This window comes from Engystomops pustulosus, chromosome 2, assembly GCF_040894005.1.
Source record: "Engystomops pustulosus chromosome 2, aEngPut4.maternal, whole genome shotgun sequence".
NCBI classification, from domain to species: domain Eukaryota; kingdom Metazoa; phylum Chordata; class Amphibia; order Anura; family Leptodactylidae; genus Engystomops; species Engystomops pustulosus.
Genome location: NC_092412.1, coordinates 106655214 through 106727302, shown reverse-complemented (window position 1 = coordinate 106727302; position 72089 = coordinate 106655214). Strand labels below are relative to the sequence as shown.

Genomic DNA, 72089 nt, shown 5'->3' with positions numbered 1-72089 from the left:
CATGACTGCTTCTAATATTCTCTCCTCCTCCTGCTTTGAGATGGGTTACACCTTTGCCCTCTGTTGTAAGGACACGTGTGAATCTCTCATACATATCCTTACAAAAGAGGTGAAAACATGCATAACTAACAGAGACATGGGTATCAATCTAATAATGTTCCCTATAGACAAAACTATAGCTACAATAACACTAAACCAATAACATGGGGAGTTCGATATTATATTAGCAATATTAGTTTCTATAAGTGGCATCATGAAAGACTTTTATTGTAAAAATTAATTTACATTTTCTGAAAAGAATTGAACAATTGGAAGCCTAATGAACTGTTTTTGCTTAGATGAGTAGAAATAAGAACCTTGTTAATTTTTTATTTTTAAGTCTGGATCATGGCTATGGGATTTTATTAAATTAGTAGCTATCATTGCTAGAGAAATATCTATTTAGGATGCCAGAAATGCTATTTACCAACTGAACAGACAGACCCTTCTGTTTATAATACTGTACTTTGTCTGTCTGTAAGCCAGTAACTTATTTGGGGTGATGTAATACCTGGCCAGGAAATTTTTTACACAACTTTTATTTGGAGAGTTTCGTGGACATAATTTATCAGAACGATTTTGTAGTATCCAAAGGCTATGCCATTTTTATCCCTTAAATTTATATTGTAAGTTAGAAGTAGTAAAAAAAACATTATCCCTAACACTTAATGCATGCTTCCTGTTAGCTGAAAGCAGGAATAACACCCTAATGTATAAAATATATATTAAGGCTTCATGCAAAATCTGTATAAGCACAAAGAACAAAGGCATAGCCAAATATTCATGGACCCTTGTTCAAAATTTTAGCTGGAGCCTCCAATAACCCACTTATTGAGCAGGGCCCTGACTCCTATTGTTCCTTATGACTGTTTGTACTCTGTAATGTAATATTATATTTATATATGTTCCCTATGATTTGTAAAGCGCTGAGGAATTTGATTGAGACCATTATTATTATATTATTATTACTAGTAATACTTACCACAAAACATAATTACATATAGCACACATAAAGTAAGTAGGGTTGAAAAAAGAGATATATTCGAGGGATATGAGAGTACATAAGTGCAAATAAGGGATGAATGAAACAACTGTAAGCAATTATTTAGGCATCAATGTTATTTCGCTGCAAGAAGATCTATTTTGGACCTTTTATGTATTTATGTATGTTAATCAAAATATCCTATTTTAGATGTCTCTGCTTATAAGACAATAAATATAACGTAATCCATTTACTTTGTCCTTTAGGCCACCTGCACACGAACAGTGTGTACTCGATAGGGTGCAAGCGAGTTAGCATGATTTCATAGAATAGCAGTGTGTGTTTCCATTAGCTGTATATGAAAAAAGTAGTGCTATTTTTGTTTAAAAAACATGCAACAAGGCACACATATACTAAATTCTAAACATGATCTCAAACAAACATTCTATATATATATTTATTTCATTTAAAAAATGTACATGCTGACATTTCTTGTGAATTGATCTGTATGTAAATTGGTACCATATTTTCACTCTACCAGTACCGGAACACAGTTCACACATGAGCCTTGCAACTGTCCCATCTCCAACAACCAATGAAGTGAAAAAACAAAGGCACCATAGCATTAGAGATGTGAAATAGAATCAGTCTAATCTGTGATACTGCGTCTGCTAAAGGAAAGACATTTTAGGCTCTATTGCAATTGCATTTGAACATTCCATTAATCCATGGCTTCCGTAGATATACAGTACTTCTGATTGAAAGCCGGTAGGTTGGAGAAGGAACCTTCTTCCTTTACCAATTCTGCAATAAAACAAAAAGATCTTTAAAGCCCCATCCCCTTTCTCTCCTTGAAGTCTCACCAACCACCAATGGAACAGATCAGCAGGAAATTATTCAGTGTTATGTCAACATTTATAAGAGGTTGTTTCTTTGAAGCATGTAAAAAATCGCACAGAGTGACAAACAATGGAAACCAGATAACCTTATGTTTCCTTCTATCATTGTATATTGTAGTCTAGTTTTTGGTGAATGAATTACCAGTACTGGAGCACACTGGGCTTGTAAAGTACAAAACTGGCCAACATAGAAAATGATATGAGTATGGTGTCAGCTGTTACATGTGGTTTTTCTATGCCATGTTTTTTCTTTCAGAGTCAGCGTTGCCTGTACTCAGTGGTCAAATCGTCACACTGTGAGTTAATTGCGCAAATTGTTTTTGTGACTATTTTGCAGCCATCACTGTCATATACTATAATGACCTCTATTTCCTCTACACATACATGTTACATAATTGTCAGTAACTACTGGTTCAGACTCCATTTATTTCTCTAGGACATCAATGAAACAGCAACTTTGATTGAGAGAACAAAGCTACTGTTACAGTCAACTATCACAAAGCAGCAGAGGTTATTGCATTTCTAATATCCCTTTCAACTAGGCCTTCACATCTGTTCCACAGTCTAATTACAAATACAAAAAGGCCATAATTCACAATTGCATCATAACAAAGAAAGATTGAAGTGATTTAAATTCATGTGCATAGTCTTCATTCATTGAGGCATACATCTGTTACGTTATTTCTATGTTGAAAATAGAGATCGTGAAGAAAATTGGGGCATCACGATAAAATACACTTCCTTAGAGGTGGTATTTTTAAAGATAAAGCTATGCTTATCACAAGATAGTTATACTACTAAAGCATAAAATGTTTTATTTTTATTTTTACCTATTTTCTTGCCACTGAACCTATTGGTTATCTTTCTTTTCCTTATTTTCTTGTTTTTCAAAATCAAGCTGGACCCTCCCTGTTACACATACTATTCAGTTGATCAAAAGATCCTCCCACACTAGCAGAGATATTTGTTAATGTGAAAAATATCCTAAAACCTAGACAGTACTTGGATATTATGAAAATAAGTTGAAATGTACCCAAAATTGACATATCATAGAACTACCGTACATGAAATAAGTCATAATAGCAATAAATAAAAAATTTAAATTAAATAATATAATGCTAAAGTTGGCAGGCCGGGCAAAAAAACTGGTGCTTCTGGATACTGTTAAGGGCCCTAGTTACCTGTAAGCCACTAAAGTGCAAAAACTATTGATATCTTAAAAACAAATTATACCATTAAAAAAACAGACATAATGCTAATTAGCTTATTTTTCGAAATATATGTTTCATATAGTGAACCTCTTAAGTCTATATAGTCTCTGTATCATAATATATGATTTAACACATACTAGACTATGATTATACACAGATTATATTGCCTTAAAGGAAATCTGGAAATCTACCATGAGGAATCTACTTTAAGGGGCAGATCTGATTGTAGATTGCTCCTACCTGCCTCTGCCCTAATCTGTAATTTAATAATCCTGGAATCTAGCCTAACTTGTTAAAAAAACAACCTTTATTTTAGTAATATGTAAATGAACTGCAGAGGCTGCTGGGCACTGGGATCTAAGGCTAGTACATGCCCCAGTAGCCTCTGCAGTTCATTTACATATTACGAAAATAAAGTTTTTAACAAGTTAGGTGAAGTTCTGGGATTATTAAATTACAGATTAGGGCAGAGACAGGCAGGAGGAATCTACCATCAGGTCTACTTCTGATGGTAGATTCCTCATGGTAGGTTTCCTTAAGAGATCTACTATATGAAACATTTATTTAGAAATGAGCTAGTTATTATGTTTATTTGCTTTTAAGGTATGTCAACTTTATCTATTATTTTATTTCATTTACATTTATTTAACCCTGTAGCACAGGTGCAAGAAGTGGCATTTAGGGCCCTCCCAGCTCCCAGCACAGAGTTGACCAAACAGAACACAAAGAATGAGAACAAAGCTGCATTATATTTGGGGGTGCTCCTGCTGGACCCACGAGTCTTCCTGTACAGAGGAACCCTAGAGAAAAGGAAATGTACCGGTGTCCTCCGGAGGCCAATATGATTGAAAGATGTGCAAGAACAGGGAGCTATAAGTTATTACCCAAACTGCTTTGTCGGCACTTTGTGATAAATAATTGGGGATTGATTGTAGTTTGGGCACTCAATCTCTAAAATGTTTGCCATCGCTCCTCTATATGGTCTATGCTTCCGAGTCCACCTGCCACATGGACAACAACCTGTAGCGTAACTACATGGGTAGCTGCCATAGCAGCAGCTGTGGGGCCCACAATGTTAGAAGGCCCTAGCACCTGGGATATTGCGTGTATATGCTGTATGTCTCTATATGGCATTGTTTGTATCTGTGTATTTGCTGTATGCATGTCAATATGTGATGTATATATGCTCTATTTCTGTTTATATTATTCATGAGTGTATATGGCACTGTATATATGTGTGTAAATGCTGTGAGTTTACAAATATGTATATTTTTTAATGGGGAAAGGGGGCCCCATTTAGAAGTCTACTGGGGTACTACATCTCCTAGTTACACCTTTGATATCTATTTATCTACCATCTATCTCTATACATATATATATATGTATATGTGTGTATAAAATGGCACTCCAATTATAATAATGTCAATAGGAAATTCAGAATTTCAATTGATACTGGCAAATCTATATGTTTTCTCAGACATTTGCATGGTAACGTCGAACTTGAAAAGGTCACTGCACATTGATGATCTCAAGAAAACAGTGGGAGTAACACAGATTTCACAGTGGCAATAAAACAATGTAATCATGATAACAAAGATACAAGGGGAATATATAGAGTAGCTAGTTTACTTATTATGCATAACCAGATGCCTTCTCCATTCTGCTTGTCAGTCAAACCACATTTGGCTCCGGATGCTGTTTTGTTTCACGAGATAACATTGTAGCTGAATAATTCTACCTTCAAGTTTTCATCTGCTAGTTCTTCCCACCAAGTTTATTTCTAGATTAGAAAAAATAATGTTTTCTTTTGTAGACTTCAACCTCTAATTTAAAATGGGATATGATGGATCACTGCAAATCATAGGCTCACCTTCACCAAAGTCAATATTTCACAGATATTATCTGAAGAGAAAGGACAGGACAGAAAGAGCAGAGCCTGACAGAACATGTCTTGTGGCATCCATCTCTCAGCATGGGTCCATGTATCACAGTGTCTATGTTATTAAAGGTTATAGTAGGCTGCACATGCACTGAACAACATCCATTTCATTATTTGTAATTTCTCTAAATGGTTTGGTATTGGAAAAAAAAACAGTAACTGGCTAAGGTGGGTCACTGCTCGAGGCGTAGACTGGCTGAGTGGTCATTTCCTATGTGTCATGAGTGGCCAAAAAGAGACCTGCAGGGAACTTAATGGGTGGATTTCCATATCCTCTTTAGAATTGTCAAGTCCCTGGTTAGGAATGGGCGATCGGAGCCTACGAAGATGGGCGGAGAACGGGCATGACAGGATGGACAGGGAGGGACGGATAATACGTGGGTGGTTGATGATTGGGGGGAGGAGAATAACAGCTTTAGGGATAGGGGGATTTAAAGTGGGGGGTGGAGTTTAGTGGTTATTTAGGCAGCGGTCAGGGAGGAGAGCCTCATTCTGTCCAGAAAAATTTGTCCCACCCACTTTCCTCGTAGTTTTGTTGTATAGGTAACACAGGTGTGTTTTTGGGAAGTTGGGATAATGGGCTGAGAACGGGCATGACAGGCTGGACAGGGAGGGATGGATAATACGTGGGTGGTTGATGATTGGGGGGGGGGGTAACAGCTTTAGGGATAGGGGGATTTAAAGTGGGGGGTGGAGTTTAGTGGTTATTTAGGCAGTGGTCAGGGAGGAGGGCCTCATTCTGGCCAGAAAAATTTGTCCCACCCACTTTCCCCGTAGTTTTGTTGTATAGGTAACACAGGTGTGTTTTGGGGAGTTGGGATACAAGTAGAAAAAAGACTTTTTGTCAGGTTGGGGTAGGTTAGGCAGTTAAGCAATGTATTGTAAGGTGGCGGGTTCTTGGCAACACCCAGTGGTGCATAAAAAAGTGTGGTTAAAAAGAGAGCCACAAAGTATAAAGAAGGTGGAGTTTTGGAGTGAGGTGTTGGTGGTTTTTTCCCCTGGGTGGTTATCCAGGAGGAATGATGTTTTTCATTGTCTCTAATTTGGTTGATTTAGGGCCACATCTTCATTCGCCATTTTGCTAGGAGGTTGGCAGTAAAAGTGGAGCTGGGGGTGTGGTCCTCGTGCGCTGAGCGTGCTATCTATGGTTTATGGAGACAAAGATGAAAGCGGTGTTTAGTTATGGCTTAACATCATGCCAATTAGGGTTGTTTCCAAGAGCTCTGCTATTAATAAAAATTCGGTTATATTTTTTGTTGCTTTTATAATGAATGTTTCTTGTTTTACAGATATTCATCAAGCTTGTAATAAAGAGCTGTGACCATTCACCTTTCCAATCAATAAAATGTGTCTGTGTTTTATTTCTAGCTAGGTGGTGGTCAGGCTAGCGGTATTATGGGTCTTTCTCCGTGCACCGATCTCTGTCATTGCCTGGTCATGTATCATCTTTTAATTTGACTCAAATCAGAGGTGTGGTAGAAGGTGCGTTGTCTATGGAATTTGGGTCTTGCATACAGAATTCCCAGGTCTCCATTTACAACATCTAGTTACTTGCATATAGCAAAGTATGGTACAAGAATGGGTAACATCCAGGATTTATATAGTACAGACAGTCCCTAACAGAACAACACTCAATTTACTGACAGCCCCTAATTACAGACACAGCTCTCTGCCCGCCGTGACCTCTGATGAAGTTCTTTGGATGCTGGTGTATTACTGAACTTTAGCTCCAGGCTGTACTGAGCAGTGTCAGGTTTCAGGATGTGTGGATCCTTAGGAGCGTGGACAGGTGAGTGGCACTGGTGCTGCGCCTGCGGGCAGCGAGGGGCAAAGGTGAGCCCACGTGAGCCCCCGTGACAAGCAGCAGTATGAGTTATCAAAGGTGTCTGCAATAAAGCTTTATTATTAATCCTTGTCCCCAAGAAATACCAGAATTTTCCAAATCCAATTCTCTTGCAGATAAAAAAAATGTCGGGCTTTACATTTACAAAATATACCTGTTCCAAGTTACATAAAAAATCAACTTACAGAAAATCTACCATCAAAATCCATCATGATAAACCAAGGACAATTAACCATAGATCCAGGAACTGTGACTGTAAGAATGGTCTTATATGTGTTATCCATGTCCTCCTTCCTTCTAAAATAAACTTTAAAAATTTTGCTAATGAGCCTGAAGGGCTCTGTTGTGAGTCCCTCAGTGCTGTAACTGCTGTTACAATGAGCAGAGCAGATCTCCCCTCCCACTACACTTCCTTCTGCTGCTAGATAACACAGGCAGAAGGAGGAGGGAGAGAACAGATGGTTGGGTTAAACATGTTCTTCTGCAGTTTTAAAGGGCTCTGGTAACACCCTTAGAGGCCCTCAAGCTCATTAGCATAATTTAAAAAGTTTATTTTTGAAGGAAGGAGGCCATGAATAAAATATGTAAGAAGAGTCACTGTGTCTGGATCTCTGAGTAAGCGACCATGGTTTATCATAATGGATTTTCATGGTAGATTTTCTTTAACCTAGAACCTATCTTTTTTGGAACCCGGAAACTGCATGGTATGCTATCTGTATGGCTTTCAATTGTAAAACAGAAGACAAACGACAATGTTGTATATTTCTAATTTTCCAATTGTCCAGTAGTTCTCACAGGTTATGGGGAAAAAAACATTGGCTTTATTCGGAAAGGTTGGACATGATGGACAGGGTGTTTACTTTTTTCTATCTTATATACAATGATACTAGATATTGAATATGTCTACTTGGTAAGGAATAGTGGGAAAAATACTTCAAAGTTGAAAAAAAACATTATTTGGATGATTTAATGGCCAGGAACATGGTTATTGTTTAAAGAATAACCTTCATTTAAAAAAACTTTTGATATGTTGTAGGCCATGCATTTTTAAGCCCTTCTGCAATTGAATTAGTTATCCAAATCTTGCTGCTTTCACTGCTATTCAGGAGACTTCCCCCTCTTATCAGCCTCTGTCAGTGATCCCTCAGATGGCCGTTGTTACACACTTCCCTTCCACACTGGGTTGAATGCGGAGTGAGAATGTTCATGTGAGACACACACCCTCTCTCCTCTCTCCCTGCTCTCAGCTGATTTCCACATCGGTATATTGTATTTTTAAATTGATTTGTTTTCATTGATCTAATAAAGTGTTATTTTATGCTTTCTACATTTAGTTTTTTGTTTCCTTTTTTGTGGTGTTATTTGATTTTTGGCACAATCAATTTAATCTAGTGGGGGTACATTATGTCCGTACCCCGTATTAAACCATGGTTGCAAAATACTTTGAGGAATGGTTCCCAGGAACACCTGGAACAGAATTATGGTTACAGGCAGTCCCCGGGTTACATACAAGATAGGGTCTTTAGGTTTGTTCTTAAGTTGAATTTGTATGTGGGTCGGAACCCTATATTTTATCATTGTAATCCCAGCCAGAACTTTTTTGGTCTCTGTGACAAATGAATTTTAAAAATGTTGGATTGTCATAAGAATCAATATTAACAGTAAAGCTTCATTACATACACGTTTGATAACTGTTACAGATGATCATTGTAGCCTAGGACTTAAGTAGAATAAATTACCAATATCCAGAGGTCCGTTTGTAACTAGGGGTCGTATGTAAGTCGAGTGTTCTTAAGTAGGGGACCGCCTGTATTGGTTTTTTTTTGCTCAGAATGACGGTTACCCTTTAAGTACTCATACAATGGAGTATTCTGATAAGTGAGCTTTAATGATGGGTATGCTTTAACACATAAACAGAATTTATTTTATATATATATAACATTTGTTTTACTTTAACTAAAAAATGTTTAATCATATTTTACTGTAGATCACTGAATCTCCTAAATGGAGAAGCACTTTTTTCCGATTTTATTCAACTTCTGATATACTTAAATGAGGTGTATTGCAGATATCTAGGCATTCGGATAAGGAAGAAACCTTTTCCTGGACATATATATTTGATGGCAATATCATAAAAGCAACAGCATGATTTGACACAGATCCCAGCACACAGCCATAAAATATTACTGACCATTATTTGGCTGCTCTCCCACCACAACAATACAATGAAGATCTAGTGGAAAACACTATATCACATGTAGTTTAACTACACCCTTCACAAAGAAATGTTCCCTTACTGCAGATAAAATCGATCTCTCATTTTTTATATCAATAAAAATGTCTTAACTTTTGAAGTAAAATTATGACCAAGGGCATACAATATATTTTCAGCCTGAAATGACAAAATAAGACATTAATTTTGTCAACTGCAAGAATGTTTTGAAGATATAGCGTACAGTGTACTGCCCTAAACCATTAGAGTTGTGTCTTATTTTTTAGACCAAACCGGGACAGATTTTGAAATCTTACTTTTAAGCCATAAATCGCCTTTCTGTTATAGATCTGTGACATTTGGCTTAAATCAAAATGCACTGTGTTGGAGCTATCCATAGGAGGAAGATAAAGTGGAGATATACATAACTCTTGTTTGGTAGGAGGACATCAGCCTTCAAGTCATTAAACAGGTTTACATAGGAGATAATGGGGCAGATTTATAAAGCTGTCTGAAATTCAGAATATTTCTAGTTGCCCATGGCAACCAATCACAACTCTGCTTTCATTTTACCAGTGCTCATGAATATTTTAAAGGGGAGCTGTCATTTGTTTCCATGGGCAACAAGAAATATTCTGACTTTCAGACAGCTTGATAAATTTGCTCCAATATTTTAGTCATCTTTTCGTAAAGACTTCTGTTTTAATCATCAAGGGTTTTGCCATAGAACCATCCCAAGAATATAAAATATTACATCAGGAGCGACACTTGAGGATTATGGGAGCTAAGTATAGATACTTCATTAATTTGACAATATTTGCAGGGTTTTTCTATTTTTACCTGGACAATCCATTTTAATATGAAGCTTTGTTCATTTTAAAACAACTCTCATCTCTGCAGTCAATGGGGCAGATTTATGAAAAGTGTGTGCAGAGTTAGGCTAGACTTATGCTGCACTAGATTCATATAAGAGTTTCATGATGGATTTCATAGTTTAAAACTGTCCAGGTGTACATTGCACCACCTATTAGTAGGCTTGGTTTACACAAGAAAACTGGGACAAAATTTGATCGCATTTGTATTATTTATAGTGCAAAGTCCCACCCTACTTTCATATGTTATGCCCCTTTTATATTATTAGTCACCTTGCAGAGGTCTACCTTGCAACTTTTCCTCAAGCCCATCAGTAATGTTATATAATAGCTTTATTGTTTTTCGTTCCACATTCCGTGTCATCCACTGTATCTTACCTATTTCTTTTATAAAAATACAGTTTAAGGCCCATTGAACAATAAAATATTTTTTGGCTGTGTGCTGGTCAGGTAATGAGCACACGGCCATGATCATTTGCATTAGTGCGTCCCAGGTATATTCCTCTTTGGCTACCGCAAGAAATTTAACATTAATGATCATGTACAAAGATCAGAAGCTAATGTCAAGGCCAGGGGCATGTAAAGAAATCATTGAATAGCAATGACCCCCTATTACTTATTACTGTGCACTATTCACTGACAACAACACTTTAATGATTCAGTATGCGCTATTCACTGTGAAGAGCACTTTTATGATCCACGTATTATGCTTACAGGAGAAACTTTACAATCAAGTTATGATTAACAATGATTTATGATTTTTTTGGAGCTGAATACTATACAGAGACAGGACCTTCAAGATCTGGCTGGAGGATTCAGTAAATGCTAATATTCCTGTCTGGTTTTTCCAAGTGTTGCTGTATAATCCTCTATAATCAGTAAGAATATCCCTGCACTATAGCAGCTTATGAGTAGCCTAATGCAGAACTAGTAAGGAAAATTATTTCAGATTTCCATCTGTCCCTAATAGCAGCCGCCTTCTCTATACAGCTAAGTGAGCATAAAACGGCAATTGCTGTTTTTGACCCTATGATGAGCAGCAACCTCTCCCTAGCGGTCTCTTATACTTACTTATACTGCAGAGTCACATGTCCAGCCTGCCAAATCACAGGCATGCTTACAGAAGACATGCATGTGGTTGCTAAAAGGCTGCAAGCTGCTTGATTGGCTGCTTCAGCTTGGCACTTTTCCAGAACAAGAACCCAGATCTTGAAATGCAGTGCTTGTTCTTTCTCCAGGTTCATGGGTTCACTCATCACCAATCTCAGGATGGTGATGGAGAAGATTTAGAATTCCAGAGATTCAAATAATCTCTATATTCCTACTGTACATGAAATATTCAAGTCCCTTCCTGCTTAATATCTCCTCTATCCCTTCTTGTAATATACATGGTCAGTTTTGGGTGCTGTACTCTACCTTACATTACGTCATACTACCACAAAAGTCTTGTACTATACTGTATACAGTGAAGGGTATATCCGGTGTCCATGAGAAATCACTCACAACCGCAGGGAACAGATTTATCAACCTTTCTGACAGTGGATTACAAGTCTCCAAATCTCTGTGAACATTGTGTAGAAGACAGTCAGAAGGTGATGCCATAACACATGTCTGCTCTGTACAATGATTGATGGTTTACATCACTCATTTACTATTCGGTGGTGATATCATTTTCTCTACTGAGCTCTATAACCCTAATAAACCCTGTGTCTATACAGTTGCCAGACATTTTACATGGAAATGAATGTTACATTCTACTTGCAGTGGTAATATTCAAAAAAGGTGAAAAGTGTCTATTGCTTATCATTTTTAGACAGCTTTCAGAATTTCACTATACATTAGGGCAGACATATTATAAACGTTAGACAGTGTAAAGTTACAAACATGTTGCCGTTTAAAGGGACTCAATTATCATATCACCCTACAAGTGACTGTAAGATGTAAAGTGACAACTTTACTTTAAGATGCAAAATTGATTATTAGAGCACTGCAGTAGAGTTTCTTAGCTCTGCTTATGTATCTCTATGATACAGGTCTCAGGAAGCCAAGGAAATCGCTGGCAGGTAAGTATTTTTGTACTTTAGTCTGGGCACTTTACATATCTGAATAAAGTATGGTCACAGGCATACTTGAATAAAAAGGGTTCTATATCATATGTTTAGTTGTTAGAGGAGACTGAATGTAATGAAATTAGTATTGGGGAATTGTGCAAAAATTAATGAGGGTGCTGTACATAAATTAAATTACTAAGGGGTCGCTGCTGTAAATAACTTATTCATTATATGGACATTGTGCATATACTAATAAGGAGGCTCTGTAAATAAATTCAATTATTAGGGAGGGCTGCATATAACATTTTGCTGTATGTTGTATATGAATTCAGTTAATGTCAGAGATCTATGCAGAGGTTATTTAGGAGGGTGCTATATACAATGAATTAATTGGGGTGCTTAGCAGTGATGAATTAGGGGACTGTATATACATTATATACTGTATGTATATTGGAGATCTATTAGGCCCCTTCTACAGTCGCGAGTGTGATGTGATGAACTCGCATCACACTCGCAACGCATGCTGCTCGGAACGCACGGCCCGAACGCTGCACACCGGGAGTGAACTGACATGATGCCGTGCGTTCCGAGCAGCATGCGTTGCGAGTGTGATGCGAGTTCATTGCATCACACTCACGAGTGTAGAAGGGGCCTTAGAGGGTGTTGTGCATAAATAAATCAGTGGTTGATATTTATCAGGGCTTGTTCATCAGTTATTGCGATTATTTCCCTCTTCCACATCAATTGGGCATGGAGGAGTGTGAAGGAGGCATGGGCGATGGCAGAATAGGTGATCCTGCTCCGCACCTGTGCACTCATTATAGCCTGTCAATTTTTGTGAATGAAAGTTCCAATAGATAACACCTTGGAATAAGCAGTATATATACAAGCTCAAGGTAAGTATGCATTGCAGTGTATAGGCTCTGATTCTGGGTGTGCAATTCACTTACACTATTTATGTTAGTCGTGTCACCTAAGGTGTTGTTTACACTTATTTAACTATTACTACTATTTAACCCTTGTTTACTACTGCACCAATCTATTTTTCTGTTATTTCATGAAAACCTGCTACAAGCTATAACATTTTTTGTCCCTATGGTTGTATTCTTGTTTTTGCAAGACATATTGTAGTTTCTAATAGCACAATTTTGGATTTCCGAAATCCTACTGATAAACTTTAATCAACGCTTTCTGTACAGTACATTTAAAAAATGAACACATAACTTGTTTTTATTTATCACATTTTTATGTATTTACTGTGCAAACTTCAGGCAAAGAATATTTTGCATTGTTGCCTTCCAAGAACCACAACTTAATTTCAAAGGGAACAAAAAGTCAAAATACCCTGCCTCCTTTTGCTCCCTCCAACATTTAGCAGGGCCCACTATACAATGTCAATCTCTTCTGGTGCGTAGTTCACGCAGGCACAGTGCACTTGTGAGCTTGGCACCAGCCCTGTACATCCCTGGCTGACTACCCAGGGGCACCATACATGTGCTTAGAGGGAGCTTTCATCACCTAACCAGCTGGTAAGCTGATGACCACTCCTTATTTCATCATGCGTCTTGGTTTATGCGTTTATTTCCCTGTTACCTGTGCCTTTTCAGGCCTGTACGGGTGCAGGTTAAAGTGCAGAATTGTGCAAACGGCGCAGCCGCCTGCTTGATACATCAGGAGGCAGGAATGTCATAATATATCCGGAGGGGCAGGGTGGAACATCAGCATATGATAAATATCCCCCAATGTTTTTTTTCTTCATCCATTTTGCTCTTTGTTCTATGGAAAGGGGATAATAGAAATTTTTCATCTTTTTAAATATTGCATGCTATAGATAAATAAACTATTAGTATTGAACCTAGCCACAGAAAATGTTCAATAGTAATCGAAGGCTCCAGGCTCCCCCTGATTCCCACTCTGGGATGCCAGTCCTTTTACTTTGAGTTTGAAACTGAAAATTAACCCTCAGATTCGGCAATCGTATTAGATTTCCACATCTGATGGATTAATGGTCAATAATTGAAGTTTTTTCTGACAACAGTTTGTGCTTCTGGGTCTCTGCTGTGTAAACAGTGGAGACCTGGCAGCTTAAGCACCTGCTCCGCTTTTGAACAGGTTGGCCTTTTAAGCTGCCAGCCAGCAGCTATTGTTGACAGGTTAATAGAAAATCTGGCGGGGTACTAGGTGGCTGAATGTGAGAACAAGAGGATCAAGAGGAATTGGACTGCAACCTTGTGGACTGGTGAGCCTTACCTGGTTTGGTTTCAAAGTTTTCCCTGATCTTATACTGCTGCAGGAATCTGTATTAATCATGGCACTTTTTTTTTGTAGATGACCTCAGAAGTGAAAATGTTCCTTGTAGGTAAGGGCTTTTACTGAGTGAAACCCCCACAGTGATCTATGACCAGGCAAAGTGCTATGGGTAGGCAAAGTGGGCAATTGCCCAGGGCCCCCAGAAAGAGTAGAATCTCTTCTTTTAAATGAATCTTGAATTTTGTTTCTAGGTGCCATAGATCCAGAGAAATTCAAGTTTAACCAGTTAAGGACCGGGCCCTTTCCTGTTTTTTCATGTCCATTTTTCACTCCCCACCTTCAAAAATCTATAACTTTTTTATTTTTACACGTAAGAGCTGTGTGACGGCTTGTTTTCTGCGTAACAAATTGCACTTCATAATGATGGTATTAAATATTCCATGCCATGTACTCGGAAGCGGTAAAAAAATTCCAAATGCAATGAAAATGGTGAAAAAACGCATTTGCGCCATTTTCTTGTGGGCTTGGATTTTACGTCTTTCACTGAGCACCCCAAATGACATGTCTACTTTATTCTTTGGGTCGGTACGATTAAGGGGATACCAAATTTGTATAGGTTTTATAATGTTTTCATACATTTACAAAAATTAAAACCTCCTGTACAAAAATAATTTTTTTGATTTTTCCAACTTATGGCGCTAATAACTTTTTTATACTTTGGTGTACGGAGCTGTGGGTGGTGTCATTTTTTGCGAAATTTGATAATTTTTTCAATGATATCATTTTTAGGACTGTACGACCTTTTGATCACTTTTTATAGATTTTTTTAGATTTTTCAAAATGGCAAAAAAGGGCCATTTTCGACTTTGGGCGCTATTTTCCGTTACGGGGTTAAACGCATTGAAAAACCGTTATCATATTTTGATAGATCGGGCATTTTCGGACGCGTCGATACCTGATGTGTTTATGATTTTTACTGTTTATTTATATTTATGTCAGTTCTAGGGAAAGGGGGGTGATTTGAAATTTTAGGTTTTTTTATTATAATTTTTTTTTAAACTTTTTTTTATTTTTCTTTTTACTATTTTTCAGACTCCCTAGGGTACTTTAACCCTAGGTTGTCTGATCGATCCTATCATATACTGCCATACTACAGTATGGCAGTATATGTGGATTTTCTTCCTCATTCATTACAATGTGCTATCAGCACATTGTAATGAAGGGGTTAAAACGAAATAGCCTCGGGTCTTCGGAAGACCCGAGGCTACCATGGAGACGGATCGCCGCCTCCCGATGACGTCACGGGGAGCGGCGATCCCAGGTAAGATGGCGGCGCCCATGCGCCGCTATCTGATTGAGGCTGCCGGCAGCTTTGCCGGCAGCCCACGCTGTAAAAACACCCGATCGCGGATGTTACCGGTAAGCCTTTGCTGCAATATGCAGCAAAGACTTACCGGCTATGGAGAGGGCTCAGCCCGTGAGCCCTCTCCAAGCAGTGCGACGCGACCGCCGCCGTGAATACACGGCGGGCGGTCGCGAACCGGTTAAAGTGAGAACATCGGGTGCCATTTTTATACATAAAAATCACTCCTGACGGCAGTTTAACAGTTAATATCTCCGTTTTCCTGACACTTAGAAACACAAATTTAGGAAAAAAAACTGAGGTTCTATGTGTCACAGAGTCAGAGATACAGCCCCCTGAAGCGTCCCCCCCCCCCCTCCAGATTCTTAGCCGGCAGCTACAGGATGAATTTGCTGCACACAGGAGCTGCTGCACCTCACAGATAATGGAAATATTCACTTTATATGTTACTACATTTTGAGAAGGGATAAAATCAACTAATATTCAATTATTTAACCCTTCTCTATCCAGAACTATCTAAGAACACACTTTCCCTCTTATTGCCTTTTATTTAGTGATAGTTTGTTTTTGCAAAAATTGACTGACTGAACATTTGATCCTCTTCGCCTAATGTCGCTACATATCAACCCCGGTACCCAGAACATGTCCATAAAGTTTTATGTAACACCAAAACCACACACATGTTCTGGAATAAAGTTTTTATTTCCCATCATCCTCCATTACTTACACCTATGTTATGGCGTTCTCACTCTCATTCTTATGAAGCGCAGAGGGTTCTGTTATTGTGCGACTAATACAATGGCGCCACATCTGAAAGTGACTTTTATTATGTCATTAGCTTGGTTTATGTCCAACAAAAATGAAGCAGCAGTCCGGTTAGTTGGTGTAAAAGAAGGGCGTGATTTATTCCAAGACAAGCAATGTTTCGGTGCGGTGTGAACCTTTCTCAAGCTTGAACACCAACTACCTGGAGTGCTGCTTCATTTTTGTTGGATATGTATGCAAGTCTTGTACCTGGACTTTGAAGCCTTGTTTTCCACCCCCCCCCCCCCCCCCACATTGGGGCTTGTTCACACTTTGCTGCAAAAATACTTTTTACCATACTAAAGGGAGCCTCTTACTGACTGTGACTGGTCATAAAATAGTTTTATTTTGGGGCCCCGCTTTTAGTTTTGCCCAGGGCCCCACTTTGTCTAGAACCGGCCCTGTCTATGACCACAAACCGATAGGAACACAATGGTAAAATGAACATTTTTCAATAACCAATGTCCAGTGTCGTTGACAGATATGTAAAAATGAGGTCTTATCCCTGCCAGGTTTTGAGACTTGGACAGTCTTTTTTACTGGCTTCTAAGAGGAAAACACAAGGACAGAGGACTATGAATCCGTTGTTTGCATCCCGTGTGCACAGAGCTTAAAATCTGGCAGCCACGTGGCTATTTTTTTTACACTTTTTTCATGAAAGACATATTTCAAGAATTAACACATATGAAGTATACATATACGTGTACAGAGAAAGCTGTCAGACACTGCGAAGAACTGCCCAATATTTCCTAAGCTCTGAATGATTACAATGAATGAGATGAATGAATTTATACTAATTCCTTTATCACAAAATCACTTATCAATCTGCTCAGTTTAATACTAAAAGCTAAAATATTCTTTAAACAGATTGGACCACATGTTTACCAAGATGGGTTCTCTCTGTTTTCATAATCACTCATTGTCATGTATTGAAACCAGCACCAGCCAGACACTTATCAACTGATAACTCGAATCTCAAGAACGCCTTTAACTCCTTCCTGCTGATACCCTTTTTAGATTTTGCACTTCCATTTTCCATTACCCACATTAAAAAAAATGTGTACGGTAACTTTTTTATTGGCACCTCGGACATTTGGGTGCTATTTTCCATTACAGGATTAAATCCTGGGAATAACCTTTATTATATTTTGATAGATCATACATTTTGGGACATGACATTAATGCACATGTTTATATGATTTTTACTGGCACATTGTAACAAATGAGCAAAAAACATACAGCCTCTGGCTGTTTAGTTTGGCTGGATGGCCTGGTTGAGGAAGAGTTGTGGTCCTCCCAAACTTCTTCCATTTAAGGATTATGGAGGCCACCGAGCTCTTAGGAACCTTAAGTGCTGCAGAAATTATTTTGTAACTTTTGGCCAGATCTTGTAACAATTGTGCTCATTGGGCAGTTTATTAGATCTCATGACAACCAGGTGCTCTGACATGCACGTGACTACATGTGGCCAGTGAGGTTATATATAGACAGGTGTGTGCCTTCCTCAAGTCCAATCAGTTTAATTAAACACAGCTGGACTCCTATGAAGGAGTAGAACCAACTCAAGGAGGATCAGAAGGAAATGGACAGCAAATGAGTTAAATATGAGTGTCACAGCAAAGGGTCTAAATACTTATGACCATGTGATATATCAGTTTTTCTTGTTTAATAAATTAGCAGAAATTTCCACATTTCTTGTTATATGGTATCAATCTGGGGTGCACAATGTACATTAATGAGCAAAAAAAGAACTTTTTTGATCTTACAAATTGGCTGTAATGTACAAAGTTTGAAAAATTTAAAGCCCATATTTTAAAAAGATACTCCCAGACAACTAATTTATGTTATTTTTTAGAATAGATCATCAATGTTATTATTCGGGTAAAACTCTTTAATATATGGGTGTGGAAAACAGGTACCCCAAAGTAGGTATCTACCTTACTTGTACCAACAAAAGTTTAATCGACGTCTCCCTGTACCATACCTAATGCTGTAATAGGACATTGGCACTCACTACCTCACCATACAAATTCTATATGGTAACACAATAGAGTCATGTCCAACTTTTATTTAATACATTTTAATACTATAAAATAAACAACATACATGAACGCATATTTTATACACTGTGTAAATCTATAAGCGACTACAAGAGAAAACCACAAATCATTCAGTGGAATCACAGAGCTGGCTGCCTGCAGCTCCGAATCCTTCTTTTCAACATTGCTCTGCGGATGTTGCTGACAGAGATCAGATACTACCTACTGTGCATAATTTAACAACATCACATGAAGCCAAAGTAACTGTGTATTCAGAGAGCATGTCTTAGAAAAATATGACTTTATTAACTCTGTATCTGTGGCTGAAAATATGTGTGGCATATTTGACTGTGTAATTATAGATTATTGTATCTCTGCAGAGATATGAAAAGCATTCTTGATTTTTGGGAGCTGTGTCACTGTAGGAATCCAGAGATACTCTAGAATGCTAGTTACTTTAAACTGCCATGCTTAAAGGGAACATGTCATCAACATTTGCTCTAGTAATCCACTACAAGAATATTGTCAAGCAGTGTATGACCATCTAGATTTTGTTTGTTTCACGGTCCAGTGTGGTGACATCATCCAAGAAAGCAACTTTGAAGTGAGCTGAAAAAATTGGTTGTATAAAGTCAAGGAGGAGGAGAGTTTAACACTGAAGTCAAGGTGGGAAGCTCTGAATGCCTCCTCCTCTGTGATAGAAATCATGCATCGAAATTCAGGAGATCTACTTAGTGATGTCTCTGGATGCAGGACCATCAGTAATAGTGAAGGGGTGGGCTCTGAGGAAGAGCGTGCATTACTTCAGTGTTAAAATCTCTGCCTTCTTGACTTTATACAACCAACTTAGATCTCACATCAAAATAATTTTCTGGATGATAACATCACACTGGGTAGTAGTCTATAGAAGTCAGCATAGATAAAAAAAATATGATGATGCTCTATAAATACATATTTACGTATTGTTATCCATATAAATCTTGCAGCAGTTTCACTTCTTTTTTCACCATGGGACTTCCAGAGAGATGCCGGGTACAGCACTTGACTTTTATAGTAATCCCATTAAAATGGATAAAACAACAGTGCACATGGATGATATCTGCTCTATCTATATGGGTGACCTACAGGCACTTGCATGGGTCCTAATGATGAGATACTCAAAATAACAGTTAACAATGTCTAAACTTGAGATATACCTTTAATTCACACTGTTTTATACCTGAGGTTAGTGTATACACTTGGCTCCCAGGCTTTAATAATGGAGGCTAAATGGAGACAATTCAGCCTCAGAAGATTCAGATGATTTGAATCTATTGATGACAGCCACTATAAAACTTGTGCTGTTTAATCCACTTTTGGCTGGATCACCTAGGTGTGTTGCACTGCTGAGAGCAGAAGATTCTTATTGCTCATCATGGAGCTGAGTGTGTGTGTGTCAGGTGTTGTCCAAGTGATGGACAAGAGAAGTCCAGGAACATCATATATAATCACTCCTTACCCTAGTCAGTTCTGGTTGTATAGGTCTCCTAATACTTGTAATAATAATAATAATTCCTTTATTTATCGAGCATTCACAGATTACTTTCTGTATTGCTCTTATTGCTATATACTCTGAATCTTGATTTTTTTTTTGCCTCACCATGCTGTACCCTACCACCATCTTGATTTTGACCCTATTTACTGTGACTATGCTTGTGTCAGTCTGTGTGTCTCCGTTTGTTTGTCATCTGTTCTGTGTACATACCCATAGTAGAGACTGTTGTCCAGTTGGCACCTGTGGTTAAACATAGGGCCTGGTAAGTAAGCAAGAACAAAGGTTCCGGGTAAGCTCATGCCTTGCACATTATCATGACACACATGATTCTTTTTAAAAATAATCTTAAATGAAAACCTATTTTGCTAAAAATGTAGTCTAGTGGCAGTTCTGACCATACAAAGCTGCAGACAATGTTAGGTAGCAGCTGTGGAGATCAGTGTAGTCCTATCTGTGTGTGTGTCATTTGTTGCAGCATTTATATGCATGGATTTATTTTTGTAGCTGGACTTGGAGCACTTGGGCAGTCTTCTCATACTGCTATATTCTTTGATCTCTGCATTCAAACCCCACCCCTCATGTTCTGTAATATCTAACCAGTAACCTGCTACAGTCCTTACTCAGAGCAGAGGGATGAGCTGTGCTGTGAGAACCATTGGTGCTGCATTGGCTAAAGCTTGTCACTTGTCCATTTTTAGTCATTTTGTTGTCTTCTTCCACCGGTGGATGAAGTAAGATTCTTACTTTCCCCAACCATGCAAACTGAGAAGCACTTGTACAACCCCTTTAACTACATGAGTTGCACTTCACCTCTTCCTTCAGTAGTTAGGGCCTTTTCGCTTCCATAATTATAATAGCAAGTGCAAATGAAGAAAATTAGTCACCTGTAGACAGGGTCATTGGTGCCAAATACTTATTGATGGATGCTGGGAGTCCGTCGTAGCCTGTATAGTCTAGTAGAGCTACTGATAGGCCTAATCCAGAGTGGCTGCTGTGGTGACTTGCCCTTGAACGGCAGATCATTACCCAGAGGTGAAAATGTGTATTTATCTTTAGGGTTTTGATCTAGGTGTGCTCCCTGCCCTTCATGACCAATTACATCTAAAGGTAACCCATACCCATCTAGGGGCCTTATTTTGTAAATTGGTGTCAGAGATGTTTGCAGCTATACAGTGGTTTCCCCCAAGAAGGATTTTAATAGTGGGCCTAGGCATTCCAGTCCAACACTGCCTATTTTATTTACCACACTGGTGCATAGTAACTGTGTGACATTCAATATCAGCACTTGAAATGCTCAGAGACTTTGTGTAGCCTCTGTAAACGGGAAAGATCAAAAATATTTTGGTGGATGGAGGGGGTACCTAAAACATATTAGCTATTAATTGTATAAATGATCAATGTGCTTCACAATATAAATTCTGACTTTCCACAAAAGTAATAAAATCTTAGATTTCCTTTCACTATCATTTTTATATATTTTTACCTCATTTACTTATTTATTATATTAAAAACATCCCTTTGTATTTTTCTTTTTCCTCAAAGTGGTTGCAAGCAACATAAATATTACTTAAATCCATTGTGAAACAGACATCTGCTACTGTAAGGGTTAAAAAATGAGTCACTCCAGAAGGCAGTTTTGCTTTCTTCAGTTCAGCATCATCTCACCGGTAGATGGCACTAATGCCCTTAGAACTATTTGACACTTATACTTCACCAGTGGGAAAGACTCACATTTATCACACAATACAAATAAACCAAGCTTAGGTTTATTTTTAATGTGGGTATTGTTAAATATATTGCACGTTGCTATAGTCCTTGTAGGTATGAGATCTACATCTTACCATACATATAACATGGTAACTAGACACAGGGTGCCATGCATAGCCGGTAACATCAGTGTAAGGTTTCACTTCTTTACTAAGTTGTGTGGACTGTTTATTGTTAACCAGGCTAACTGCAAATTGAGGTGAAAGGTGAGGAAACAGATTTTAGAGAACAGCTAATTTTTAAGCTTCACATGTCCCTCTGTTCTGTACTGATCATGACGGAGCTCACTGCCATATTCAGCCTTGGTGCACCAGGGATCCCACCTGCAGATGATTCCTTAGGAGTGTGCATAGGAGATCATACACTATGATTCTAAATTATATATATATATATTATATATATGTGTGTATATATGTATGTTTAGTATCTATCAAGTGGGAAATAACAATACCTTTATCAAAGATTCCTCCAAGATGATGTATACTGAGAGTACAGTTTTCACACATACAGAAATAATCTATTTTACGACCTACTGCTTTACTGTAACGATTAGCTCAAATAGCTATAGTTTGCACATTGTGCTGAGGCTTCCAGGGTTATCTAATCTCAATGCAATATGCTAACATTACATCTTAATATATGTAAGTTAAAATCTCACCCTTCAAAGGCCTTAGGCCTTTCAAAAAGGAAAATTGGACCTGTGTTTAAATATCTTCAGGAGAGATTCCATATTCGGCCACTGAGGTTCTACTGAATTGAAGATATTGGACCATGAGAGATTGTAATGATGTCAGTTCTGTTAAGAAGAATAACTGAGTATCTAAAAGATAGAAATGTACTGTTTGAATGATGCCTTAGACATAACAAATACCATAAAACTAATCTATGACTATATTACTAATATGACTACTTTTTAATAACCTAAGGTCCAATAGATGAGATTAATCTCTACAATATAAACAGGTATAAACACACTTTATTAATAACTCAATGAATTCTCTTTAGGTCACTTTTAGGCCCAAAATATACCTCAGTATCTCAGTACCTCAGGATCATTAGTAGAATGAAATTCTGAAAGTGGCTTTAATTATAACGTATGTATTAATTATTATTAAAGTGTTCAGAAATATATTCAAGTCTACAAAAGAGTCAACAATTGATCATTTTAATGAATTCATATCTTCTGCCTTTGGTTCCAGGATAAATGGCGGACATAAGTGTCTTTTTTTCTACTGTCTGCATACTCACTAAAACTTCAAGGAAGTATATCCAGATGTAAAATGATGTAATGTTATATGATATTATATGGTTATAACGTTACTGTAGCTTCAGTTTTCTGGACAGAAATGACTATTTCAAATAGGAAATGACTTCCGTTAGATGTGAGTAGAAATGTCTTTGCATTTGTTTCACATACCTTTCCATTGCTGAGTTAGTTATCTGACTTAGTAATTCTCCTTTAAGAAATGAACTATTCCCTATGAATATTTAATGTACTTTGCCTGCATTATCCACATGACGTGGGTTGGAGCTTCACTTAGACTGGAAGATCTGAAAGGTGCTGGAGAGAAGCAGCAACATCCTAAACTACCTTGTGATTGCAGTCCCTGAGCAGAGCTGCAAACATTTGCGCTGACAATAAGAGATGACAAATAAGGCAAGATCGTGGTACAGGGGAATGAGTGGGGTAGTTTGTTCATTTCCATGACAATGCTGGGAACACAGTTGGAAGCTGCGTTTCTTTGCCTTCAGCAATCAGCCCTACCAGCTCCAAGCCTTAAGTGTGTGCGTTTGTCTCTGATTGTGTAGGTAAAATGTGCTTAGAGATTTGTTCTTTTACAAAATTCAGGCTGCCTCCCTATGTTTGTGTGTCCAGAACAACTGCACCTCTGGGGTAAGTGCAACGTCAAGGGTTTTCTAAGGAAAGGTGTTTTAATTGTCTAGGCTTCAGTCTCCTCTCATGTGTTACTAGGTAGATTTTAATTCTGCATGTATAGATTGTGTGCATGTTATACAAGGGGCATTGTATACTGTACTGCATGCACTTTCCTTATGCTCCTGTGGGCACAATTTTAACTGTTTCATCTCAAACACAGAGAACATTCCGGTGAAATTGTCATCTGCTTACTAATTGGACACCTTTCCTATGTGAGATTGCAGTGTATCATCTCCTTCACAGTGAGAACTTGTCACATATTAGTTTCCATGCTTAGAAAGTGTGTAAAATTAGAATGGCTTTTGTCCCTGACTTGTAGGCCTGCGAGTGTTATATCTGCAAAAAGTTTAATTACATGTCTAACCCTGGTTCACTGGGTATTCTCCTCCTTGACCTTTAATAAATATCTTACAACCTTACCCCCGGCTAAATGTGTACTATCCTGTTAAGATCATAATTTATATTGATATATATTTTACTGTCCTAATAAATGATTTACAATGATGATGCCATATGTGTATGCTCCTTATTATTAATATTGTCATCATTCGCATTAGACACTGACAATAATATACAATTCATTCTTATAGCAACTGCATGTATTAAATAGGCTACCTGTGCATATGTATAGGCTATTGCTGTCTATGTAATCTATATGTGGGATGTAAAATCCAATGGTAGGACTGGGTTACTAAGCAAACTATGTACTCTCTGACGATGTAGCTTCTTTTCCTCCCACACTAGAACTTATTTTAGACTTTCTGCTGAGAACATGTGTAAAAAGAAATGTCATGATGTATTCCATTTGTGCCTTCTATCTTATTAATATCGTTTACAATGGTGTGAAATCCAATATTTACCAAATACTGTGATTCACATCCCTATAGGCCTTTTTACTTTTTGACAGTTTCTGTTTCTCTGTATGTTTAATGTTCATTTCCAATACACTGGCAGCATATATTTCATTACAACCCTGCCTACTTCCAGGCTGATACAAATGTTTGGTAGACAATGAGTTGCTTAAGTCATTTTATGCCTTAATTATGTTTGTGTAAATGGTGTTGTGCAGTCATTTAGTCTGTATTCGTGACTTGGGCTTGAAAGATAACTATGGATTCCTTTTGAGACTGTGATTCTTATCAGATGGGCTTCTTGCATGATCAATAATGCCATTAGGATTAAAGAACCAACACACGTACCCATATCCAATTAACCTGTTCATGTGAGGGTGCTAGCAAGAGAATTGGAAACCAGCTAAACCAAATGGCATATGAGAAGTTGACAAGAATAAACACATATACAGAATATATAAATATTTTTTTCATTGTTATTTTGCTATAAAAACAGAGGATACGTGCTGCTAGAAGTTATATCCTTCACATAAATTGTCTATGCATTGATTTTGCATATTGTACATTTTAATTCATACTTTGTAGAAGATTTAAAAATATTTTTAGGACAAAAATATTCTATGTATTAAAGTACATTTCTTTTTTTAAGAGTGATTTTTGGAACCCATAGACACCAGTTATATGTTGGGTTATATTTTACTGGCAGCTAGAATCTGATTGGTCGTTATTTGGTAACTTATACTGCACAAGGAAAGGGCATTGCATTGTTATTTGGTAACTTATACTGCACAAGGGCATTGCATTGTCTACCTATGCATAAGTAAAAATAATTAATTGTATTGAATGTAATGCACTATGCACATTGAATAATAATAAGGGATATTTTAGCACATTAGTAGTTAACCCTAATCTTTATAATTTTAAAGCAAGTTCATATGAGGTAAGAACCCATGATACAACCTATAAACTTGTGAAAAATATATTCTGTCCCACCGCAGCCAAGAGCCATAGAATAGGGGGGATATAGAGGTAGCAGTCACAACCAGTCCTATTGCTTGAGGGGATCTAATAGCCTCTATGCCACATAAGAAGTCACAAGTATTATTAATAGCACATGGTAGGTGAAGGCCTACAGATTTTGCATTTGAGCCAGAAGCTTCAAGTTTCATTTCAGCAAAGAGGCCCAAAAAATGTCTGTATGTAAAACAAATGGCTAAATGCAAGTGACACAAAACCATTTATTGGTGGAGAAAGTCACACAAAAGTTTTTTAAATTTTTTTAAGCTGTGGCTGGATTATTTATTTCTCCTTTGGTCGCATTAGAGAAGGCCTGCATGGTAGAAGAAATATCTGATTATACTTAGTAGTGAAACTTCTACAGTGGCCACATTATGTAGAATAGAATAACACTGTTGTCTAAGAAGCCTCAGACAATGGCCTCGATATGTATAATCTGGCCTATGTTCAGTAGATGATGAAAGGAGAGGTTACTGAGCAGAAGACACTGCAGAGATAGCTAGAAATAGTGTTTACTGCATGCTAATATGGCCCTTCCCAAGACGTTAAACTCAATGTAATGTCATTTCCAATATGCTGCAGTTACGAGCACAGCCTGTACATTGATTAGTTCTTACATTTTATCTTTATGCAATGTTTCAAACATTACTGTAAATTTACTGTAGCAATTACAATAATTACAGGTCTCTCATATTCTGGAACAACTTTCCTTCCTATTTTATGTTTTTGTATGTCTATCAACTGTTATGTCCTAAAGGTAACAACATTTTTATTGCTGAAATTTCATGTGTGACAATATTTACTTGAATGTCATATATTTCATATATAATTTCATATTAATAATATTTATTGTGTTAATTAACTAATATTACATATCAGGCAGACATTATGCTTACCAGCATATGTATCATTCATAAACATATTTTAACCCCCAGTTTCTCTGTTGGTGCAATTATTTTAGAGACTGGACTTATGCCCATTGTTGACTTGCTAATTGTAATGTATTCATCTTATAGCCATTGCTAAGCTAACTACTGTATATATGTCAGAGCAGGAAACTCATAAACACTTCTTTGCAGTTTTTTTTCTGTATTTCTATACAAACTTCTGCCAAAGTGTATCAGATTATTTGAAAAAAAAAAAAACTGTAAAATACGCACTAGTGTGAAGTAGCTACTCCTGCTACTTTAACAATGAAGGAATAAAACCCTTAATCATACATTTAACAATATTATATAATCTCTTAAGGCATCAAACTTTCATCAGTAATTTCTATAAGCATGTATGTAAGGATAAAGTATATCTATTCAAAAATAAGTGCTATTTCCTTGTTCCTGAGCACAAAGTACAAGGTGGACAAATGATTGTAAGCTCTTGTGATTGTTTGTACTGAGGATTAGTTTATTACTCTATCTTTATATTCCCTGCACAGCTTTAGAATAAGGTTGTGCTATACATAAAGATTTATTATAGTCAATCAGAAATATTTAGACAACCCCATAAGTGACACAGGAAATCACTCGATAGATTCATTTCTAATATTTGATTTTATTTTTAAAAATATATTAAATCAAGTGCACATTTCCTTCAAGCAGAATACTTTTAAATGTGGAAGCAGAAAGAACTCCATAATTGATATGCATAAAACATGTAGGAGTTATTGTTTGTTGTTCTGTATGTAGTCTTAAGATGGAGGTATCAAGATTATTAAGTCATACCTTGCTCATGAACTTCATGTTGCCATAGGCAGGTTGTTGTCATTTTTACTTTATTGCACTTCGTATTAATATAGTACTATATAAACTAGCTATGTATTGTGTAAAGAGTCTAAGGCCTAGTTTATGCTCTATTTATAGCCATATATTCTCATAATAATAAGAATAATAACTAACGGATTGGATACAAGCATAGGGAATACGTTCTAGAGGAAAGATTTACAAATATTTCTCTCTTCTAGAATCAGATCATGTTTTTAGAGTGTGAAATAAGCCTAAAATGTGACGAACATTATAACAGACACATCTACAATGTTCTGATAGCTGTCCTGAAACGTGCTCTATGTTGAAGAAGTTAACCCTCAATGCCTTGTCTGTCTATCAACATATATTGTATTTCCAATAATGTCAAGAAAGGTCAAAACAATCTGGTTATGTCTCTTTCATCTCTCTCTTAGGTGATATTAAGGAAGTAGGTTAGTGACAAGCGCACATATTATGTTAAAAAAAATATTTAAAGATTAGATATGGCTTTTTCATGCTGCTTGGTGGTCTAGAGGTATAATATGTACCTAGTGCTGGCAGCTCATTGACTACAAATAGCACTGTATACAGTGCAAGAGATTAAAACCCCACCTTACATTTCACAACAACACCAGTCCCCTTATTCTTAGTATGGGAGAGGCAATGTGTAATACCCCCTCCCCCATGCTATGTACAGACGTGACCATATTGCTGTGTATGTGCTGACAGTAGTGACACCTCACATATGGAAGGGAGATTGGGTCAGCCTTTTGGGACCTCATAGCAGCTGCAGGGGCAGTATCTATGATACAATGACCCTTGCACATTGGTTTACGCAGTAAGTGAAATTATAGCCTGTAAAGGAATAGCCATTTCCATTTTTAAATAAACAACAAGAAGTTTGGTGTCGATGATGTCTTCTGTATACCGCATATCCTCTAACACACTGTTGGAATATAAGCCTGAAGAGCATAATATCATGTACTATTCTGATGTCCCAACAGATAACACACAACAATGTTGGATCCCAAATCTCATACATACTACATTGTTTCCTGGCCTCTAAGGCTGCATTCACACTGTCACGGCTTGTCTATTGTAGTGATCTGCTAGAACAACTAACAGAAAAGTTTCTCTTGTTGACAGATACAAAGAGCGGACTTTCAGCATCCATCCTAATTCACTCCCTCTTTTTGTGTGGAATTACACATTCTACTTTATTAAATTTGTCTAAAAAATGGAAACCAGATGCAAGGGAACATCCATTTTTGATCACCCACTAATGAAAGACATTATTAGCGCTTCTGCCTTCTCTTCACTGCATAGCGCTACTCTATAGACCCGGCAGTCACGTGATCAGCTGGTCAGCAGGAGTTAATCGGAGCTGCTCAGTCCGATCACACCCTCTACAGCTATGATCAGACATCAGCCCCCACAGGATAGTGTTTCCCAAGTAACTGGGGGTCTTATGACCCAGTTACAAGTAAAAACTTGTACAGAAAAAAGAAGTTTAAAAAAAAGAAACTGTGGAAAGACCCCAAGGGTCTTTTATGACTTCATTGAGGCAAATAAAGTAAAAATAAAATAACACAAAAAATTTTAATAAATATTTAAAAATAAACATCAATATTTCCCAATAAAATATTTTTAAAATCCCTCATTACACTATAAAAAAACATTGTTGTAGTTGCCCCGTTTCCCCTAAACTATACATATAATATATCAAAATGACGATCACACACACTACTAAATTAATATTTACTATACATTACAAAAAAATCCTTTTATCCATATTTTATATTATACTTTAACATTTTGTATTGTCTTTTAACAATCCTTGTGCCACAAAAAATGCTGCAAAACACACACACAAAAAAAAATAGACCATCAAGTATCAAAGTGAAGACTTTTAAGGCCTGATCTGAAAGGTGAATAAAATTTATGTCAATTCGAATGGATACCAAAACTATTTATTAAGGGAAATCTTCCTGTTTGCTGATGAATTCCCATATCCCAAAAATTAGCAGTAACATCATTTTTCAGCCTTCTCAGAGTAGAGCTGAAATATAAACCCTATGCCAAAAATAAGCCCTTTTTACAAACATCGTTGTGTTCTGGACTATGACACCTAGAAACACAGTTCTAGTGACATTTTTTAAATCTCACCTAAACTTCCATTTTTATATACAGCTCCTACTTCTGACTATAACTTTAACTGTGGATATCTCTGAGCTTGTTGCACATAGGAAAACAATCTTTATGAAACAATAAAGGTAAAATTCTTGATGCCACAGTTCGGAAGATATTTTTGAAGTTTGCTACCCTCCAGCTGAAGGCAGGGAGAAGGGAGCTGACCTATGCAATGTGCTACAAGCAGTTACCTGGACAAGACAAGCTCAAGTAAGGAAGGTGACATTTCCAGACATGAGAAATAGGGGCCAATGAGATAAAAGCAACTGAGGCACAATAATTGGTCTAATAAACCACTAACATTATGTTGTCAAGCAGGTGAGCAACTTCTAGATGCAAACAGGTTTTATGAAGTCAAGGAGGCGGAGAGTTTTACACTGAAGCTACGCTCTTCTTGCCCTTGAAAGCCCCCTTCACTGTAATTGATGGTCCTGCATCCAGGGACATCCTTGATCAAATCTCCTGAAATTTGGAGCATGATGTCAATCACATGGTAGGAGGTGTTTTTTGGCATGGAGTGCTTGGCTTCAATGTTAAACTCTCCGCCTCCCTGACTTTATACATCTAACTTCAAAGTTGATTTTCTGGATGATGCCACCAAGCAGGCTCATGAAAGAAACATTATCTAGAAGCTGTTCAACTGCTTGACAACATGGTAGTGCTTTATTAGGCCAATTTCTGATGACAGGTTCCCTCTGAAGACCCTCTTACACATTAGTCAGCTGATCCTGCTGAAGTTCATGAGTTTGGCCAACATACATAGCCCGGTTAAATAGTAGGATTAAAAATCTTCTTTTTACTTCCATGAGTACAAACTGTAGCTAAAATGGAAAGCTTAATATTTTCAAATTATCTATGAAACCCAAGGTGCCTGCTTACATAAGGGCACTTGCTGTCTAAAGCCACAACGGAAACCATTGGGGTCATGGGTCATGGCAGCCATTTTTTCTCTTTGGCAGGGGGGGCCAATGTATACATATAACTGGGCAATTGAATTCCAGGAGCTTTGCAAATTTAAAATGTGTTTTAAATTTATCTGTATATGTGCACACCTACAATGTGTTATCATCATGTGCTTCATGCTACACATGCACTGTATACATGATATGCACCTACACTTCAGAAGTTTATTTACCATAGGACTGTGCAATCCAGTGCGTTCCAGTAAGTGATGTACACAATTGGATGCCTCTCCATAGATGAAGCAGTAAGAATATGTGTAAAGGCGGATGACTCATAGAATATGCTGTTTCATTTTCTGACTTACTGTCTGGCCACATTCACTGGGGTTTAACATAAAGAAGAGCAAGAATATAACTTGTTTAAAGCGATTCAATGTTTTCGAGAAATAGTTTATTTGAAATAAAAAAAATGTTCAGTCTCCAGCCCCGATGCTTACATTGAGAATTGTAAACATCAAATTTGAGCCAGTCATACAAATATAAACATTCAATGTATTGAGACTCTCCTGTTCTGGGTTTCCTTTCCTTTTGTGGTCCGGCTTAATTTGTAACACATTGATGTGACTTTATAGAGCTACACACACACAAACGTCCTTCATTGTGAATTTCAATGCATTCCTTAATTTTTACATTTTCTTAAAATGACTAAGATATGACTATCTTCTCCATCTATGGCCATTATGTCTGGGTGAGACTTTGATTTTAGACTACAGTCCTATCTACAGTTTAAATCGATCTTGACAGACTATGCTTCTACATTTCTTTTAATAGACTTTATGGTACCGCAGTAACATTACAGATGTTTGGATCTAGTATTGAAGTATAGCATTTTACATTCAGAACTGTAAAATAAACAGTTTTGGAATTTAACCCAAAGGCTGCTTGTTGTCAGTTGTAATTTAGGTACACTTTGTCATTCCTCCTATGGTTCAACCAAACTAAACTGGATTTGAGGCTATATTATAAAGACAATAATTTGACCACAATACACCAAACACTACATCACAAACAAAAAAACTGATCAAAAGGCTGTACATTCCTAAAAAGAGTAGCATTGAAAACATCATCTCATGTTGCAAAAAATTACACCACCCACAGCTCCTTACACCAAAGTATGAAAAAGTTATTAGCGCCAGAAGATGGCAAAATGAAGAATTTTTTTTTGCACAGGTTTAAATGTTTATAAATGTGTGAAAACATTATAAAACCTATATAAATTTGGAATCCCTGTGATCGCACCAACCCAAAGAATAAAGTAGACATGTCATATGGGGCGCACAGTGAAATCCGTAAAATGCGGTTTTCACCATTTTCAATTCATTTAGAATTTTTTTTCCCGTCTACCAGTACAGGCAGTCCCCGGGCTACATACCAGATAGGTTCCTTGGGTTTGTACTTAAGTTGAATTTGTATGTAAGTCGGAACTGTATCTTTTTTAATTGTAGATCCAGACAAAAAACTTTGTCCCAGTGGCGATTGGATTTTCTACATTTTTTGCTGTAATTGGACGAAGGATTATCAATAAAACTTATTACTGACACCTTACAACTGGGGGCATCCAGAGGGCTTCATCAGAGGTCCAGTGGGCAGAGGGGTCTGTCTGTAACTAGGGGTTTTCTGTAAGTCGAGTGTCTTTAAGTAGGCGACCACCTGTACATGGAATGGAATATTTAATACTATCACAATAAAGTGCAATTTGTTAAACAGCAAACAAGCCCTCATTCAGCTCTTTAAATGGAAAAATAAAAAAGTGAGGCCCCTTCCACACTTGCGTTGCAGATCACGTCAGAGTTTGATCAGGGTGCGATCAGGGTTTGGTCAGTGAAAAACGCACATTTTGCATCAGAGTGCAATCAGTTTGCAGTCAGAGTTTGTTCAGTGTCTCAGTGTCTCCCGTGAAATGGACTCAGGACTGAGCTCTATCTTTTCTATGGCAATTGATGCGTGAAAAACGCATTGCACTTGCATTGCACTTGCAAGTATCTCAGAGTGCAATGCGTTTTTGATGCATCTCCATAGACTTGTATGGTGCGTTTTTCACGCGCGTGACTTGCAAAAGTAGAGCATGTCGAGATTTAAACGCGCGTTAAAAAAAACGCACGTGTGTGCGTGAAAAAAAATGCAAGTCTGAAAAGACCCATTGGTTACAATGGGTCAGAGTGCAATGCAAGTTCTGCGTGTCAAAAGCACGCGCAGAAAACGCGCGTGAAAAACGCAAGTGTGAAAGGGGCCTTATAGATTTCCGAAGGGGGGGGTGAAAAATGAAAACACAAAAATTAAAAAGGGCCTGGTCGTTAAGAGGGTTACAAAACATAGAAGCTAAGACAAAGTGTTATAGACAAATAATAAGTCAAACTAACAATACAAATTGTTTGTATCTATTAAATAACATCCATGGATTGTAGTGCTGGGACATTGTGAAGAGCTGAAGCAGGAAGGACAAAACAGGGACTGGAAATGAACTATCATCAGAAAGAAGGGATCACTAATGGGAATACATCATTTTAACTATCTCTTTTACATTAAGTTGTTGGCCTGGATTTGTAGTACAGGTTTCTTCTGGTAATTTCAATCTTCTGTTAAGTCTTTTATAATTTATTTACAAACAATATTTTGAGAAAAGTTTGATAAGAATGATGTATATTTGTTTAAAACACCAATAGCTCTGTTTTATTTGTTCCTTTCTTGAATTTTTAGTTATTTTCTTCATAAATATCCTGTTGTTAAGAGAAATTATCTGTAAAGTTCTGTGCTCTGCATGTGTCTTTCAAGTAATATCTTGCTTGCCAAAAAGTACAAAAATAAAGTTTCCAAAAATGTAGATGAGCATATGTTCTTTTATTAATACTGTGAGTCTCTTGTATGTAAGTATTAATGCAAGAAAATGACAACATCAAAAAGTGAGAAAATCAAAATGGGACGAGGACAATGGTAATATCTGCAAATTCTAACATCTAGATTTGAAATGTTTAGAAGGAAAACTTGTAAAATGTAATACATTCCATGTGGATATATTGGCCCCTTTACAGGAGTTTATCGGAATATGTGAAGAAAAGTTTTATCCAGTCTTCTCAATAAATTGTAACTTCAGACAGTCAATAGTCCACGAACTGTTGCCACCTGTATGAAGGCAGGCAGAATAATCCGTCACTGGGTTAGAATAATTATTCGATCACTGGGTTGTTGTAGCTCCCCAAATGTTCTGATTCTTCACAGTAAAACACCCTGTTAATGAACTTTCATTCAGATTTTTGACAAAAAAGAATTATCAGAAAGACTGGTGTTTTTTTCTACAAAAGTACAGTGATTTACTTACAATTGCAACAATTTTAGCTTGTAACATGATCATATTCAGTGAAAATCCAGCAATTATCTCTATGCATGTGGCACAGCTGAAATCAATACATAATGTCCCAAGAATTTGATCACCCATTACTTGGAAACAATTATATTGCTCTGTGTCTGTGAAGAGGGTGAACTATGGCAGAGAGATTAAACCGTCAGCTCCTTTTCTGATCTCATTATCAGTTTCACAGTGATTTTACTGAACCATGTTTAGGATCCTATTTTGTTTCATTAGACCTCATAGAATTTTTATTTTGTTTACGTGAGGCATATAAAATATTATACTTTATAAATTGTAGAGACAATTCGATAACACTGGAAACATTCTGCTCAAATGTCTTACATCTTAAATTTATTTAGATTTCTTGCTTCTTCCCACTGTTATGGTTATGCTGTATACAGTATGTATATAAAAATCACTTGGCCATGTTATAGAATGACAAACAAAACTTGGCTTCTATTTGCCATGTTCTAACCAATATAGACAAGGAATAAATGACCATTTTTGGCATGGACTATTTCTGTTGTGGCAACTATTTTGCGTTTTCCGGGGCATAAGTTAGTTTAATGTTCTATACATCAGATATTGTGAGAAAATAAGTAGCTAAAAACATTTTTGTAACTTCAATCAAAACAGGCCTGTACTGAAATACTTCTAAAATAAAGAACAGGCTACCCTCATCTCATTTATTCAATGTATGGCATAATTTATGGATTACAAACAACAAAATGTATAGAAATGGATGGACTGGAGATAAAAATAGAATATGGTATATGGTATGAAAACATGAAGAAAACCGTAGTATATGATTCACATTCCTGTAAAGACTATGGGGGAGATTTATTATGCCTTCCCTGACAGTTTTCTAGCCCTGCATGTAATTTGGACATGACTGGGCGGAGGAATGGCCAGACAAGAGAAGGTTTGAATGCCCCAGTCCGCTGCATTTACTAAAGGAAAACCAGCGGAGACTATAGATAAAATCTCTAAACAGGTCTAAAATGGTCTAAATGGTCTAAACAGGTCTGATCTGGTGGAGATTGTGCCTGCATCTACTAGGAGGCCAGAGGCCAAGGGACACTTGGGGGAATATTCCGACGTTTAAAATTCCAGTCTTAAAGGGGTTATCCGGGTTTAAAAATCTTTTTATGGCCGGGCTGGGGAGGGATAGTTAAACATAATAAACATGGACTTACCTCCTCCGGCGCCGCCATGTCCCGCACCGCGGTCACTTCGATCCGTGCCCCTGTAAACAAACAGGGGCAGGGAAGCCGCGCACAGGGAGCTTCTGGTCCGCGTTGTGGACGGCTCCTCCCATCCGTCCCTATCTCTCAGCTTTGTAAGCGCTGGGAGATGGTGCGCATGGGAGCATCCGGCCGGCCGGAAGCTCCCTGTGCGCCGGTGTATTGAAACCGGCGCACGGAGAAGACGGGCCGCGGCGCGGGACATCGGCAGCACCAGAGGAGGTAAGTACATGTTTATTATGTTTAAATAGCCCTCCCCAGCCCGGCCATAAAAAATGTTTAAACCCGGATAACCCCTTTAATAAATTCTCCCCTATAAGCTTAGGAGAAACAGGTGTTCTCTGTTTATACAGCACCACTCTTGTCCATAGGCTGAGTCTGGTATTGCAGTTGTGCCTCATTCTTTTGGATAGGGATGACTTGCTTTATGAGATAAAGCCTATGGACAAGCATGGTGCTGTTTCAACAAAGAGTAAGTTTTTACCTTACATAACTCCTATAATTCACTGAAATTATAGTCTAAGGCCACACTAATGAAATTTTATTTGCCATGCTTTGTATTTGGCTCCTTTATTTTATGTACAATAATATGACAACAAAGGCTAATCATTTCCATTTAGATTCATGTTATGAAATTGTTTCTTGAGGTTTAGTGCAATGAATCTGGAGATTCCCAGCTCCTTCTTTTGTTTCAGATGGCACACAGTGACTCGACCTGCTGGGCAAGACACACAGTTTACCATTGTCCATCCAATAACAGGTATATTAGATTACAAAAGCATACAGGCAGTCCCCTACTTAAAGATACCCGACTTACAGATAACCCCTAGTTACAGACTGTTACCTATCTGAAGCTCTCTGGATACTTTACTTTAGTCCCAGGCTGCAATGATCAGCTGTAAGGTGTCTGTAATGAAGTTTTATTGATAATCCTTGTTCTTATTACAGCAAAAAATATAGAAAATTCCATTGTCACTGGGTCAAAATTATTTTTTTTGTCTGGAGCTACAATGATAAAATATGCAGTTCCAACTTACATACAAATTCGACTCAAGTACAAACCCAAGGAACCTATCTTGTATGTAACCCTGGGACTGTCTGTGCTGTGCCTAGCTGGTGAACAATTTATGTGACAGAAGAGTGACCAATAAATTGGGAGATCTGTGGTACAAATTTTTTAAATAAGGGCACTGGGTAAATCTATAAAACATTCCACAGTTGCCTTAAGTTAATATATGAGACCTGTATGGATTTATACTCTATGGTGTTTTAAAAAGTCAAAAACATAAAACAGTCTCTCTGCTCAAAAATGCTAGTTACTCCCAAATACAGAGATGATGAAAACTGAGTAACAAATACTAATGTCCACACAAAAAATATAGTTTTAAATCAAATAGCTATAGACATGCTATACCTCCTCTCATTCAGGAACTGTAACTCTCTGTTGTATCCTGTGTGCACCTATCATCTGGTACCTCAGAAAACCTAAGCAATAAGCGGGTCGGTATTCTACTCAGTAATCTTCTGTTGTTTGAGAGGAAAGGATCACAAATAGGATAACACCATCAGCAATTCAATGAGTTTTTAAATATTTCTTATACTTACAAACCTAAGGTAAAAGTAGGCATCAATAAAAATCAACATTAAAATGTCCACCACTGGTGTGGAAAGGAGTAGTGATACAAAGATTCACACTCACGTCCAACTTGTGTTTTGCCTTCCACGTCTTCATCCGGAAGAAGATATTCCAGTGGTACCTAGCATCTCACATATTCTGTCCCAGTCTTCCTAAAGAAAGTTCATGCTGAAAGAAAATATTCATAACTCTTTTCAGAACTTTTTTTTTTGTAGAAAATGAAGTTCAAACCAAATATCCATCACACAGAGGGTCTGAGGACTTTAACTATTGGATGACTGAAACATCTGCTGAGGCCCAGTGCGTCATGATGACTACCTTCTAGCAAGTTAATTGGCCATGTTGGTTAATCTTTTTCTTTTGTGGGGTTTCATGAAAATAGTGCCAGTAGGTGTAAAAATGTGTATAAGTATGTGATGAGCTCATATGATTGCTTCATCCAGATATGTATTTATATAGAAATCTATGAGTAGATTAATTTGCACAGTAATGTTTATGTTAAATTGTCAGATCTCCTACTCACTGCCTACAGAATTGACATGCAGCCTCCATATAGTATGAAGTTCACAATTTAGATTTATGAATACAGAATATAAAAATATTCTTATATGAGGTGTATCAACCCTTTAATTCCCAATATTACAATGAACCCTTTGACTGATAAAGTGAGCAAATGTTGTTACAATACATCTAGTTGTTACATAGATTTAGAACCCTTGTGAAAATGATTAATCAAATGTATCAAATATAAATGTACATTTCTTGGAATCAACGAGGTCACTAATAGTCTAGTACCCAATGACCTTCCAGTCAACACATCACCCATGACAAATGTTACTGGGAGTTTCTATGATCTCAAACTCAAATGTTGGGGCTTTTTGATGCATTGTAACTGACATGGCCAAGACCCCTGTACCTTACATTTCATAGTATGTTTAACTCATGCCCTTACAAGTTCAGGATCATCATGGGGAAATAGGAGAGAAACTTGTTGATAAGTTGTAGAATCTAATTACAAACACTTGCTTGGTATGTGTACATGTACCAAGAAATGTATTGGCCCTAATATGTGCAAAGTCTGTATGAAATGTAGGGCTACTTGAATTGCAAAGATGGTGCAGAGAACAGAGGGGTATTTGATCTTCAAACAAGATATAATATTAGCCAAAATCGAGCTGTGCTTGTTTTTTTTTTATAAACTAAGCAGAATTTGTTCATGAAGTATATTAGAAATATGTTCACCTCCTCGATATAAAAAGTTATCTCAAATGATGGCTACGCTTTAAGGCTACATTCACACTGCCGTATGGGGGACGTATATACGGCCGATGTATATACGGCCAATATACGCCCACCATAGACGGCAATGGGCGCACGGCGCCCTACGGGAGCGGTACAGTGCAGCACACGTGCAGCACCGTGCCGCTCTGTACCCCACAAAAAAATAGGACATGTCCTATCTTTCTCCGTAGTACGGCGCCGTGCGCCATTACTTCCTATGGAGAGGGGCGGGGGGGAGCTGCGCTCACCTCCTCCTCCTCTCCCCGTACACTGCCGTTGCCCGCTACGGTACGGTATGGGCGGGCAACGGCAGTGTGAATATAGCCTAAGTCAGGAGTAATCAGGCCAGCACTACATTTCTCCACCTGCTTAGGATATTTGTAAGCAGATAACATTTTGTGCATAATGCTGACTCTCCAAGAGTAGTGGAGAGTTTGTGAGTTTTCCACTGTGTTGTTTGAAAATGTTGGTGACAGCATTTGGACCTAAATCCTTATTGCAGGTTTCCTTTATCACCACACTGAGACCTTAGAGAGCCAAGAACAACACTTATCCTATAAAGTGTACTTTTAGAAAGGTCTTATGTACCCATCCCCTGAACCAATACTCTCTTCAACACATGGATCTTTACTGTATATACTTCATTATAAGCCGACTGAATATAAACCAAAGTACTTAATTTTACCACAAATAACTGGGAAAACCTATTGACTTGAGTATAAGCCTAGGGTAGGAAATGCATTGGTCACAGCCTCCCCCCAGTATATAGATAACCAGCCTCCTAGTATATAGCCAGTAGCCCACTACCCCCAGAATATAGCCAGCCCATGCCCCCTTATATATATCCAGCCCATGCCCCCAGTAAATAGCCTGCCATCTCCTTGCCTGCCCCAGTATATAGCAAGCCCATGTCCCCAGTATACAGCCTTCCAGCTCCTTGCCTGCCACCAGTATATAGCCAGCCAAACATAGAACTCATCTTTCCAACTCCCCCTGCAGGTCTTGATTCCTGTGCGCCCAGCAGCAACAGGTGACATCAGCTGCTTGCTGACATCATAGCGTGTGCACTGCTAGTGCCGGTGCACACACTATGATGTCAGCAAGCGGCTGACATCATAGTCTGTGTGTGGCCAGCGTGCACAGACCCGTTGCTCAGGCCACACAGGAATCAAGAAGAGGATCTGCGGGGGGCGTCGGAAAAGGTGAGTATGTTTATCTTTTCCCGAGTATAAGCTATGTGGGACTTTTTCAGCACTCTTAGCATGGTAGGAAGTTTTACCAAAACACTTTTCATTTGCAAATGTTAAAGTTGATGTCTGCTGCCTCAAGTATCATGAGTGTCATACTGATTGGTGAACATGGTTGGCACCATATAACAGAGGCATTTCCTACACTGTGTCACCTAAAACATATGCAAAATAGAAGCCTATAAATTTATGCATTTAAAACACACATGAACCAAGAACATATAAGGGCTGATATAATATTGCAATGAAAAATGGTCCTATCTGTATTATGCCCACGTTACACTCAGATCATGGTTCATGAACCAAACTTTTCTATTATTTAGGTTGTAATCATAAGGTTTTTACAATGGTCTACTTAAAATGTATGTGATTTGTCTCTTTCCCATGTTGGAACTAAGCATGCAGGAAGCGTAGGGCAATGAAGTAGGGAAAAAATAGAGGAAGAGGTCAAAGGTCAGGTTACTGGTGAGAACTCTAAACTAAAGTTTCTCAACTTTGCTCATTAAACTTGCCCAAAAGGTCAACCTTTAAGGATTATCTTTGGTGGGATCATGAGGAATAATTACTGACTAAACCAAACAGATTAACTCACCTGTACGTGATTAAGAAAGCCCCCACAACATGACCTGATGTGATAGTTCAAGAGCAAAGATGAGAACCCTTAACCTCTCATCACTTTCTCTCACACCCATGTTCTTGTAAAATCAACTTGAATGGCTGTGACTATACATAAAACTATATGCCAACAACTGTTGTGAAATAAAGACTAAAGAGCGAAGCATGAAATATGAGTGGTTCTAGCTCAGTATTAATGTTATTTAGATAATGATATTATCGTTATTGGCTCATTCTATCTCTCCATATAAAGGTCACCAAACATCTTTAATAACTGTTTTTCCCAGATCTTGGTCTAGGGTGTATGTGTTTTTTAGGATGTAGAGAGTGAACTATGTCACTTCCAAAAATCTCTGGTGGCAACTTATATTCAGGGATAAAGCAAAGAATTGAATGTGGGAATTTATTTGTGCCTGATTCTTTATTCCCCCAATGTCATCTTATGCAAAGGATTTCAGAGGCTCTAGTATGCAATAGATGAGTGGCTGGCTCACTGACATTACCGGGCTCTAGTTTGTTTCTAGGTCTGTATGGCAGGACCCAGCACTCCTTTAGCTACCTACAGTTCCATACTACTGTGTCCTGCCATATCAGTTGGAGTTACATATAAGTAGTAGAGTTATTCTCTACTAATAGGAGAGCATTGTAGGGTGAATAACTCTATAATGCAGCATCTGCTGGACCACACAAGTGTTTTTAGTCGACAAAAAAGCAAAGAAAAAAAACACTTTATGCTCATAGTGGTCAACATATTACAATGAAAAAAATTAAGATACAGGTGCTTGCATAAGCCTACAAAGCCAGAAGATTCTGCAAATGAGAAAAACTCATCACAAAACAATCACAAATGAAAGTGAATTGTTGAAAAATATGTGATCATTTATTCTAGTGGTGGGGAACCTATAGTATGGGTGCCAGAGGTTGCGCTCAGAACCATCTCCATTGGCACCTAGACCAGCAACCAACAGAGTTCGCCAGTTAGGACTCAATACCTTCTGCATTCATAGGCAGCCCAGGAAATTTAATGTTCAGGAAGTGCCGGAGGGAAGCTGCAATGATAATCTGAAACCGTCTTGAGTGACTATGGATTAGATATTAAAGTTCTTCCTGGATGTTGCCCATGCAGCTGACTGACTCCCATCCATCCATCAACCCACACTTGAACACCTCTAATTCAAAAGCGAGATAAAACCACCAAGCTTTCCACAAAACACACCCAGTTCAGCCAAGAAATGAACTCTGCAACAAGCCAACTGTCAATCACAGCTCCAGCAGAGAAGCCCTGTATGTGGTTAACAAGCTCAGAACTCTGCAGCTAGATTCTAATTCATAGGGTTCTGACACACCCTCAGCAGGATAGGGGGTCCTGGCTGAGCCATTAATAGTTATCAATGTAGCCATACAGGTGTCTATATGTTGCCTTTATACTGGAAAACAGAAGATGCCAAGAAGGAAGGTGCAGGAGTAAGTGTGTTTTTTATTTAATTGTAAGCCACTTTTAAACTGAAATTGAATGGTGGTAATATTGTGTATACAATAATTAAGGGGACATCATATGTTAAATAATTCATCAGGGGTATAAGACATAATTTATTTAGGGAAATCATATATGTAAAAATTCATTGGATGTCATTGTATACTTGGGGGTCATCATATATGTATATATTTAATATTTAGGGGGGACATTATTTTTACCCTACTATAAGACTACTAAGGCCTCTTTCACACTTGCAATTTTCAAGCGTGTGTTCTGTGCGTGCTTTTGATGCACAGAACTTGCATTGCACTCTGACCCATTCTAATGAATGGGTTTTTTCAGACTTGCTTTTTTTTCACGCACACACAAACGTTTTTTTTTTAACGCGCATTTAAATCTCAGCATGCTCTACTTTTGCAAGTCACGTGCATCTATGGAGTCTATGGAGCTGTATCAAAAACGCATTGCACTGTGAGACACATGCAAATCCAATGCAAGTGCAATGTGTTTTTCACTGATGAATTGCCATAAAAAAGATAGTCCTCAGTCCTGAGTCATTTTCACATGCGTTATCTGCACATGAAAAAAGCATTGAAAAAACACCAAAAACTGCACATGAAAAACTGAGACACTGAACAAACTGTGACTGAAAACTGATTGAACTCCGATGGAATATGTCAGTTTTTTACTGACCAAACCCTGATCGCACCCTGATCAGACCCTGATGCACCTTACTATAAGACGCACCCCAGGTTGGTCATACACAAGTACCACACAGCTACATCTATACATATGCACAGCACACAGCTCTGCTACATCTATGCACTCACACACAGGTGTGCTACATCTATATTCTCACTCATAGGGGCTCATTAGGCTCACTAAGGGTCCGCGGAAAGCACTATCGTCGGAATTTCTGACGATTTCCAATGTGCGTCGCATTTAGAAGGGCTTTTTGTTGCATGAGATCGTATTTTGTCGCATTGGCACCGGCTTTCACGCGACACAAGTCAGGGGGTGGGCTGTCGGAAGATCCGACGGATTCGGACAACGCACGGGATTTAACATTCAAAATTCTGTCACAAGCCATGCATTTAAATGCACCATGAAGAAGAAGGTGAACTCCGGGGACCTGAGCGGGGAAGCACCACATGCAGGAAATCGAACTCACGATCTACGTGAATCACGGCAGAGCACATCCTCGTCGGACATTCCGGATCGGGGATCGCCACGGGACGGGTAAGTAAATGTCCAGAGACGAAATACTGGGGCTTTACAGAGAACCGAGTCATCAACCTCTTTTGACTCAATAGCAACAAGTTCATCGTCCATTAGCTCTGGCAGCCAACAAGCGCATGTGAGGCGAAGATTTGAAACTCAGGGCACACCAAGGAAGAAGAAATCCCCCAATGTGGAAGATAGCTCGAATCAGTTCAAGCCCAAGAGGACTTGGACACGCTTAGGATGCTAGAAGACCTGTGGGGCGACCAACAGGGGGCACTGGGGCACCGAACAATCTTTGGACGACTTTCTACATATATTGAACTTTAATGACCAAAATATCAAATTGACACAAGTGATCAGTAAAAGTAAAATGGAATTTCTGGATATTAACATTACTGGCAGTTTTTACGGGCCCGCCGCATCTGTGACACGGAAGAATATTATGAGGATGAAGCCAACATCCTGAAACAACGATTTAAACAACGGGGATATTCTAGGAGAGACATCGATGCAGCATATGGACGTGCGAAAACTGCTAACCGAGACCATCTACTCAGGTCTAAGCCACGTCGACCAAGTGACAGTAAGTACGTCCGGAGTTGTATACCAACTGTTGTGCCCATGCGGACTAAAATACATTGGGATGACCACCCGAGAACTGTGAATTAGGATACAGGAACATCTGAAAGATATTCGAGCTGCATCAAGGATCAGGGATGATGACCATCAGGCATTTTCCAAATTGAAATGTATACCGAAGCATTTCCATGAATTTCACAATGACAGATATCAGGATGTTCAAGTCTGTGGCATTGATAAACTCCTCCTGGGATCACGTGGGGGAGATGCGTTTAAGAAACTGGAGCGTTTCGAGACCAAATGGATCGTCAAACTTCAGACAACTTCACCATTTGGGTTGAATGAGAAACTGTCCTTCGCATCATTTTTATAGGATCGTATCTGCGTTCATCACCTCTACTTTTAATTGTTTATAATAATTGGTGGCATTTACATTGCGGTTATATATAGTTATTGTAGGCATGTAGGACTGGTAGGAGGTCTACTATAGTTTTGTATTGTTACGCATAGTGGCCGTGTCGCATTCAGTGTAGGTTATCTATCTGATCTTATTACTTATTTTTTATACACACATTTATGATTAGCTATATCTTATTATGGCTGTAATATAGTGCTATATCCTGCACCACTCCCACTATGGTCGGCCATTGCCAACTATGATTGGGATATATTTGCCGGGTATGGTACTATATATTCATCCCACTATTTTTTATATGATGCTATATCTTATCACTATATTGGTCCTGTATCACATTTTTGTGTATGTTGTGTTTCCACTATGTGTGTGTGTAAGTGTGCTTTATTCACAGGCATGTTTCATAATTTATAATCTTGTGGCTGCTACATTGGCTAGTCGTCTACAAGTCTGAAAGGTATTGTATTGACCTCTTCTCTACACTACATACTATTCCTATTCCCTTTTCACTTCCCTCCCTTCTATATCATGTTGCACCTTCACCTTCACAGTGCACCTCACCCTATCCTCACATCACTTCTTCGGCACTGTTTTGGCACTTGCTTTCCATCTCCTATAGAGGGCTCTCCTGCTGCGTCCTTCTCTTATTGCGCATGCACGCACTACGGGGCAACACTTTGTGTGTCTCTGTTTACTGCGCATGCGCGTATTACGGAGCGACACTTTTTTTGGCGCGGTCTAAATAGTGTTGCGCGACTTGTCATAGTCTCGCGCGACTACGCTGGATTGCGATTTACTTTGGTTTCTATGATGTGTTATGACTATTAGCGCTTATAGATTGTATATAGGTGCCGATAAACTGTACAAAAGGTTTTGCCCTATCTGTTTCGAGATTGGTTAAGGCTATCAGATGTGAGTGTATGTGTTTACGATATATGATTGGATGAATGCTTTTGTGTGCCGGCCCCTATGTGATGTCATCGTGTCTCCTGATTGGCCCTCCAATACTATTGTGAGCTTAAATAGCAGACATGCCTACCTAACATCATTACCCCCTGAGGAAGCGACAGCAAAACGCGCGTCGGGGTTTTCTGGTACAGCGCCACATCTCCTGTTCAATATGCAGCCTGGTTGGTATATATAACTACTCTGCACGATGCACTTTATTTTGTCTTATTTGGTTTATATGACCTCCTACCAGGTTCTATGCTGTATAGATTAGGTTTATATTTAAACCTTTTGTTTACACTTGTAATGTACTATATTGACTGACTTGTGTGTTACATTGAAACCTTATGTTTACACTGTATTGACTGAGTCCGCCGGAGTTCACATCTTCTTCCCGATGCATTTAAGTGCTTGGCTTGCGATACAATTTAAATGTTAAATCCCGCGCTTAGTCCGAATCAGTCGGATCGTCCAACCGCATGCCCCCCCTATTGTGTCGCATGAAACCGGAAACGATTGCGCCAAAATCCGATCATGTACGCCACAATACCCTTTGAAATGCACCGCAAATCGGTAATCGCCGGAGTACCAATGTTGTATCATTTACTGACTATCATTTATATATTTTCGATTACTCAAACTGTAAACCAAGAAACATAATAATTTATGTATCAGTTTCTAATCATGTTTTCTAAAAGTGCAAAGATAGATTCATGTGACATACTCCAAAATAGAAAGATGAAGATCTGCCTGCTTAACACATATGGTTTTCATTAAGCATGTTCACTACATATTTTAGAGAGAAAGTATATAGGAGATTAATTTTTTGAACTAAATGACTCTTTGTACAATTAACAAAAATAAAACACAAAACAATAAATGTTATTTTCATACATAAAGACTAGAAGTGTCTTTGTACAAATGTCGGCCTTGGAGCCTGAGTAAGCCCAAGTATCTGCTGCACAAATTGGTTTAATTTTATAATATATGGGTGTATTAACTGTATGTGATAACTTTATATATCTGTTTATCTCTTTTATACTTTACTATTCATTTAATTGTTGATATATATCTAAAAAAAAAAAAAAAAATACTTGCTGCGACTTGGTACCACTAGGTCACTCCTCAGACGTTACTTTGCTCGCTGTGGCGGCCAAGACGAAGTACAGAATCATGAGACAGAGTCGTGGTCAGAGACAGGCAGGAGGTCAGGACAGGCAGCATGTAATCGGAGTCAGTAGCAAGGCTAAAAGTCAAGGCAGGCTGAAGAGTACGAAGTCAGGAACAGAAGCGGTTAACAACATGAAATATCAATACAGACAGGGAGCATACAGGAACAAGCTTTCTCTAGGGCACGCACCGGAGACCATCGATGGAGCATAGTGAGGTAAGTGAAGCTGCTGAGCTCCGGGGGCACACGGAGACACATGGGTCGCATGGGTACCCGTGACACAGTGGCAGACAGTATGTGATTTCTCTATGCGCATTTTAAACACAAACGCATTGTAAACATGCAAATGCCACGCACACTGACATTGCCTGCCACTGATTCTACAGCATGATAGAAGATTAGCATAACACACGCCCCCAGCTCTAGCCACAGCTCCTCCTCTCTGACCAAACACAGATTACAATGGTCAAATACTGGGACTGATATCTCCGCAACCGTGGGGGCTAGAAAGAAATTCAATGTGCCCCTGAATCTGTGCTAATCTCTACATGTGTGAGGTTGTGAAAAGTCCTCTTTAAATAATTGGTCCAATAGAAATAATGCTTTGTAAGCCTTATGTAAAACATGTACAGAGGGTCCCCAACTTAAGGACATCCCAAAACTTTAGTCCCAGGCTGCAATGACCAACTGTAAGGTGTCTGTAATGAAGCTTTATTGATAATCAATTATCCCATTACAGCACAAAATTTTTAAAATCCAATTGTCACGGTGAAGAAAAAAAAATTCTCTGGAGTTACAACTATAAAATATACCTGTTCCAACTGGCATATCAATTCAGGTTAAGTACAAACCTAAAGAACCTATCTTGTATATAACCAGGGGACTGTATATATGTTCATACTATAAATTTCAGAATTTCATATCAAGGGTTATCTGAACTTAACATTTATAACAAAGATAGATCTAAAAAGACAACCCCTTTGAAAAAAAAACAACAAAGAAAATAAGATGACCAGTCAGTTGGGGACTATTACAAGATTTTGGGAAACCTGCAAACACTAGATTGATGCAATTTGAGCATTTTGAGTTGTTTTTATGAAATACATTTACTGCGATTGAAGGAACTTGCATTAACAATTTGACTCAATTGCATAAAAAAGTGGAGCGTGTTCTGTAATTATGAAGTAAAGAGGCTTCATAACCGATGTAGTTCATGTTTTTACAAATTGCACCCATTTAGTAAGAGGTGCGCAAATCATTTGCAAGCAAACTGAAATCAGCCAAATTCATTGAATCACCTTTATTTAATGGTTTTCATTATATGTGATTTTTATTTCTATTTTGCTAAGTAATCACTTAAGTTCTTCACACTTCAACCTTCGATCTGAAAAAATCGACGTTTGCTTATTTTTTCTTTAAGCTGTTGAACATTTGAAGAAAAGCTGGCATTTGGAATGAGAAAAGTAAAAAACAGTCTTAATAGCCTTGGGTTTACAGTGGATTTTAAAAAAAAACAAAGATGCTATGGATTTTTTTTAACAAAACAAACTTTACTTTTATAGAATTCTTTCTCTCTTTCTTCTTATTTCACCCTTTAAATCTACAGACAACACTATGTAACACTCTAATACCCTAAGCAAAATTTTGAAACAAATTCTATTTTATTTTCCCACATCAAGAATGCAGTGTTTTAGAGGACACTTAGAGCAAAACTTAAATGATCAAATGATCAAATCAGTAATGATTATTTATGGATATTTTTACATTAAGAAATAACATTTGGGAATGTTCGTAATAATTTCTCAAATATTCTATTTCCTTTTCCCAATTTATATGCTGGCTCATAATGTCATATATCAACTGGATGCACGAGCCCTAATAAGACAATCTTAAACGGGCAATTGAACAATGGGGCCTTTGTTTTGTATCTGAAAAAGTTGCAAACAGTAGCTGCAGGGCTGTGAAAAAAGCATTTATATTCCAGGACTGTAGCTAGCCTTGGTGTCATGGGGTGGTGTATTCACGCTGCTGTGCTGGGAGATCTCTCTCTTGATCTTCACAATTAAAGGTGAGGTTTATTCAATGTTTCAGTGTGTGCTTACACCTGTGCCACACTTTTGTGGCCCTGCACCCCATCAAAGAGGTAGTTTGTTTTACACAGTACTGCGTTAGACAATCTACTTTATCTTTTTATTAAGATACGCACTGCCCCTCCTCTTTGAGTAAAAGCTGTAGCAGACTACTGGTTCTGTACTATAGCCAGGGGCTACCACAGCTACTAAAGGGCCCGGTGTATCAGGTGGCCCAGCCACCCGACCTGCCACAAACTAAAAAATAGAGCATCACTTATCCTCCAGAATACAAAACTACAAAATGAGCCATCTGGGTAGTTAGTAAATGTTTGTGCGTAAATGTATGTGGGTATATAAGTATATATCATATACAATATGTTTATATATATATATATATATATATAAAAATATATATATATATATATATATATATATATATGTGTGTGTGTGTGTGTTTATGTGTGTATATACTGTGTATGTTTGAATTGTTTGTATATAGTGTATGTGTGTATGTGTATATGTGTATGTATATATGTTGTATGTGTGTCTATATGGTATTTAAATGCTATGTATATATATATATATATATATATATATATATATATATATATATGTATAAACTATATAGGTGTGTATATGCTGTGTGTGTATATATATATGGTGTGTATATGCTGTATGTGTGTAAATATATAATGTGTATAGACTATGATGCAAATATACTATATTTATGTGTGTATAATGTGTAAGTACTATACAATAACTATATACTGTATGGATGTGTATCTATATCATGTGTATAAACTCTATGTTTGTTTATGAGTGTAAAAATGTTTATGTTTGTATATAGAACTGTATGTATGTTTCAGAACACCCACACACACACACACAATGGGGCACATTTACTTACCCGTCCCTTGCGCAATCCCCGATCCAGAATGTCCGACAATAATGATATCTGCCACGATTCACTTAGATCGTGCACCTGATTTCCTGTTTCACTTGTCCTTCATGCTCATCAGCATAGTTTTAAAAGTTGATTTTAGATGGAAGCATGGAAAACAAATATAAAAAGATTACCACAGTCACAGTGCCTGCATATATAAGCAAGTGCCACTGGCTTATCCATGCTTAAATTTGATGGTAGATTTCCTTCAAACACTGTAATAAAAATCATAAATAAATTTTTGAATTAGATGAAGAAACAGTGAAAAATGAGACACATGACAATGTCAAGTAAAATAATCAAATGGAAAAATGCTTTTAAAATAGAAAATAACTCCTTATGGAGATTCCCTCAGTAGGTTATATTTATAGGTATATCGATTTACATCCCTTGCCCACAATACTCAGCATAGCATGCATTGTATTTAAGAGTACATGCATCTGCAATAATGGCCTGCAAAGTTTATCTTTATAAGGAGTTTAATTCCCCTCCTGACACATGTCTATGGCCTCTCATTTAGCCAATCTAGTTGCCTATACTACACTGATGAGGAGTATCAACTCCAAAACAGTGTTGTCTGCAGTCTATTTATCGACTGGTTTACTTAAAATTAAAGGCATTAATGTATAGGGGGTGTCTTTATTTAAAATAGCAGTGGATACATAGTTTTTAATTTCTAAATCTAGAAAATATATTTGCATTTTCCTTGTTCAAAACAAAAGTGTAAAAATTTTTCAACATGAAGAAGTCAAGGATGGTGATGTTATCAATTGCTAGTAAGGTTGACAGCATATTCTAAGGAGTGGGCGCTTTTTAAAAACTGATTTGTAGATTCAGATGGATGAATGAATGTATCAGGGGTAAGCTGCTGGGTGGGGGTGGCATTTTAACTTTTTTCTTTCGCCTCAGGCAGCAAAATGACTAGAATCGGCCCTGAAGTTAGTTCTCAAAGATGTTTGAAACATCCTACCTGACAAGTTACTTCAAAAACTGTCTAAAGGTGTTTCCAGAAGACTTGTTATGCTGTTTTTACAGCAAGGGTGGTCAAACCAAATAAAGATTTATCTTTTATTCATCACTTTACCTTTTACAGAATGTCATAACAACCTCATCTTGTTATGAAAAGCTATCTATCTAAAAATGTGTGAGATGAAAATTATTTTTAAACCGTTTGCCCCATGGTGTAATGGGGGCACAAGCGATCTGTTTATGCCACAGGAGTTATGCCTAAATGTATACAGGTCATATATAGCTGTTATGGAGTCCTCGGAATATGGGGGTCCTGCCATGATCTTCTTTTCCACTGGGGGGGGGGGGGGGCTCAATGTAAATAGATTATTACAGCTACTATTGAATGCAGAGGAATCTGTATTCATTCCTATACACGGAGCTCCCCCTAATGGTGGAAGGAAGCAGCCAGCTTTATCCCTCAGAACTGTTAGATCCATTAACTTCTTTCATTCCAATTATCATTGAAAAATATGGGGTCCATAATAAGCACCATATTTATAAGTAAAGTGAAGGTTTAGATGTGTATTTAAATAAAAACTTCGACTCATGAGTTGAGGCCCTGTTAAATTTTGCTTTGTGACCCCAAGCCATCTGTGTACACACTGATAATACCATATTAAAGCTCTGAATTTGACCTATTGCATTAGTTTCACAGTTTGATTTTCAGTAATACTTCAGTTTGATTGTTATATGCACAAGTTATAAAACATGCTGTAGCCAGCTGGCAAGTCCATTCAGTGCATCCTGCTGCATGAGACATGAATTGTGACTTCTCATTTTGCTGATGGTGGCAAAGAAAGTCAGCTTGACCTGTATGTAGCCCCTAAGCCACAAGTTGTGAATGGGCAGCCTAGAGCATGGTAACAGCCGACCACAGTTCTAAGGTTACAAATTCATCAGACAAAATGGCATAGTTTGTATTAAAAATCTTGTTTCAGTTGGTGCATTCATCTTCAACTTGCAGATTTTATTAATATGAAATTCCTGCCTTAATATTCTCCATTTATAAACATTTCATGTTAATCACAGATGAACACAGAAGCCTTAAATATGTAAAAGAGCGTTTTGTGCACTTACGTTCTGTGATGAGAAACTTACACACATAACTCTGCTCTGCGCTGTATCCTATGTCTGTAAACATTTCACTGCCAAGAAAAAAGGATTCTTGAAACTATTTCAAGGTCTAGTTTGCTGCAGTACTTCACTATATTTTCGGCAGAATGTAGCTATTCAGCTGCTTCGCACTGTAACTCCCAGCATGCCCTGGCACTATAAGTCTTATAGCATGCATTAAAATATATTCAAAACTTGTCTCTGGTCCAAATGTGCACATCTTGTTGTGCTTTCCCATATAAAAAGCCAGTAGATAACAGTTTCTCCAATCCCCCACCTCCAGGCAAGATTCTCTGCAGCAACATGAATGGAAAGATGCCCAAGATCAGACATATCTTTGATGGAAGGAGGACATCAAGCTCTGTGGAATGAGTTTTGCTCTCTGTATAGAATTCCACTAATTCTAAGATTTAAGTCTTGGTGACATGCCCCTTTAACTGACATTAACCAGTATAAAGAATAATATAATAATAATGGGAATTATACAGTCAGAAAGAGTTGGATACTAAGTATCGAATGTTACAAATCTTTTGGAAAAATCTGCTGATAACTTGATGGTAAAGGTCTCCTTGGTCCCAAGTGAACACCCGGGCAAGTATTTGTCCCTGCATGTGACTGGCTCTCATATGTCTCTGGGGAAGTCTGATTGGTTAGATATATGTATCATGCTATAACTATTGAGATCAACTTTCCATTGTAAATTGCTTATTAAAAGGTTGATAGATTTGTTGCAGAAATTTTTATAAATCTGTGCACATTTTATGGGAGCTTCATCAGATGATTGGAACTTCATGATAAAGAAAATGCTGGACATTTCAGGCAGAAAATAGCCACAATGGGGCAGATTTACTTACCCGGTCCAGTGGATTCATGAAGATCGTGCGCTCCGGGATCCTGCATGCGTTGCTTCCCCGATCAGGTCCACCGGAGTTCACCTTCTTCTTCCCGCTGCATGTAAGTGCTTGGCTTGCGACACAATATTTTCAGTTATATCTCGCAGTTTGTCAGTATCCATCGGATCTTCTGGCGGCCCGTCCCCCCGATTTGTGTTGCATGAAAGCCGGAGTGATTGCGCCAAAATCCAACCACATGCTACACAATCACCTGCTAAATACTTGTCCCAGCGGCGCGATCCCCGAAAACGTCAGAAAACCCGACAGAAAAGCGGCCGCGGGACCCTTAGTAAATAAGCCCCAATGTGTTACCATTTAGAATAGATTCCGGATTCTACTCTGTTTCCCTTCTAAAGACCACAGATTGAACCTATTGCACCTCAGAGCCTTCCATTTTTTTGGCTATGTAAGGCTAAGTTCACACCACCCTTTCATACCTTCTTTAAAAAAAAGGTGGTTTAACGTATCAGTTAAAATTGACATTAATGTGAATTGTATTTCATCCGTTATGTTCAGTTTGGCAGTTATCCATTATGCATGAGTTTTTCTGACAGAAAAAATGACGGTTGTTTTCTCTGTTTAAAAAAAATGTATGGATAGGGGATGCTTGCCAAGCTGAACATAATGGATGACAAAAAATTTACACTGAAGTCAAATGGAATTTTCACTGATAGTGTAAAAGCCCCATAGCAGCTAATAAGTACCGGTCAAGACCAGCAAATCCTTATAGAATCATCAAATACAGCTTTTGTGATCTAAAATTACATATATTATAGAATCAATATCCTGTCCTTTATTTGTGATATTCTTTTCACCTTAAAGGGGTTGGCCGCTATCACAAAACTTCACCAAGTAAGTAAAAAACACCATAGCTGTTGTTGGCGGGGGGCGTGCCAAGAACACCCAGCTGGCAGCTTTACAGAAACTGTATTACTATATGGGCGTACCTATTAGGGTCTTGTACTTCCCCTGGTGCAGGTTCAATGTATATAATCAATATTTCCCAACATTTTCCTGGAATCCATCAACACGCTAGAGGCTTCCATTTATGGCAGTGTCGATTAAGGACCATCACACTATAGTCTTTAAATTGCAGCTGAATTTGCCTTAGGAGTCAATAGTTCTACTACTTGGTAACACTTTTTTTACCTAAAAAAAGTAACACATCCTCTGCTGAAATAAATTACATGAATTGTGTCACCTTTAACTTCCAGGAGTGGTGTTTCTGAAGTATGTCCCATCATCGTTTTATAGCTCTAAGCTTAAAGGGAACCTACCATGAGGAATCCTCCTGGCTGCCTCTGCCCTAATCTGTAATTTAATAATCCAGGAACCTCACCTAACTTGTTAAAACCTTTATTTTAGTAATATGTAAAATAACTGCACAGGCTACTGGGGCGGGTACTAGCCTCAGCTCCCAGTGTCCAGCCAGGCTAGTACACACCCCAGTAGCCTCTGCAGTTGTTTTACTTATTACTAAAATAAAGGTTTTGGGGCTGCGACCCGAACATGTGCCTGACTTGTAGGCTTCTCGCTCGCTAACAATAAAGTTTATTGAACCATAAAATAAAGGTTTTAACAAGTTAGGTGAGGTTCCTGGATTATTAAATTACAGATTAGGGCAGAGGCAGCCAGGAGGAATCTACCTGATCTACTTCTGATTCCTCATGGTAGGTCCTTTAATAATAATAATAATAATAATAATTATAATAATAATAACATGAGGTCTTTTAAAGCAATATTCCAGGATTTTTTCTTTAGCTAGAAGATTGTCGGGTCACTGACACCAGGCATCTCTAAAGGTCAGTTGTGGCATTTTGACTCCTTGCTAAGCACATAGTAGTGCATTGTACTTTTACTTAAATAAAGTAGAAGCAGGCCATCCCATACTGACTGGTAGGAGTGCAGTGTGGATAACCCACACTAATCTTATATTGCTCACTTAGAATTAGTGATCATTTACAAAAAATATATGCAGTACATTTTGAAGTACAGTTGTGGGAAACTTCAGTTTGTTAGTTTCACAGCAAAATGGATTGATACTAAAAGTGAGTGAAATTAAGAGTATTTTCTCCATGTAGCATGGAACATGTTCCAAATAATCCTCTAGTACCAACTTAAACACTGACCCTATTTGTAATATATTACCAAATATAATACAGAAGTGTAGTGTAGGCTTTAGTCTAAACAGATGGTGGCCTGTAATAGATGAACATATGTAGTGCGATAATATGAAAAAATAAAAGTCAATGATGTTTGTTTCTATACATGTCCACATATTAATTTATATTTTCATCTGGGTATCAGCTTGGGGAGGAGCAGGAGACCAGGAACATGAAATGTATAGAGAGACATAACAGCCACTGAGCTGGAGGCACAAAAAAAGAACAGGCAAAGGCCAATATCTTTTCCTTGAGTATAGGATGTATATGTGGTGTATGTGTGTGGGTGTAATGAATAGGAGGAGACAGGCATATGTGACAAATTATACATTGTGCTTCTTTATGCTGGCTAATATCAGTGGAAATTGCACACGTTGCTAGTGGAAAGTCAGGCATATCTACATGTTTTATAAAACCAGAATCCATTCATCCACCCAGTATAAATGCTGTGCCCCATCCCTCCACTGGGATGATTGCTAAGTCAGTACATTTTTGCCTTCAGATCTTATTACATTTGTAGGGAATAGACGTATAGAGGTACTTACTTCATATGTCAGAGGGCTCTTAAATGTGGAGTAAAGCATTACAATAACATATGTTTCCATTTGGATGGTTACCTTTGGCTACATTTTTTTTTAATAATCATCACCTTACTGAGGACTGGAGGGTATCCGATTTCTTGTGTTAAGAATCAGTAGTGTTGGCATTGTGATAGATTTCTATCCAATTGTTAGAAGTATGAGACAAAAGTGAAAATAAGTCACAAATACATGAATGCTTTGAAGTCTAATATGTTCTTAATTGCAATGCAATATGGCCAAACTATAAAAAGAATTTAGATTTTCTCTTCATTTCCAAATACACCTAAAAGACGGTCTATAAGGTCTCTGAGGAGCATTTATTAATTTTGTTGCAGGGTGGCGCTGAAACCGTGTTATATTTTTTGGTGAGATGTAAATTTGTGGCGCAAGGGATTATTGAATTGGCGCATGGACTGAAAGCTGTAGACTTGCTTTTAGCTGTTCTCTTTTTGCACCACAAATTGTGGCAAAAAAGGAGTCTAGAAAATATAAGCTAAAAAAAAAAACTGTTGGATTCACAAGAAATTGCACCCAAAAATAAAACAAGAGTGCAGAAAACATCAATTTTGGGGCACTACTGGTTGAGTTTTGCTTTTTGAGTATTGATTCATTACATTTACTATGTGCTGCCCAATTTCTTCCAGTAGGTACTGTAAAGTGGATAGGCAATGGGAATACATGTGTAGCTAAATGACCCTTTTTAGGGTATCCCGTGGCAAAGCAAGGGTAATAAATATTTGATGTTATTTATTTAACCGGTTAAGGACCGGGCCCTTTCCTGTTTTTTCATGTCCATTTTTCACTCCCCACCTTAAAAAATCTATAACTTTTTTATTTTTACACGTAAAGAGCTGTGTGATGGCTTGTTTTCTGCGTAACAAATTGCACTTCATAATGATGGTATTAAATATTCCATGCCATGTACTCGGAAGTGGGAAAAAAATTCCAAATGCAATGAAAATGGTGAAAAAACACATTTGCGCCATTTTCTTGTGGGCTTGGATATTACGTCTTTCACTGAGTGCCCCAAATGACATGTCTACTTTATTCTTTGGGTCGGTACGATTAAGGGGATACCAAATTTGTATAGGTTTTATAATGTTTTCATACATTTACAAAAATTAAAACCTCCTGTACAAAAAAATTTTTTTTGATTTTGCCAACTTCTGGCGCTAATAACTTTTTTATACTTTGGTGTACGGAGCTGTGCGTGGTGTCATTTTTTTGCGAAATTTGATAATATTTTCAATTATATCATTTTTAGGACTGTACGACCTTTTGATCACTTTTTATAGATTTTTTTAGATTTTTCAAAATGGCAAAAAAGTGCCATTTTCGACTTTGGCCGCTATTTTCCGTTACGGGGTTAAACGCATTGAAAAACCGTTATCATATTTTGATAGATCGGGCATTTTCGGACGCGTCGATACCTGATGTGTTTATGATTTTTACTGTTTATTTATATTTATGTCAGTTCTAGGGAAAGGGGGGTGATTTGAAATTTTAGGTTTTTTTATTATAATTTTTTTTTTTTAAACTTTTTTTTATTTTTATTTATACTATTTTTCAGACTCCCTAGGGTACTTTAACCCTAGGTTGTCTGATCGATCCTATCATATACTGCCATACTACAGTATGGCAGTATATGGGGATTTTCTTCCTCATTCATTACAATGTGCTATCAGCACATTGTAATGAAGGGGTTAAAAAGAAATAGCCTCAGGTCTTCGGAAGACCCGAGGCTACCATGGAGACGGATCGCCGCCCCCCGATGACGTCACAGGGAGCGGCGATCCCAGGTAAGATGGCGGCGCCCATGCGCCGCTATCTGTTTGAGGCTGCCGGCAGCTTTGCCGGCAGCCCACGCTGTAAAAACACCCGCGATCGGTGCTAGCAATATGCAGCAAAGACTTACCGGCTATGGAGAGGGCTCAGCCCGTGAGCCCTCTCCATGCAGCGCGACGCGACCGCCGCCGTGAATACACGGCGGGCGGTCGCGAACCGGTTAAAAAAGTATAATAATTCTGGCAATATACACAAATTAATAAAGTAGTATCCATCCCATGACTCCCATGTACTTGGGGTTTTATTTGGCATCCAGATTGTTATGCTATTAGTCCTTATTCTTATTTGTTTTCATACTTTCACTTTATATACTTCAATACAAATATTTATAAAAAAAAAATCAGTAAAACATGTTTTATATAACAGGCCGGGTCCTCTTAAATAAAATAGAAGAATACATAATAGAACTGAGAATCTGGTGTGGGTGAGGGGTACTTTTCAAGTACTTTTGCTGTGTCAAGAATGCAGCCAGGACAAAATATAGTTCAAAAACTAAAATAGTTGTACAATAATAATAGCTGGGCATATCAGACCTCAGGGGAAAAAACTAAGGGAAGGGGAAAAGGTGTCATTATTTCCCATAGTAACCAATCAGTACTCCGATTTAATTTCCACAGAGCCCATTTGGGAATAAAAGAAGGTATCTGATTGGTGGCTGTGGTCAGGTCATAGACTCCTGCATAGAGCAGTTTTTCTACATGCGGCCTGCTAAATGTTGACTTATGCTTTTTCTACTTCTAATCTATAAATTATGCCAGTCGGTCACAAGGGATTGAATTTACACATTGGCAGAGTGTTGCCTAACAGAAATGCTCTTGTATGTTGTTTTCCCAGCAGGAAATGCATACAAGGTGCAAGTACACGGTTTACACAAGAGGAGAGCAGTTGGGTTGGATGATTTTATTTGTAGATAGCACATTTATTTTAATAGCTGCTCTTAGATTTACACGCAGTACAGAAGATCTTTAGGCCACAGATGTCCAAATAAGAAGACCACATAACTAGTTTAACCCTAATCTAGCTATGACACCATTTTGTTTTACCAATGAACATATTTATGTTCAAATATTTTGTTTCATATGGAATCCTGTTCTGTAGCTGATAAATTGTGCATTACTCAGAAGGAACTACAGGCAGTTACGTACAAGATGGGTTCTGTAGGTTTGTTCTTAAGTTGAATTTGTATGAAAGTCAGAACTGTATATTTTAGAATTGTAACCTCAAAAAAAAAGTTGGTCTCTGCGACACATGGATTTTAAAACTTTTGGGTTTACATAAGAGCAAGGACTAGGACTAGCCTAGGACTAAAGTATAATAAATTACCAACACCCAGGGGTCCGTTTGTAACTAGGGGTCGTCTGTAAGTCGGGTGGTCTTAAATCTGGGACAGCCTTTATAAGCTTGATTGTGAATCATCAATGTATATATGTTGGTTATCTGTGCATGAATATCTATAATATGCAGTCCTTTCAGTAGATGCCCATCCCCAGGTTTTCCGAGAGGCACAGGCCTTCTTTACGTATAGGGTTAATCTGGCCTTGGTTGCCTGGTGAAAACCAATTATTTTGTTGTAAGAAATTTATAAATGTCTAGCATCAAGGCATCAGCTTCCCTCTGGGGTGGGGGAGAAGTGCTTTAGGGAAACTGATGCCAGAATGGTGCCTCAAACAATGAAACAGGCAGCGCTTTATGACCCAGTCATGCTATTCGCTATGGGTGCCGGATGTGTGCATCCAGAACACCACAACGTTATCAGCTGTATCCGGCTATTGAGAAAAGTTTATTTTGGTTCTTGTATTCATGGCAACAATGCTAAGATGCTAAGTTTCTGCTAAATAGTGATAAATACACAAACAAGTATAATACTTTTATCCATATAAATGAGAAGAAAAACGGCTGAGAGCTATTCTGCAGATCTTCCTCCAGTTCAAATGACAGCGCATATACTATATGAATAATACTTCAGACTATGGAATCAGAATTAAGTTATATTAGCAATACAGAGGCATGTGTCCACTACACTTTTATGGCAAATGTTCCCATTCTAGGGACTCTCCTTGCCATTGTACTTAGCCCTGGTCTGATGAAGTCCTGTTGTATCGGAGGTTCCATTGTGTGTACTTCTGATTCAGACAGTTGTGTCCTGGCTTTCTTTTCATATTGATTATATATGTGTGTGGCATATTCATTTCTGGGAACACTGCCAGAGCTGCATTTTTTTCTGAACTGTGTTGGGAATTTGACGACCACAGTTAAATATTCCTAGTTCTATATTGTATCTGTTATTTTATTTGGTGCTACTACACATTTTTTCTATAGATATATTTATATATAAGAGGGGGAATACCATGAAAACAAGACAGCTCCACACTTGTATATGGGATAGATGTTATGTACATACATGAGATTGCATTTATCCACACAATCAATTACATATTCATGAGCAGTGATGTATTTATTTATTATTGTAAACTATGGTTTCTTTTTATGAAGTGTACAAAAGAAGAAAGCAAATACATGCAAACATCTCTATTACAATATTCCTTTTTTATTAGGGAATCTATATAAAACCCATTAAAATACAATGGGGGTCATTTATCTTATTTCTCCCTTTTCTAAGCTCTTTTTTGCGCCTGTTTTGAGTCTATTTTTTGCACCTCATTTGTCTTACCATTGTCTACCAGGACTGGTGTGTTATTGCGCAATTATTTGCACCCATTTAGGCGCAATAGTATAATAAATCGGTGCAAACATCTGTAAAGAGGCGAAATGTAATGACATATAGGGAGCAACAATGCACGGCGAATTGAAACCGCAAAATAGACGCAAAACAGCCATTACGCAGCAAAAAGGCGCAAAAACACCAACGGCAAGGGGAAAAATAATAATAATTAACCTAATATGTTATAAATAAAGGAATATTGTAACAAGAGGTGCATGTGTTTTTTTGTGTGTGTTTTGTTGTGCGTTATACTTTTCACATACGTCCTTGTACACTTATAGGTCTCTATATTGATTAACCTCTTGGAGAGTGGGCGACTTCCTCTTTATCATTTCACCATTGTTACTTACATACATCGCTTGGAATTAACAAGTACCAATAAGCAAAAAGTGTTCTCAATATCACATTTAACAAATTTCTGTTATTCAGGTACTAACATGGACAGCTGTTTCTTCATTGACTTGATTACAATGATAAAATATCAGATCCTATAGTATGGTAATAGACTATACTATTCTAGTTGTCAAAAAGAAAAAGTAGAATCTGTTCCAAAATAAGCTGATGTATGTGCTATTAAAGGGAACCTGTCACCAGGAGACCCATTTTTAGCACTCCCCCAGTCCCCACAGAGCATAGTGCATACACTCCCAAAGTGTTTTTGTATTAAAAATAGGTTTTACAGAAAAAAGCTATGTTATATTGTACCTTTCATTAGCATCTGCTGTGTGACTAGGCAGTTGCCAAATGGGAGGGACTGGAAAGGAGCAGTTCCCTCCAACCTTGGGGAACAGCTTCTCCATGTGACCTTTTCAAATATATGAAAACACCCATCACTTGGCTTAGCAACGCCCCCTGCTCCTCTACAGCCAATCCCGGGTGTGGGGAGTTATTCATATATTTGAAAAGGTCATATGTTTCCCAAGGGTGGGGGGGAACTGCTCCTTTCCAGACCCTCCCATTAGGCAACTGCCTAGTCACACAGCACATTGCATTGAAAGGTACAATATAACATATCTTTTTTTCTGTAAAACCAATTGTTTATACAAAAACACTTTGGCAGTGTATGTACTATGCTCTGTGGGGGCTGGGGGAGTGCTAAAAATGGGTCTCCTGGTGACAGGTTCCCTTTAAATACACCCTCAAAAGCTACTGGGTAAGTATATCAGTCCAAAATAAGGATCACACTTCCATTAATCAATGATAGACATAATAGTGTAGCATGTAGTACTACTCAACCAAGGAAAATTGGAGGGATTGGGGGATCCATTGGGAAACAAATGGAATCTGTAAGGCTCTCTCATAACAGATTATATTCGGTAGACACCAAGGGGGACATTTATCAAAGCATTTCTTTATGGTACCTGGAAGTAGCAAACAATTCGCATAAGGGATTATTGCGACTTCTTAGTTTCATGTCACTCAATAATAGTGATTTAAAGGTAGAATAACTGCTAGTGTCTGTAAATCCAGGTTTCTGACTTGCCATTTTTAAAATAAAATCTGATAAAAATCAGTCGCTCCACTCGACCCAATAATGGCAATCAGGACAACACCGATCAAGATTAAACTCAAGCATTATTTTAAGTAACATTTATTATACTGTATATAAATATATATAATATATATAAATTGTGGCAGAAATTAATAGTATGCATTGTATGTCCAGAAATACTAGTTCAAGCATACTCTAAAAATGACCTTACACTATCTACTTTGGGAACAAAGGATTGGGCATGTTGAAATCCAGCATGCCTGATCTAACTTTCTCCTACCAGCTACCATAAGGGGAGAGTCTGGTACGTATTACATTGTCGGCCAGTCATGCTTTAAACATGACCAACTCATTTCCTGCTGCCCCCCAAGGGCAATCCCCAAGGGATTTTGAAAACTAAAATTTCAGTGAAATCACATGCAGTCTTGATATTTCCTCAGCTTAATTTCTTCTATCTTTATCTGCCTGGCCTGGTATTAGACATGAAATCATGTATTTAGTGTTGGAGCATGCACAGCACAGCGACATAAGGTAGAGCTTACTGTGATATAATGCATTAAATATGAGTAAGCAATATGAATGTATTCTTAATTATGATCATATGTGTAATGTGTAAGCATTCTCTTGGATTAACACATTATAGACCAAATAAAGCGTGTTATATTGTAAGATGTCTGTTTACAATGTTTATTTTTTTCACATCACACTGGTTAAAGGTGTTTTCCCATTATATTTACTAATGGCATATTGTTAGGATTTGGTATCATTAGCTAATCACTGGGCTTTTGACTGCTGGGACCCCCACCTTCCTCAAAATGAAAGAACAGCAGTGTCGATTGAGGTCTCTAAGGCTTATCCTATGCACAGGGTTGCTCCTGGCTGCCTCCTGTTTATGAAATTACAACCGAGCCTGATTTACGGCAAGAGGCCTGTGTTGTATTCTGCTTATTTGCAGCCTATGGCTTGAAGCATTGCTTCACAAGATACTACATATCCCTTTTAAATAAGTTTTTTTAAATTTCCTTCACATAGGATATCTTGGAGCACTGTGATATCAAAGAAACCATGGTCCCAATATTTTCAAGATCACCAGGGGTGATAGAGATAGGAACTCCCTTAAAAACAATGTAATGTTCTCCACACATCTGAGGAATATACGGAGCTTAATCTCTTTAAACATTATTAGAATTGCTGAAGAAAACAAAGAAAACATTGGGGCATATTTACTGCAAACTACACTTAATGCCTGTGTAGTGTGCAAAGGTGCACCAAAAAAAAGTGGTGCAGTCAGTCGGAGAAGTGCAAGAAGCACCAGAATGTGAGCCAGAAATCCTGAATCTGGTGCTCCCCGCACTGCTCCGACAGAGTGCCCCACTTTTTTTTTTGGTGCACTTTTAACTTGGGGAGTACAACACAATTCTGTTAAATCTGGTGCACCGGAACGCACCTAATTTGTGTTACATGATACCAAGTGCAGTTGCGTCACAAAAGGGTTGCGTAGGACACAAATTTGGTACAGACACTTCTTAAATACCTGTGCAAGCAGTTTGCGGCTAAAATAACATGCAAAGTCTTACAGAAAACTGGCGCACGGACCTTAGTAAACATGCCCGTTATACCCATATGCACATCATAACTAATTTTTTCTGTTCAGCATGCTATCTGTGATTTCCATAAATATCCTACGGATTTTTTATCGTCTATGTGCCAATTGATATGTCTGTATTTTTCCACATACCTGTGGATCATGACATCCGTATGCGGTCTGATTTTTGCATCAATAATTTTTGCAACCCATTAGTATGTATCCGTTAATCTGTTTTTTGTGTGTTTTTTTTTTAAATCCACAATAAAAAGCATTCATCAAAGGATGCCACATGGATCTGAAGAAAATGGATGCTGACACAAAAAGGTCTGAAAACATATGCATTTCTTGCGGAGGCACAACGGACATCTCTGTGCGAATGAGCACAGTTCACCAGTTCTTGATACTTCCATCCTGCTACAGTTACCATGGACACCTGGCTACATAAGATCAGAAGGCACTGGCAAGTGCTAAAATACCATTTCTTTATTTGCAGCAAAAATTAGTGGTGTTCCCATCTGGGCATTTACATTTGGATTGTAAATTGGATAATTTCTCATAAATGTAGCCATGTTGTTACTTAGAAACAAGATGGCTTCCTCAGATACAACCACCTCACATTTTGGTAGCAGTGGCCAGACATGCGCTATGGAGCCCTGCCTGACCACCTGGATTCAGCAATCATTACCACAGGACGGCTGTGGGACATGTAGTAACTCCTGGACCTTACAAAAACCTTTTGTGTCTTTGTGCAATCCCTCCAGCAGAGGTGGCCGTATCCAAGGACACAGTCTAAGGGACCATATGACTCCATTTATAAGAAATTATCTTCACACAGGTAAATTTTTTTAATAACATCTAATTGAAGAAATGTTTTTATATAGGGAGATTAATGAAATTGAATGTGAATGCCCAGACGAGAATATCCCTTTAAGGAACCCATTCTACTGAAGACGCAATAGCAGCCTTAAAAATGGTTGCTTGTAGCTTCATTGATTAAGATCCCTGGCTCATCTAGTAAGAACTTGAGATCTGCATTTATAATGGCAGAACCTAGCTGTGGTGGTCTGCTCTACATCTGGGTTAAGTATTTTGGACGAACGATAGACTGATTATTAAAACTAGGTCCATAATAAAATCAAACAATATGTCCACAAAGTAGCTTTCTGCCCAGTACTTTGCATCAGTATTTGTAAGCCAAAACCGGAACGGCTCAGGAGATCTTCATTATACTTTCAATTCCTGGATTTGGCATAAAATTTTAAAGAATAAAAAGGTTTCAACATAACGCTTCCAGGGTTGTGTAGAAGTATGTTGGTGCACAGAGAAAACATAGCAGAAACAATGGACCACCTCCAGGTACAACACATGAAAATAGAAGTGGGAGAGGAGGCACCAGGCAAATAAATGTTAAAACGTCATCTTTAGTAACAAAGGCATAGTTAAGGGGAAAGGACATACTAATATCCAACACAAGTAAGTGGGATTTCTTAGTGATATGCACCCATCCATTATTTTAACTATTGTACTATGCTTTATGTTAATTAAGGTGATGCTTTAACAATTTTGTGCCTGTTGCTAGACCACGTCCTCCTTTAGATAATGAAAAGACAATTGCAGTGTGAACATAACATATTTAACAAAGGGGATTTCACTTAAGACAACAATTAAAATCAAAGTATGCCTGGACATTAAAGGGGTATTCTCGCCTGGGCATTCACATTCAGTTTCACTAATCTTCCATTTATAAACATTTCTTCAATTGAATATTATTAAAAAAAATGTTCCTGTGTGAAGATAATTTCTCATAAATGTAGTCATTCTGTCCCTTAGAAACGAGATGGCTTCCTCGGTTACGACCACGTCACACTCTGGCAGCGGTGGCCAGACATGCGCTATAGAGTCCTGCCTGACCTCCAGCTTTCAGCAATCATTACCACAGGACGGCTGTGGGTCATGTAGTAAATCCCGGACATTTCATATACAAAAACCTTTTGTTTCTTTGTGCAATCCCTCCAGCAGACGTGGCCGTATCCGAGGAAGCTATCTCGTTTCTAAGGGACAAAATGACTACATTTATGAGAAATTATCTTCACACAGGAACATATTTTTTAATAACATCTAATTGAAGAAATGTTTATATATGGAAGATTCATCAAACTTAATGTGAATGCCCAGACGAGAATACCCCTTTAAGTCAGGTTTTTCCTGTATTTTTATAGTAGGCCCTTTTTCCCTACATTTTAAAACTCTGTTCATAGCAGTCTTTATGTTTTTATCAATAAGCAGACAATAGCAAATACCATAGGTATAAAATGGGTATGTCAGTTTCCGTTTTTTTATACAGCATAGTATGGTGCAGCATGCTATACTATTCTAGTTGTCAAGAAGCACCAGGTACTGTCAGAAGTGAACAATTTGAAGTGTGAACAGAGCCTTAACTGATTGAAAACCTGTGAACAAATTGACATCTGTTTTCCTCAGTTTTTTTCAATTCATCACCCTTTGACCTCATAAAGAAGTACGTAGCAGTAGCACCTGGTAGCGCCTTGGTGTCTGATGGGTCCAAAAGCATATCTTTCACATAATAAGACTGAATGTTGTACAATGTTGGGGGGGGGGGGGGGTTCAAAAAGATCTAATTCATGTCCTGCTTAGTTGTCAGTCTTTCTCTTTGACAAAAAAAAATCTGGAAGGAAACTGATTCCAAAAAAATTGTATGGGATCACTTTTGGCATCAGTTTTGCTGCCAATCATCACATTTACCAGACCTACACCGCAGCATGCTACATTTCCTTTTCTGGCTATGTCTGTCTGTATGTCCTGGATAAAGTACACCAAAAGTCCTTCAGTTGTGATCAGCACAAACAAAGAAATATTAAATATCAACACATCCTTAAAGATTTAGAATTTAAGTCTGAAAATTACATTTTTCTACTGCCACAAAAAAGGGGTTTTTTTTATTATTTTTTTTAAATTAAACAAAAATAAACCACAATACTGCGAATGAAATGGAACCCTAAGATGAGTAAATGCAATTTTTGTGCCTCTGTTTTTAAATGCACAAAAATGGTCACCAAGTTTGTAGGATAACTTGACTGGCTAAGCTTACATTACCATCAGAATTTACATAATTTATCTCTGGTTAAAGAAATAAATGAATGATAAATATATTTAAGTGAACTGAACATAACTGAAGACATGTCAGTTACTTTCAGTTTATCATTTATTATGACAAATTATCAATCTATATCTCATGTCTATCTTTTCTTCTATATCTATCAGTCCATTCTGACAAGAGTTTATGTGAACACGACCAGAGTTCCTGCCACACACACAACCCACACTAACATCTAAATTTCTTTCTATCTTACTATAGATTAAAGGGGTGCTCCCACTTCAGCAAATTAATGTATTTTTGTACGATTAAAAATGATTAAATTTTCCAATATACTTTCTGTATCAATTCCTCATGGTTTTCTACATCTCTGCTTACTGTTCCTCTACAGAAAGCTTTGTTGTTCATTTCCAGTGGATAGAAATCTGACCATTGTCACACAGGTGCACAGCTCGTTAGTATCACAGAGAGTAAGCAGAGCTGTGTAATATAACGAGCCGTGCACCTGTGTGACCATGGTCAGATTTCTGTCCACTGGACAAACAACAACAAAGCTTTCTGTGGAGGAACAGCAAGCAGAGATGTAGAAAGCCATGAGGAATTGATACTCAAAGTATAGTGGAAAATTGAATAACTTTTCATTATTCATACAATATCAATTACTCGCTGAGAATCCTCCTTTAACTGTCTCTATCGCTGACATTTTTCTTTAATCAGTTCCTTCTCTTCATTAAGAAAGTAAAGAATGGAGGTTTATTGGAGGTTTAACGAATCACTTAAAAATCGTATTGACATTGTAAATGTAAATTTTATGTTATCCGTTATGTTCTGTTTAGGCAGGGATCCGTTATCCACGCCTTTTTTTGGACGGAAAAAAATGACGGTGGCTGCATTTGGAAGAAAATGCATGGATAACGGATCAATAACAAATTGACCAGAGCGGATGACATAAAATTTACATTGATGTCAATGGAATTTTTAACTGATACATTAAATTTCCATTCTTCACTTTTTGAATGGAGGGAAGGAACGGTAGTGTGAATTTAGCCTTATAGAGAAAAAAAAAACGTTCTAACTATCCGTCTCTCATTGACTTCAATGTAAAAATGAAAACATCAGTTATGCATGTTTTTTTGAAACAGAAAAAAGTACTGTAGCTACCATCAATTTTTCCGTCAAGAAAATGCATGTAAAACAAATAACTTCCTAACTTGAACATAACTGGTGAACTTTACATTAATGTCAATAGGATTTTTAATTGATAAGTTATTGATAATTGATAGTGTGAACAGAGCCTTACAAAAACCTAAAACAATACTAGTGTCACATTGAATTTTACCTGTAATTCATGCTACCATTCTTTACCTCATTAAAAAAGGAAAGAAAAATCAAGATACATTTTATGTCATCCGTTATATTCAGTTTGGCAAGTATCTGTTATCCATTTGTTTCGTTTTTTTAGCGGAAAAAAATTACGGAGGCTGCAGTACTTTTTCTTTGCTTTAAAAAAAACCGCATGGATAATGGATGCCTGCCTAACTGAACATAATGAGCGACAGGAAATTTACATTGAGATTTTTAACTGATGTTAAACCACCATTCTATACTTTTTTTAACGGAGGTAAGGAACAGAGGTTTGAACGGTAGTGTGATATTAGCCTAACACAGCCTTTATCTCTCAAGTTTAGTGCCTAACTACACTATAGCTTCTTTAACTCTGTGGACACAAATCACTGCAGAAAAAAATCTATAAATGCTCATAGTTGGTATGCTATACATAGTGGTATAGTCACACTCAAATATTGATTGTCTACAAAAAGTGCTTAGTCCCATCTTATAATTTGACACAAAGTACACACACACACATACACATATATATATATACACACATATATATATATATACATATATATATATACACACATATATATATACACACACATATATATATATATATACACACACACACATATATATATATATATTACACATTAATTCTAATGTGGTAGTTACTTGTCACATGTATTGTAATCTGCAGACCTATACTGCATCCTTACCCACAAATTTATAAAATATGCATACACATAAATACACTAAAGATAACTCTGTTAAAATAAATTCCAGATTTTAAAATCTAATGTTTTACAAAATAGAAAGAAAATAAATATACTGCCTTAGGCTTGCTTCATGTTTGTTTTGCTCTATTTCAGTTTACAACATTAAAATGTATTTTGGATATACAGAACATAGATAGATAGATAGATAGATAGATAGATAGATAGATAGATAGATAGATAGATAGATAGACATTGCTATATACATAGGATGGGTGGGAAGCAAATTAGGGTCGCCGGTGTGTTTACCAATGATGCTAAGATCGTTGAGACCACCAAGCCTCCCCTCTACCTGATCTCCATTGACTTCCTTTGTAGTTCACATGTCCTATTGACCTTACCATGTCTCTATGACTGACCTGTACCCGCCAAACAATCTGTTCTCTGTTATTGGGAATATTGATTTCATTCCTATTCATCTCCTCTGCAGGATACAAGCCCTGAGAAAACATATACCTTCCTAAATGCAAATAGCTTTCCGATTTATTGTCTTAATTGCACAAGTGGGAGATCTGTTGTGTTGTATAATTTGTGAAGCAACTAATTGTATACATTCCCTGTGCAATGTCATTTACACGGTATAGCTATCAATTAATAACCTCTGCATGGGGCATCCCAGAATACTGTACCTACACGTGCTGTGCACTATGTATAGCAATACAATTACCACCAGTGTTACAGGGCTTTCCCAGGCATTTCTGCTGCATCAGTTATTATTTCACTTGTCACTGGAAATATGCTTTTATTAGGTGTACTGAAGTGTTACTATATACTGGCAAATAGCAAGCATGGATCATTTACAAGAAGCCGCTGCCTGTATGCGGGAATACTTCTCTGAGCTGTAATTCTAAAGAATATTCATATATATATATATATATATATATATATATATATATATATATATATATACACATATATTCCACAAATTAATATTTTGCTATTGCAATTCGATGTCTAGAATATACAATTGCACTAACAACGAGTATATATAAAGACTGATAAATATGTAGATATAGAATGATAGATATTTGTGGTGTTTATAATGACACTTTTTGTAATTATCAGTATAAAATATGAGCTAAAATTAGAAAATGATTTGTAGTTGTGTGGTTTTTTTTTACACAAGTTCCTGCCTTTTTGCCTCTAAAACAAGGCACAACATTGGCTTATGTTTCCACGGATTGTTGCCTTCAATTTCTAATACCTTTGCCCAAGGATCACAAGCCAGTGGCAAGTGCATTCACTTATCGCACACATGCAGCCAGATACCAAGTCCTAATCTGTAGAGCCCTACAAAGGTTGTATTGCTGTTTTGGATTCCACATAAAACGATTCCACATATACTATCAACTCTAACACCAGACCACTGCCCATGCACTTTCTTTTCAGTCCCCATACATTGCCCAATTGCTAATCTGTAATACTGCTACACATAGACTGCCATTTTCCTGATAATACATGTTCACATACACTGCACCATACACTGTTCTGATCTGCAGTACCAGTACCACACACATTGAGCTTCATAGCCTACTATATGCCGGTCACAGGTTGGCAGTGCCTGAATTAAGTTGCCGGGAAACTAATGGTTGGCAATCCAAGCGCCAAATTTAAATCTATGGGCAAGCAGCAGAGTGCTCCCTCTCTCCTCCCAGCTGTGGCAGCATAGCCTGGTATATAGAGGGCAACCCTGAGGTATCATGACAGCCTTGAATATATACGAGAACCCAGATGTATCATAATAGCCTAGTATACATAGGAGAACCCAGTTGTAGCATGATTGCCTGCTACATAGAGGGGAACCCAAAGGTATCATGATAGTCTGGTATGTAGAGGGGAACCCAAAGGTATCATAATAACCTAGTATAAAGAGGAGAACCTAGAGGTATAATGATAGCATGGTATACAAAGCAGTATCCAGAGGTATCATGATAGCCTGGTATATAGAGTCCCCAGGAGAATAGCAAGATAGCTTGATATATAGAGGGAAGCCCAGAAGTATCATAATTGCCTGGTATATAGATGAGAACCCAGAGGTATCCTGATAGCCCTAGTATATAGAAGGGAGCCCAGAAGTATCGCGGTTTCCTGGTATATAGAGAGGAGCCCAGAAGTATCATGATAGCTTGGTATATAGAGGAGCGCTCAGAAGTTTCATAATTGGCTGGTATATAGAGGTGTACCCGGTGGTATTATGATAGCCTGCTATATAGAAGTGAACCAAGAGGTATCTTGATAGCCTGGTATATAGAGAGGAGCCCAAAAGTATCACCATAGCCTGATTTCTAGAGCGGAACCCATTGGTATCATCCAGGAGAATTACAATAAGCTATTTACTGTCTTCTGGACTGTTTTGTACCTATCTATACCACAACTCCTAGTAGTTCCCATCAACTTATAGGGATACTGACTCCTGTAGCTGCCAGAGACCAGCAGGTGAGCTACAAGTCCCATTCCCCTAATATCCTAATATATATATATTTAGACATAATAGTAAAACTCAGACTAAAATCTACCCATCTAATATCATTTCTTTTCAGTTATTAATATCTGTATATCTGGTTATTATACCATATAAAAAGAAATATAATTGATGTCGATAAATACATAGATAGAAAATGAGATCTAAAGATATGATATAAGTAGGTAATAGATATGTTACACATAGTTAAATAGATAATGAGATAGATATTAAATTAGTTGTGATATAGATAGAATAAATTAAAAATTAAATAGAGATGAGTAGATCTATCAATAGGTTGATAATAATGGATAAGAGATTTTGATAAATCGGTCGGGAGGCAGAAGATACATCTATATTGCAGTAAACATAATGTAAAGTATAGGCAGATACCTTAGTCATTGTTATACAAAAAATAACTTTACGGATAATGGCTGGAATAAACCGCGGTGCTGTAAAATTCACACGGAACTGGGTGTTTCCAGCATATACGTCCATCCATCCATCTATCTATCCATCTATCTAAGCTGCACTTTTTTTTTTTTTACAATACATTGCTTATATAATATATATTAGTACAATGCAATCAGCTATGTCATATACATTCTTAATACTGCCTTGAAACATCCAACGTATGTATGTGGAGCATTACTTCACTTTATACTTGCTATATACACGTCAACTGTCCCATATTTTAATGATATGGATATTTGTCAGATTGCTATGGATATTTCTGTCACGACATAAAGCAAAATACACATTTCAGAGGAGACTTATTATATGTTTCTATCTATTAAGTTATAACCTATTTTCTATCTATCATCTCCGATCTATCAATGTATCACATATTAATTATTTATCTATCTATCTAGCGTCATTAACCATTCTACTACTCCATATTAGTTCTCACGATGTGCATGGTGCTTGTGTAAATGACATATTGTTGAACAATGTGCTTGGCACTGTGTGTGCCCTGTGTGTGGTGGAAGGGTTACACAGCAGAGCTGAATGATTTCCCTTCTAATGTCAAGGTCAAAGCCTCCTCTGGAGCTGCCAGTCATGACGTCATGGCACTGACCCCCACCTCACACTCCAGATAGCCTGTCAGGATGGAAAGACACACAGCACACAAACAGCTCATCTATGCTCATCCCTTTAGCTATCTCCTGCATTTCATTTTACACACTACAAGGCTATAGATAGCGTAGATGCACCCAGACACAGGCATGTTGAGTGCCTAGAACACCTGCATTTATAATAAACAAAATTACACTGTAAGCCATGGAGAAAGACACTTGCAGCCCATGCACAAGAAACCCCTGTACATAAGAGCTTTGTGGACACATTTGCCTCTACACCAAGCACCACAAAAACTTCTACCAGGCCAAGAACAACAAACGTGCCCGCAGGTTCATTGAATTGACCTCAAAGGGCTATTTTATTATGAAAATAAACGGATAAATACAACCAAAATGTTTTAACAAGATAAATAGGTTACAAATATATAATTTAAAGGGAACAAAACAAATGTAAAAAAAAGTAATATGAAATCAAGTTACACTTGTTGTAAAACTGTAGACAATTATTTGGTAGAGAAATCTCTACAGTTGTCATTACAAATCATTCATTATTATGAGACAGGATGGGGAGGGGAGGGGGTGTGAGGAGAGAGACTTATCACAGCACATCATGAAGATCTAGATATACCACCTAGCCCACTGATGATCACTAAGAGCCATCATCAATACAAATGTGTCTTTTTATACATAGGAGTCAGGGCACAAGGGGTTAATCGGCTTCCTGGCCCTACACTACACTGCCAGGCACCTGGCACAGCCAGAGGAGCATCAACAGAAGAAGGAGTCTATTGTCTAATAGAAAATCACAATGGGGAGAGCTACAATAAAACGCCACCACATAGCTTTAGATCCATCTTTTTCTTCTTATTTCCATTATACAAAGGATTGTGTGACCTTATTGCAGAAATTATGGCACAAAAAAGGGGCATAATAACCTCACAGTGCACATCCCATGCATGCTGGTGTCACTCTCCAATCTCTGAGCACACAAGAAGGCAGCCATGCTAGAGTCATTCATATCAAGCGACTCCCTGGCTCTAGAAACCTCCATTCTTCATGGATTGGAGCCCATGTGTGAATAGGCTGCTGGGAGATCATGCACTGGGGTTATCCCTGCTTTACACATTATACACACTAACAGGAGGCACCACATTACTACCACACAGCACCAGGATCAGTATTCTTATTACTGTAGTCGGGTCCTGCTCTATGTAG

At 37.8% G+C, this 72089-nt stretch overlaps 1 protein-coding gene across 1 annotated transcript in view; it reads right to left on the bottom strand.

Annotated features, from left to right (window-relative positions):
* Positions 1-71205: 71205 nt before the first annotated feature.
* POU3F3 (POU class 3 homeobox 3) overlaps positions 71206-72089 on the bottom strand; it is a 4615-nt gene continuing 3731 nt past the window's right edge. Inside the window, exon 1 of the mRNA XM_072135887.1 lies at positions 71206-72089. This exon is cut by the window's right edge and continues 3731 nt beyond it. The gene's annotated coding sequence lies outside the window, so the exon portion shown is untranslated.